Source organism: Ixodes scapularis, unplaced genomic scaffold (genome assembly GCF_016920785.2).
Source record: "Ixodes scapularis isolate PalLabHiFi unplaced genomic scaffold, ASM1692078v2 PGA_scaffold5__190_contigs__length_132052651, whole genome shotgun sequence".
In the NCBI taxonomy this organism is placed as follows: Eukaryota; Metazoa; Arthropoda; class Arachnida; order Ixodida; family Ixodidae; genus Ixodes; species Ixodes scapularis.
Genome location: NW_024609880.1, coordinates 23,009,975 through 23,082,063, shown reverse-complemented (window position 1 = coordinate 23,082,063; position 72,089 = coordinate 23,009,975). Strand labels below are relative to the sequence as shown.

Below are 72,089 nucleotides of genomic sequence, written 5' to 3'. Positions count from 1 at the left end.
GCAGCGACACCGCATTCGGTAATGTTGGGCACACGCATTCCACATCCCTTAAAACTGCATAAAGAAAAAAAAAAGCCAATTGCGTAGCTTTTCTTTAGGAAAATATGTGTCGAACTGCGACGCTGCCTTCAGGCAAGAATATATATATATATATATATAAACGAATATGCAGCAACGAGCAAGACTTCAAACAAAACGCACATAATCTAACGAAAGCACTCATTAGGCAAAATTATCCGCCAGGCGTCATCAACAGTGCTATAGAAAAGGCTAGTAAACTAGACCGCACAACAGCCATCAACAAAACAAGCGTTCAAAACTCAGAGAATAATCAGTATAATTTAGTGCTAACCTACGCAAGTAACCTTCCCAACATCAACAACATCCTACGCAAAAATTTTAATATTCTCTCACAAAACCAGCGCCTCCAATCTGTCTTTCCGCAGGCTCCCCGTGTCGTCTACTGTCGAGGAAAAAGACTTAAAGACATGCTAGTACGATCCAAAACCACACATGAGGAGTTCCTGGGATCTCGGCCATACCGGGTGTCGCGGTGCAAAGTGTGTAGCTAAAGCCCCTTGATAAAGCCGTTTTTTACAAGTACCGCCAACCATTGTTGTGGAAACGCGCGAGACACGTGCCACGAGCGGGCGCTCCGCCGCCATTCGCTTCCAAGGGCCGCTCATTTCAGTGCTGGGCCGCCATTTGCTTCCAAGGGCCGCTCGAGACACGGGCCACGTGCGCTCGCGCATTTGACGCTACTTGCAAGACAAACGGAAACATATCGAGGGGCTTTATGTGTAGCCACATGACGGAATCCGTGGAGGCAAAAAGTACAAATTCGGACTTCACCTTTAGATAAACAGAAATTATAACTGTAAAGGCCGGTTCTCACATGCAGCGAAGCGCTGATGTAGCGCTGCTGACGTGCCGTCAGCTACTTATCGTCTGCACTTGAGCAACAGTTTTGACGGTGCGATACAAAGCTGGTGAACGCTCCCGTCGACACGTGCTTAGCGCGAGGTAAGCGCTACGCTAATAGCGCTCCGCTGCATGTGTGAACGGGCCTTAACTCGGCTGATGTTGTCTATTTGTTGCACTGACGGGTATGCAACAAGCAGTATATTGGACAGACCGATCTCCCCTTCCGTCAAAGACACTCCCCAAACTCCCACACTCCAAACATATGCGTCTCGATCAACACGACATAAACAAAATATTTGTAACTTTACTTCAATCGGGATTCAGCACAGCACGCGAAAGGGAGCAAAGGCAATCGTACCTAATTAAAAAGTTTAACACGCTTCGAGCGGGCATTAACGAGAGCGCCGGCCTGTTTAGGTGCTTACATCTTGAACGGTTCACCTCCTCGGAACCCCCACGTTGACGGGAAAACGAAAAGACGGAGTCCCCAGCCTAGAGTTTTCCCTGCGCTGGACATCATTACGACCTCGAGGAATGTCTTCGCTCTCGGGTGCGAGACGGGGAGGCGAGCGGTGAGAAAAATAAAAATAAGGAAAATGGAAGAAGAAAAAAAGGGAGGGGGGGGGGGGGATGCTTGCACGTGAGTGTGTGGGTGTGTTTGTGTGTGTGTGTGAGGGGGGGGGGGGTGGAGAGGGGTGTTCGGGTGTGTAACATGAACCATCGCGCGTCTCGGCTCGCGCCCGAGCTGGTCCTGTGTCTCTGCTGGCTCTTCTTGGCCACCCGGGCGCGCTTTTGGGCCCACTTGATATTGTTTTGTTCCCTTGTTTCGTTCTGGACGCTGCCGAGCCCCAACGGTGCCTAGCGGGAGGTTGTTTGGGGATGCATGCGGGGCCCCTTCCCTGGCCGCGGCCTTCGTCTACCCATGGTCGGTCCTGAGAAGTTTTTTCGCCTTTCCTCAATATTTCTTTTTTTTTTTTTTTTTTTTTTGCCGCCGTGTTAAGGCGGCGGGCTTTCAACTTTCACTGCAACATTAGGACCTGATGAAAAGCGGTCCCCGCTCGGAACGTCGTCCAATAAATACGTTTTAAAGCATTTACCTCCTTTTTACGATATATATATATATATATATATATATATATATATATATATATATTCTTTACCGCCAGTTTTGATTGCTCCCCAGTCCGGACTCGAAAGTTTGAGATGTTAAAATAATGACAATTATTTTGGCGGGGGACGTCAAAATGTTTTTGAAAACATTTTCACGGGAAGTGGCGTCACGGACGTCAAAATAATATTAGCAATTATTTTGGACGTGGGCGTCGAAATAGTCAATGCATTAAAAAAATAAAGTGGTTATATTACCGGCTGGCGGCACAGCAGCTCAGGAGAAATATGGCCGGCAGTGTCCCATGATCGGTTGGCTGTAATCACCTGACTTTCGATCGCCCGTTCCAGTCCTGGGCGGTTCTATGTTTTGTGTTCGTACGTAAGGCGCGCGATGTGCTCGCTTTTTGAAGCGACGAACGCGCGCGTGCCGGGCTGAGGACTTGCAAATATTGGAATGGTGTACTGTTGACGCCTGTCTGCCGGTGGGCGAGGTGGGCGCGGCAGCCGCGAACCGGAGTGTACGGGTTTGCTAGGCGGGTTACCATGTTTGTAATGAGCCGCCGCAGACTGTCGCCGCAAAGCGGCGCGAACAAAGGGGGGCGGTTGGGTGAACACGCGCCGCGGAGATACAGGCGAAAATATGACACCCGCAAAAATAGATGGTGATACCCGCAAAAATATACCGGCAGTATAGTGACGTGGTTGCAGCCAACCACTGGGAGAAAACTGCCGGCATTTTTCCGCCTGGACTACTGTGCCGGCTGCCGGCCAAATAGGCTCGCCCTAGAAAGAAACGGCTGCAGTCTCACCACTTGCCACCCAAGTAACTACGTTGAAGCACTTGGTGCAGGTTCATCGGTTTAAGGGACCCGGGTAACAGGTGCTTCGTGTATGCTCGGGGCATTCCGTACATGGGAGTCGCCACTCCTTGTCGTCCGATTCCGACGAAGAACTGGAGTCTTTGTCGGAAGACTCGCCGCACTATCCGGAAGGCGTACCGGCATACGGGACGAGCTCCATTCTGTTGCTGTAGCGCAACATATCTAATTGAATTTCACTCAGCTGCAATCTGTCTATGGATACCGTGGTGATGAGAGGCGCTGATACAGAAAATATGTTGGTGGCGTCGGCACCATCAGCCCAGAAAAACCATGTGGTAAAACCTACCGGCACGCCGCCAGCTCGCCGCTAACGCTCCTATTCTCCTACTGCCGAGAAAACATCCGATTGTTCTGGTGCCAGAGCAGCTCACGACCGCCACGATCACGCCGCGGCTTGTTTTGCGGTGAGTTGGAGAGGAAGAAAAACTCGATATATCAGTAATTACTCCGTGTAGAAGTTAATAAACCGACACGACAACAAATCCCTGTTGTCGTGTCGGTTGTTTGGCGAAAGTTAAAAAAAAAAAAAAAAAGTCATTTTATGGTTCTTTTAACGGTGGAGGACGAATATTGATTATGTGCCTCTCTTTAGCATAGCGTTGGCTGTCTAGGAAAAAGTATACACATGCGTAGTACGCCACTCTGACTTCTACGACGCTTCCCCCCAGGTGAGCAGCGGACGACTCTGCGTGAATGGACGGAGCGAGCGCCGAGGCTTGCTTATCGGAGCAGCCGTCTGTGCAGCTGCACCGGCGCCTTTTGGGCTCCGTGGTTAGGCCACCCTCGGCGCGGTAACCACCCTTGCCCGGTGATTTACGAACCCGCGAGGCCCATTGCGGCTGGCGGCACGCCGGTGAATACGGTGCACCTCGGGCCTATCTCCTGGCATCCACCGCCCTCGGGGCTCGCTCGCTACGCCCGGGGCCCGGCAGTTGTGGACGTGCGTCGACGAATCATCGCTGGCACGTCGCGCTGTATCGGCCTCCTCTCGTCTCGCCATAGCGCACTGCGCGGGAGTCGCGGCTTCGTGAGACTGCGCTCGTTCGTATTTTTTTTTTTTGTTTGCTAAGGTTTGTTTCACCTGAAGTTCGGACGCAGCCGACGCTGCGAGCTGATGGCACCAATGAAGCAGCATCAAAAGCGAAAGTCACTGGGCTTTCTCTGCGGATGACAAGTGCAACGATGACAGAACACGTACCAAAATATGACCAACACCATATCCGATCGCGCTCCTGAACTGGACTTATCGTAGAACAAATGTAAATGATCAGATTAAATTTGAGTACTGAGCAGAGTGAAAAATGAAAGGACTAGCTAGTCAAAGATTGTTGTACTCTGGATAGCTATTACAAAGGGTTTATGCACTATAGCAGTCTTAAAGGGACCATGAAACGATTCTAGACAGAATTTTACTGACCGCATGCATATCCTTTATAGGATCAAAATAAAGCTATCACGCGAGATTAGGAAGGCTAAAACCTAGTTTTCGGCATACAGTTTTGGTAAATAACGGCGTACTATATCTTAGACTCTTTCTGTCGCACGCTCGAAACAAATCTGAGTGTATGAATGGGTGGATTAATGATATAGTTGTTGCGAAGCTTCCTGTGATGTGCGATAGTTTGCGCCACCTAGCAAAGTAACCGCAACATCCGGAGTCTAGAAGTCTTTTTTTTTTTTACTCTTTTTTCCGACCAAGTCAGTTGAATTTAGCTTCACGAGTGGTGTGCCATTCAAACTGTGTTCACAAACGATGAAATTCTCGATGAATACCCTCGACCGAAATGACCGAGCTCAATATGCAGTTGCATAAGCCACAGCGTGAACGGTTTCTCCAGTTCCATTTTTACCGCCTGCTACCTAATGAACCACTTCGAAGCACCTGGTGCCGGTTCACCGGTTTGCCGATGAGCCGGCACCAGGTCTTTCAACGTTGAACGGGACTACAATAACACTTCAGGTGTTTAGCCCGAATGCAGCTATATTTCGAAAGAAATCCACCAGGGCCGGTCTTCTCGAAGCGATGGTAAACCCATTTTGGTAAACCACGGTGCCTAGGAAGGAAAAAGTACCTAGGTTCTGTAATAAACGGCTGGATATAGAACAACAATTATTATATTATTTTTATAACAATAATTATTTTTGATTGGGCTGTAAGATGCGCCATCTATCGGTGAAACAAGCCAGTCATTTTGTTTATCCTCTTTTTCCGCTGGTTGTTATCGACCTAGTATGGTATTTTTAGTACAATATAGTAATGATGTACTTGAAGACCAATTTATTTGCTTCAGATGGTACGAAAAACTTTTAGCTACGATGCTAGAGTTTGCCGACGAATTTTCGAAAATTTAAGAAACATTTCCTTCAATATGTTTGGCCATAAACAACGCATAACTTTCCCGTGTGCCTTCCAGTCTGGCAACGCCGGTGCTGTAGTCTCGTTTGTGTGCGCACGTTTCTGGGATTCCTGCTTATCTCAACTGTTTGCCCCCTTTTATTTTTGCCCAACCGATCCACCGGTGACGAGGAGCTAAGCTTCACGTCACCGTTGAATTGCTGGCCACCGGGGATATGTAGAAACCTCGATGCTGACGGCATACTGTCGGCGCACTGCAAACAAAACAACAGTACAATGTCCCAGCTGTTCACCCGGACGAAGACTTTCTTCGTAAAGTAATCGCTGTTCACGAGTTGGCGTGCATAGTGTAACAAATTAAACGTGTTAGTATAAATATATATCAAAACTCGTTCGCAAAACATTTTTCTACTCACCATAAAAACACTTGCAAGGCTTATGTACCGTCATATGTCTTGAATATCGGACTGCTGAAGAGTGATCCGTTCGCGGAATGCTGCCGTCGGTTAGTTTAGTAGTCCCTCTGAACTACCGCTTTGCTTGACGTGCTAATAGGTTCATGACGCGTCATTAATATATCAGCCGGATCGAAATGAATGTTCAGCAGAACCAAGAAGAACTATTAGCCCTCATTAAGCGACGTCGCGGCCATTTTGCTTGTAGGTACTGCTCCTCCCTCGGCGCCCCTGCTCTCCCAGTCACGTGACCTAGAATTCCCTCTTCTAGGGACAATAGTTAACTTTAACCCACGGTGCGCGTTCGAGAAAACGGGCCCTGATACCCGGCACGGTACAAACGCTTGGGCTGCCGTGGTTTTGTGTTCGTTTCTTTCTTTGTTTCTATCCTTTTGTGTTTCCAGCCGAAATGTGAACCTACCATTCTTTACTGGGAAATCGCTACTCCTTAGCGGCCGGTTCCGGAGCCGAAATGCTACACCCTTCGTAGGGCAAGTTCTCATCTAGCCGCATGGGCAGCCCAGCGTATGGAACAAGGCCTATACATTCAGTATACAGAAACATTTTAAGCTGCACTATACTCAGCTGCGACGTATCAATAGCTATCCCTTAACGAAAAGCAGCTTACTTCTAGTGTACTGCTGCCAAACTTTGTACGCGTACTTTCTTTGTAATAATTTTGTGTTGAATGGGCCGATAGGGAACCTACTTGCGGTGTACTTGTGGCGCGCTCCATGTGCAGTTTTAAGGCATCGATTGGCTGTGCTCTCAGTATATATCAAGTGATAAAAAAATTCGTGCTTCGACTATACTACACATGCTTGATAAGCGTGCATAAATATATGCTATTCAAAAATACATATGAGCAGGCTAAAAGACCATATTACGTGAAACAAGTTTGGGTTCTCGCATTTTGTGTCACTGGAGCTTCTTATTTTACTGTTTCACCTAATACGACTCTCGTGCCTAGATTGAAATTCTGCACGCCCGAGAACCTCGCATATTACAACAGATACTTGTACACACGAAGTCACAGGGACACACATTTCCGCGCATGCCTACACGGTGGAGGGAAGGATGACAAAATAACACCAGAACAATTTTTTTTTTTGGATACAAACTAGGATACAAAACAGCAACAACACACCACATCAATTTTGATCACGCTTCGAGCGAATGATCGTGACATGCCAAATAAAACTTGGCGGCGTACTTACGATTAAGTAGCAACGAACCCCAAATCTGGGAGTCACACAGCACAATCACAAGTCAACATTTTGGAACCAGTCAACCGGACTCAACAGCGCTTGAAACAAACAGTGGTAGGCGATACCAATGGCATTCCCGCTGATCGCGAGCAACGAATTGACGTCAGCTTGCATCTCCCGCACATAAAGGGGAGGACGCCTATAGAGTCGAGGCATTCGGTCAAGTTCACCGGCCGTGCCTGACGGTACAGAGCGGGTGAGCGGGGTCAACGGAGCCGCCAGCTCGAGACGGAGCTGGCGGCGTCCGAGATCGTGTTCCGTGAGCTGGCGGCGACTTCGCTTGCGTCGATAGTAATCCTTTCGAGTATCAATTTCCCGAACGGCCCTTAACCACCCCCAAAGCTCGATGTCATGCCACGCTCGCCCTGACAGCGACGTCCATTGTAGTCGACCGTCGGTTTCCATAGGGTTCTCGCACAGTGCAGAATCTTTGTAAACCAGGACGCAGATCGATTGACCAAGGTGGTCTTTGTGTGGAAACCGTCTGCTACCACCGCGAATATGGCGACAGCACGAAGGGTTCACTCCTCGACTACGGCAAGCTCGCAGCGATAGCGCTGTTCGAGAGGGCTCTTTACAGTTAGGCAGAAATAGGCCTACCTGGCCGGTGGCTCACCCGGGTGAGACCTGCTCTTTACAACTTACATAAATCCTTACCACAACAAAGGTAGAAGGTCAAAACAACGGCTACCCTTTATAAGAGCTACCGGTTTAGGGTTATGTGAAACGCAATGAATGTACGAGACTGTGGCTGGCAGGCACCGGCCAGCAATGTACGGCACCGGTCAGTCATGTATACGGCATTGGCCAGCCACAGTGCCGTACATTTTTGGCATTTCACATAACTTGAAAAGGGTAGCCAATAGGTTTGATCTCAAGGCGGTGATTTCTGCACCTGACAAGTTGAAACGGCTGTGTCCTAAAATCAACTCGCTACACAACAAACAGAACAACTGCGATGCTAAGCATGTTAATAAGTTTGTGAGCTGCCTTAAAGGCGTAGTATACGAGATTTCATTCTCGTGTGAAAAGGTGTACGTAGGTCAGACTGGCCGGTGTGTACATGAGATTGAGAGAACATGCACTGTCTCTGAAGCCATCACCGGCGGGACATCTCGCTCTACACCTACGAGATTGCAAGTCTACTTTCTTATTCCATCGAACAAAAATCGTAAGGCAATGCAGCGATCAAACAACAAGAGAAATTTAGGACGCGCAAGTGATAGCGTCTAAAGGGGATGCACCGTCGGTAGCCTTATCGGTGAAGGAACTGCACTACTTACAATGTTTTGTCAGAGAACTTCGATTAACTAAATTAATTTTTTTTAATAACGGAAAGGCAAACAAAGTGGTTAGCCCTGAAACTTGCGGGGCTGGCTGCTTTGTTTTGGGAGAGGGAAGTGGAAAGAAAAGGGAAGAGAGAGTTTTAGTTCTGGAGGGAGCGCTCAATGAAGCACGACTCTGGATGTAGATTTTGATGGCGCACAGCACCTCAGCACACTTGAGTTTCTTTCATTTTAGTAGAGTAGGTTTTCGTTCCAATTTGTTTTTTTGACGATTTTTTCTTTCTATTTTGTTTTCTTTTTCTTGTGTTTACATTAGTGTAAACTTTCAGTTTTTAACCACTGTTTTCTTATATCTTAATTTTGAACTAAAAATAATTTTTGCTTTCTTTAGTCTTCGTTAATCTTCTTTCTCATTTCGTTTTTTTTTTTTTAATAAAACAGAAAGGGAGAACAGAGAGGTAAGCTAAGAAGTACCCTCGACTGGCTACTCTGTTAGGGAGTAGGAAAAATGATAAAAGAGCGTCAGGAGAAGAGGAAGAGGGAAAAGAGAGGGAAAAGCGGGACACACACTTAGGCGCAAACGCCCACACATATTTCAACTCGCGAAGTATCTTTGTGCGGTCAGTCAGAACACTTTCATTGTCACAGAGTCACACTCACATTCATCGTCATATGTCAGTCACAAATATTCATAGAGCAGCTACTGTAACCATTATCGTTAGGATAAAATTAATTGGTAAAGTCTCTCAAGAAACGCTGAAATGCTCTTCAAGGCCTTGCGCGGGTACATGGCGACGGCCAGTGTCCGAAAATAGATGATATGCTTATATCGTGAGTATGGTGACTTGGCATGCAATTCTGGAGCTCCGCACGTTCAGTGTTGTAGAGTGGATAGTCGGAAATGATATGTTAGATATTTTTTTCGTATATTTCATGCACTGCATTAAGGGCTGCCTATAAATCCCAATTTGTATTTGTGCTAATTTGTATAGGATATTGTCACAGTTTCGGGTGGAAAAGATCCCATAAACGAACGCACTTGTAATTTTAATTGAACCGCTGTCGAGGCGATACGGCCACATCTTGGCGATGGACTTCCGGAGAGGCGGTAGGAAGAGAGAACGAGTAGTGCCTGGCGTTACGAACACTATTTGATAGCAACAGTATTCAAAAGTAAAGAAAATGCGCACAGGGCGCACACATAGTCGAAAAAAAAGAAAAAGAAATAAAGAAATAGAACGTTTCTTGCGAGCGTTCCCCTGTCTGTAACCGCGACACGAAAAACACAAAAGATTCGAAAGCGTAACAAAAAGAACAAGAGCCAAATCAAAGACTCCATACAGTTCGGAAAAGGAGAAGAGTTCAATTAGGGTCCCAAGATGTCGGTGGTGGTCCGGTCCCTTGCGCCGCCAGTCGGAGTCGAGAAGTCGTGGTGGCCTTGTTGCGTAGGGTGTTCGAACAGCGCTCACTCACAAGCCCACGCACATCGTTGAAGACTTGCTCGGGGTTCGACCACCCTCACCGCCGGAGCCTTGCTCGGCGTTCGACCATCCATACCACCCGAACCTTCCTTCGCGTTCCATCAGCAACCAGACCGAAGCATAGCTCCGCGTTCCACCAACAACCACACCGCGCGCGGCTTCGCCTTTTCCTTTATTTTTTTTTTCGCTTTCCTCCGAGCTCGTATCCTCGGTGCTCGCGCACCTTACTCAAAACGGAAACCAACAAAAAGAACAAAAACAAAAACCGTTAGATTTTGTGACACTACTTCCTTTAAAAAAAAAAAAGTATTCGCGCGTAAATATAAAAAAAAAAGCTCGTAAAAATTTAACGCACACAATATCTTCACGTTTTACGCCCGACAGTTCTCAGAAAATTTCTGAAGCTAGGTAATTAGTAACACGAATTCATGCAAATATTCGAAATTTCTTCCTAGTTCCATCCGCTTTGCTTACTGCAGATCAATAGGTTTCACCGTACATTATTTTCTTTAAAGTGTAACTACAATCGACTGAGGTAGTCCATCCCGACATTTAGAAAAAATTGCGGCGCACAATATTGACTTCAGGCTGCAAAATATTTATGAACCGCTCCAATTAAATTCTACTATAACACTTCCCAACTCGGCTCCCAAAAACTTAGCACTTAGAACCTCACTCATTCCACTCATAAGCCTAACCAATTTAAAAGCCAATTGTCTCGAAAGCAAACCGCGAAAGACTATAGCTATTTCCTTTCCAATCGAATCCCTAGAGTATTAATTGTTTAACAACACCCCGAAATAGAAAACAGCACAGCTGCAGTTAAGGACGCAATATAAAAATACCACAGAGCTCACAAACAAAAACGCACCGACGTACAACCCATCAACATAACACTCTGAAAACGCTCATCCAGTTTCCAAGGCAATGTTCTTTCTTGTGTTCAACCAGTAATACAACAAATTAGTCTGATCTGCATCAATTGTACGGTGCACCCGACACGCATGGCACATCGAAAGTGTTTCCACGTCAAGTGACTCACGGTCGTGTATTCGATTTTCCTGCTTATGCTCCCTTGGATCAACAGCAACTGGTACTTCGTTTCTCGAACTGTGTACCGTGTTCTTTGAAGCCTTGTGCGTCTTTGTCAACAACCTGCGTCTTCCAACAATGCTACTCTTGATGAAAACAGACCTTCCGCTGTGGCGTTGAGCGGCCATTCTGTAACTTCTCAACGCTGAGAAGATGGCCATGCTGGCGTTATGATCCCTTGTTCGCTGTGCTCGCCAAACAGACTGCCTGGGCCACAACCGCTTCGCAAAACCTCTGCGGTGAAAGGCTCGGCTCTTTCTCAGATGCCAGCTACGCTGGAAGTCACCTCCTCCTCGAAGCGTTCCCTTCAACTTGTGGTTAAAACACGTTTCTCAGTAGACTTGTTTTCGTTGCAGGTCTGCTTCTATTGACTTTGTTTCTTTCTACGTTTCTTCATCTTTACAGCAACTTGTGTGGTGCTGCTATCTGCTGGGTTTTTATCATTTTCCATCTCTTCAAAACTAGGACTGGACACGAACACAGCCTTCTCATTGCTTTCCTAATAGTCACCTTGTGGTTCAACACGTTTCTCAGTAGACTTGTTTTCGTTGCAGGTCTACTTCTATTGACTTTCTTTCTTTTACGTTTCTTCATCTTTGCAGCAAATTGTGTGGTGCTGCTATCTGCTGGGTTTTTATCATTTTCCATCTCTTCAAAACTAGGACTGGCCACGACCTCAGCCTTCTTATCACTTTCCTAACAGTCACCTTGTGGTTCAACACGTTTCTCAGTAGACTTGTTTTCGTTGCAGGTCTGCTTATATTGACTTTCTTTCTTCTACGTTTCTTCATCTTTACAGCAACTTGTGTGGTGCTGCTATCTGCTGGGTTTGTATCATTTTCCATCTCTTCAAGACCAGGACTGGCCACGAACTCAGCCTTCTCATTAGTTTCCTAAAAATCACCTCGTGGTTCAACACGTTTCTCAGTAGACTTGTTTTCGTTGCAGGTCTGCTTCTATTTACTTTCTTTCTTTTACGTTTCTTCATCTTTACAGCAACTTGTGTGGTGCTGCTATCTGCTGGGTTTCTATAATTTGCCATTTCTTCAAAACCAGGACTGGCCACGAACTCAGCCTTCTCATTACTTGGACACTTTGTTCATGTTCGATTTCCTCAAGGATTGTTCAGGATCGGTTGGAAAGAAGGTCACAGTGAGACCTATGGGGCGCTCTGGAGTCTGTATGGTGGATTTTAAGAGGACACTGTCACTGGAGTGGCGGCGCTTCTTGTTCACGATAAAGATGAATCCCGCTTGGTCGTCAGTGATTTGGAGATTCATATCCATGGTAGTAGATTCAAGATGGCTCTGAATTGCGTCAGCTTGCATGAGGGCAATTGACAAAGACAACTTATTTTTCCCTGTTGAGGGGTTCTCGATCTTGCTCCTGATTTGCCTGAGACGAGTAGGAGTGGTCTTCAGGGGATTTCGAAGGTGTGACTTCAGCATCAGGCATAGGTTTCTTTATAGTACAGACCCCAGGGTGTCACCGAAAAAAAAATGTACACTTTTTTTTATCGGAAAATTAAAAAAGGCTTCGCCGAACCTCATTCTCCGCCCAAAGGTAGCGCTAGAGGTCACAACCACATGCCAAAGTGTCAGCCCGATGCGGTACTTTATTCAAAAGTTAAAAGTGATTTTATGAAAATTTCAATGCAAAAATGGCGGCCGACGGAGTTTTCGTATACATGGGGCTATATGGCACCAGAAACCGAAGACGGGCAAAAATGGCCGATCCCTTCAGGATCGGCGGAGATTATGGAGGACCCCGTTCGTGGTGCAAGGGAGGGAGAGGTTATAATTATGATAATGATTTAATAAATTGATATAACTAAGAGTATAACTAAGAGCTAGTGTGAAGTAGACTTCTCTCATTGACATACACACGAAAAAACTTACCCAAAATTTGGAAAATTTCTTCTCACTCTAAAAAAAAAAGCATATTTTAATGCCGGGCTTGAGTGATAAGGCAGGGCTTCGCGGACCCATAGAATGACTTGTGGTCCGCGAACCTCTATTTGAAAGCTACTGCAATAAGGTGTCGGATCGAGCTGAAACTTTAGCATCTGGTTGTAGGGTGCCTACATGTCTGTCTGTCTCAGGGTGAAGACATCCATTGCTTCTCTGAATGTGCCAGCGCATGACGCTTTTGCGCACTCGGTGAGTGACTTGGGCGGTAAAATGGTGTCTACGGATTAGGCAAAGTTACATGCTTGAGCTGAGTGACGCCGGATTACGCGCACTTCAAAATGCATTAAAAACAAAAAAACGACTGGGCGGGAAAATGGCTGAGATGTCACCACTCAAGCAAAAGCGCGCCTGTGTGTGAAGGCACTCTATCTGGCTGTAAAGCCCCTCTATCCTGGGAAAAGTGGCGCCATTCATTGTTGTAGAAATGCTCGAGGCACATGCCGCGCGCCCCTCCTGGGAAATTCATGGCGTCTGAAATCTAGCTCAGTGCTGCGCTAGCTGCGCTGTGCCGCCATTATCTTCCTAAGGGCTGCGCGTTGCACGTGCCTCGTGCATCGACGAACCTTGCGCAACTTTTGAAACATGAAGGGGCTTTATCTGGCTGTAGGGTGCCTACATGTCTGTCTGTCTCAGGGTGAAGACATCCATTGTTGCCCTGGATGTGTCAGCGCGTGACGCTCTCGAGCGCTCGGTGCGTGACCTGGGCGGTAAAATGGCGTCTATGCGATAGCCAAAGCTACGCGCTCGAGCTGACTGACGCCGGATTGGGCGCTCTTCAAAATGCATAAAAAAACGACTGGGCGGAAAAATGGCTGAGATGTCACCACTCAAGCAAAAGCGCGCGTGTGTATGAAGGCACTCTATCTGGCTGTGACCTCTAGCGCTACCTTTGGGCGGAGAATGAGCGTTCGGTAATGCCTAATTTACTTTTAAAGTAAAAAAAAAAAAAAAAAAAAAAAAAAAACAGCACCTGCAATTTTTTTTTGACACCTTGTACATGCCCGTTTCCTCAAAGCTATAATTTGTCGATGGAACAAGTTGTAGAGCAGGGAAGCACTTGCTTTTTTAGATGAAAGACAAGTGAAAATCCGAGGAGAGATTGCGACCTTGATTTCATGCGCGTCTTCCTTCCTCATTTCGTATATGCCGTTGCACTTATGCATTATCTTCCTTCGATTCTTCACTAAACATCAGTTGTGATCAGCGCCTGTCCGTGTCTTCTACTTGTCCTCGACTTTAGCGCTACCCTTAATTGTGTGAAGAAACATGCATCAGCGTGCCTTCTATCAAGCTTACAACGAAAGAAAAAAACATATTTGCGATGTGCCCCGTCCCGCTGAAGCTCACGGCAAAGGAAAATCTGTATTTGCGGTGCGTGTCACTTTCTGCTCATGTGCGGGTTTTTGAAACTGGGATTGTATGTAGAATATATCTCATCTCTCCTGAGCAGAAATAAATATATCACATCATAAATAACATTTTATGTCTCTTAAATATTTCATTTCATTTCATTTCATTTGATTTCATACTCGGTTTGTATGCTATCGAATGGTGCTCTCAGGATGAGTAGAAAAAAAGAAGCAGATAGATTCAAGAAGAAAAATAAGCATCAAAACTATTGTTGGTAGTTCAGCAGTATCTCTATCTGTCTCTTTCTTCTCTTTCTGATTTTTACGTGTTTCGTCTCTTAAGTTTAAAGGGGCTATGCAAGGACCCTTTTACTGGTTTTCAATTTGCACCGAACCTGAGCGCACTAAACGTAGTACTTTAATTGAACTTTTTCTTTTCTCGAATTTCGCTTTATTCCAAAAGTTATAGGCAAATTAAAATTACAAAAACATGCGAAAAAATAACCTCCTTCATGACGTGAGTGGTCGCTTGAGTGGCCGTGAACTAGAGGTAAGGTAGTGAGCTCAGCGAACGCTCACGGCTGCCGCACTCCGTGTCGACGGCTCGAGAGGGCGCCACTAAAGCAAGTTCTGGATAGGCTATATGAAGCAACGTTACTGGAGCAAGCTTGCTCCAGTAACGTTCATAGGAAGCGGGCAGCCATATCATTTGCTGCGCGATTAAACAATAATTCGGCATGACACTTCGTTGGCCAGAAACGACAGCAAACACGGGGTAAAGACCAGTTCCGAACGGGAGCCACTTTGCGCTGCCATATCGTCAAACGGCCAAACCGGAAGCCAAACCTTCTCGCCGAAGGCCTTCGGAACGCTCGGAACCGGTCGGATCCTCGAGCCCATATACGACCGCAACGCCACCACGTACATCCAGGACCTTTCTACGCTCGCCGCTCGTTGGTGCCGGATCTCACTACACCTTTCTAGTATGCGCCGCCTTTTCCACCGCTTGGTGGTGTGTATGTTGACGGGTCATTTCTTGTTTCCGTGCTTTATAAACTGCATTTGTTTCTTTTCTGATTGAAAATAGTGAACAAAAACCCCTTTTATACATAATTGAAACAGTTCGCGCCACTTATAATTTGTATTTCAACTAAAAATAAGGTTTTAGCGGCTCTGACCAGTAGTAAGCCCAGGACCAAAGAGTTCACATATCGCGCGCTTTTGACACCGCGGGTCGCTCTTCGTAGGTGGAGGAGGTTTCCGCGTGTCCGGTTAAAATATGACGCACTGATATTTAGTTACTCTCTCCGTGGCCGCTGGCTTGCCCGAATTCCAAGAAACATGGAAACCGCAAAAAAAGGTAGACGCTTAAATATGATTGCAGGGCCCCTTTGAGCTCTCCCTATTTTAGAGACCTCCTTTTGTCACCGAATCAACTCCCGCTGAATTCCTCGAACACATGTGGCTCCTGTCTAAACTGTAATCATAAGCGTTCGATCAATATCAAACACAGATAAATTCGAACAAGAACTCACCCAAATACCCGGCGTCGATCCAAAAACTCGAAAAATATGGCGACAAGCCCTTCTCGCCAAGCAGCCGATCCAGGGGTTTCCCCAGGAATTTAAACTAGGGGGGGGGTCTAAATGTTTTAGGAGGAAGAGGCATTGAGGAAGAGGCATGAAGGAATTGAGAATAGAGGAGTCGTTGTGAATTAAGGGGGTGCCTTCAAGAAAAACAAGGGGGGTGTACGCCCCCCCCCCCCCCCCCCCCCCAGGGGGTGTGTAGAGAAATCACTGGGCCGACCTGCCTGGACCCACCGAGCTTGACCTGCCAGCGGGATGGAGCAGACTACGCATGCGCTGTGCGCCACATATTAGGCGGTGCCTTGCGCTACCTGCAAGTATACGCGTGCGACGCTTTCATGTAATCAGGCACTCCGAGCGCGGGAAAAATCCTGGAGGCCATGATGTAACATGTAACCCTTGATGGATGCATAATCAGACTCGGGCAGTACAAAGCAACGCAAACACAAAGTCGAGAAAGGAGAAAGCAGCCCACATTCAACGAAAGTGTCGCTGTCGCCGATGAGCAATTCTTTATGGAAATAAAAAGCACGGAAGACAAGGACAAGGAGTAGATTACACAGGACAAGGGCGTGCATGCTCGCAACTGACGTTTTAATTCGGAAGATGAGGAAGATGAAGACATTACAAACGTTAAAAGTTAGCAAATATTTATGAGAAAGGAGCGAAAGAATTTGAAAAGACTGAGAACTAAAAAACTTTAAAAAAGGAGATTAGTAAGAGAGAACGAAATGGTGGGCATAATTAAAGTAACAGTGAAAAAAGTAACAGCAAAAAAAGTAAAAAGAAACAAAGAGGAAGGTAAAGCAAATTTAAGACTATCTAAGAAAAATATTTAACGTACTCTCATTCTTTTGATGACAAAGTTACCGGTGGAGCACTGATGCAGGCGTGTCCTTTGGTCGCAATGACTTCAGCGTAAAATTTTTCGCGAGTTTGTTTATGAGGACACCTCCTCAGAATCCTTGTGCTGGACAGTAGCGGGGCGCATCCACAGTCCCTCGCACGTAATGCGAGATGCCCCGACTGAGAGGATTTTACAAATAGCGCATGTTCACTGAGCCTTACGTTGATGCATCTTCCCGACTGTCCCACATAAACCTTTCCACAGGTGAACGGGATCAAATACAGTACTCCGCTGCAACAGTTGACGTATTTGTTGCAGTGTCTAACTAACACCGCATTTGTCAGGCTTTGTGCACGGGGTGTTTTTTCTTTCGCGCAGAGCTTTTTTAGCTCGTCGGGGGCTGAAAACACAAACGGCACATCGTATTTGGAGGCAATTTACTTGAAGTTATGGGAGATGCGATGATTGTAACGGACGACCGCCGGTCGACTTCTTTTTTCTCTACTTCTCTTGCTTGTTCTGTTTGGTTTTATCGTACATTCAACAACGTCAGACAGGATGGAGGTGCGGTAGCCAGACGCCATAAGTCTTGATACTTGCGCGTCAAAGCTCTCCCTTGCTGAATGAATGCAAGACTTTTTCAGAGCAGCGCTCAAACCACTAGACACATTGCTTCTTTTGGCAAGTTTTGAGTTTGCAGATTCATATTGGAATATTCGTTTCTTAGATCTAGGTGAATACATCCAACAGACGTGGTCATTTTGAAAGGTGAGTCGCACATAAAAAAATTGGAGGTTGTTGTTAGTCGGAGTTTCGTGGGTGAGGTTCAGTCCTTGAGCCTGACCTAGAAATATGCTTTTGATGATGTTGATGTCGTTTGCGTGAGGTATGTTTGTCATGAGCACAAGATAGTCGTCAACGTATATGAATATGCGTGCGACTGGATAGGAGGTCAAACCCTGGAATATGGCCCTGTCACACTTTCAAAGACAAATGTCACACAAAATGGGAGCTCTGCATGACTCAATGCAGATTCCTTTTTTCTGTATGTAAGTTTCTCCTGAAAACGTGACAAACCTCGAGCACACATAAAACTTGAAAAGCTCTAGGAAAGACGTGGCCGGTATGTCACAGGTGTTCTGAAAACCTAGGGCTTCATTAGCGTCGATGCATTCGCTGACGGTGTCAAACAATTCTTTGCGAGGTAATGAATAGAATAAGTCTTCAGCATCTAGGGAAACCCCATATCGTGTTTTGGGTAGAATCGTCTTTCAGGTACTGAATCATTACTTCTCAGTTGGATATCAAGAAGGGGTCATCAAGTTGGAGGACGGACAAATGACGCGGAAGTTCTTTGTCAAACGCGTGCAAGAAACACAGTACGAAAATTCACAGGGTATCTTATGTTATCCCCAAGACGACTTGAAGGTGAAAGCCCAAGCGCCAATGTATCAAAGAAAGACAAATGGTTCACTTAATTCACTTTGATTCCTCGTAATTTGTTTTGTAATCCTTCTTAATTTCATTGCCTCTAATTTGCCTGAGTGGTCACGTAAACGTGATAGCGAACCTCCGAAGACGGCGCCCTATCTGACGGCGCACTTCTGGCGCTATTAAAAGGAGTTTTCGTAGATGGCTTTCGCCGTCTCCCAACGCTCTCCGCGACCCGCAACGATACCCGGAACTCTACAGATAAGGCCAACGGCACGCAGGCGCAGTAGCGGCTTCTTCGTTGCGGGGGTCTTAGCGGTCGGGGAAACGCGGTCTGCGAAAACTCCCTTATATCACGGCACGTCGCACGCACGCTCTTCACCGCTACCCGAGCGGGAGTGTCCTCCTCTCCCGCTCGGTTTGCGCCGCGCCTGTGCTGATTCTGGCACAAGTAACGCCATCTCGTTGTCCAGTGGAGAACCATGGGTTTTGGTACCTTTCGTGTCGCCGACGTGCTTTCGCTCGAGGACAGAACGATGAGACATATAAGGCTTTCGTCTTAATAATTCCATGAACTCTGAGAAAGAAAACTGACATTATCGAAAAGTTGACATGGTCGTGCTCCGGCCGTTCACGGCGAAAAATCACGCCGTGATTGCAACGGACTAAAGCAGAACACCGAAAAGCGCATTTCGGAAACCGGACCTACGTGGTCCTCAACCCATCAATATAACTTAGCGAATGGCGAAGACTACGGCCCCATTGAGCCTATCAGCGCGTCATATTGAGTCACGTGAAAAATGTTAGTCCAAGCGCTTTTGTCCTACGGAAAGCGGTCATGTGTTTCGTTGCATCTCTCTGATTTGCTTGAAGCGGCCGTCGCGCTCGCTCACAACCAGGCGAACACACAAAAGAAGGTATGGAGGCTTAACCAAAGGCAAGGTACGCTTCCTAACAGTACCATTGTCATATAGATGCACAAAACGAACCCAGATGTTAGTCTTTGTTACTTTTATTTTGCAGTTGAGAGTGCTTGTAGAGCTGAACAACTTGGGCTGATGAAGATTAAAAATCCTGAAAACCCAGGCGCCTCCGAGCTTTTCGGGAGTCGTGGATCTTTTGTGTCAGGACTGTCGACATGTTAGTGACGACTTGCTGAACAGGCACTTTTTTCTACTGTCCCCAATGTTGCACTATTTATGCAAAGACAACAGAAAAATACTAATTTAATAACAGCTCATGGGAATACAATCATATGATTGAGCAGATTGAACTCATTTACCTATGACGAGGCCAACTTTCAAACGACTCAGTTCGTTCCAGACCACCACATTTTGTTCTTGTTTGCCCTTCGGTGCCACCTTGCCCCCATAAGTCCTTAGGACAAGCCGCACACCACGCCAAATTGCTTGCGCCATGTCTTTGGCTACCATTTTTGGTTTGCTGTGCTTGACTATTTTTTCTGCTTGATAGGAGCCGATGGTGCTGCCCCGATTCACGTGGCATTGTGGGTCAAGAGGGCATCGTAGCTTTGGCAGCGGTCAACACCAAATCCACAATTTACGCAAAGCCAATCGTCGCGATGAGTTGCTTCGTTCCACTTAGGCGTTCGTGTGTGAAAATCTCGATGCTCCAGAGTCACTACTCTCCATGGAATCGACCGCGCACTGGTCGTTATGCAACTGGGCAGGGTAGGCAAATTTACTCAGAGTAGAAGGAACACACTCACTTGAGGCTTGGTGGAACGATATTCTGTGCCGTTTATCACGCCAATTGGAAATATTCTGCTCCGATGACTGACGCGGGAAGATGAAATTCCACGTGAAGACTGTCAAAGGCGATCGACCGTTTCAGCGGCGTGAGTGACGTTGCAGGTCAGTTGGTCTCCAGTGGCAATGGTCAGCTCCTTAGCCCCAATCTTCGTCCTTTCATTGTTAAGGACGATCTCGATAACTTGCTCGAAAGGAATGTTGCTCTCCAGGAGTAGCCGTTCTCGAATGTTAGTGGACAGAACTCCAGCTGTGAACTGCACCCCGATGTTATTGTCCTGTTGAGGACCGAAGTTGGTGGGAACTGCCAAGTACTGTAGGGCAATCAAATAATATGACAATGATTCTTCGGGCTGTTGATAACGCTGGCGGAGCCGGTGACGCTCCAGGTCGATGTTGCACGACTTTTTGAAGTGCGTGCTGAGGGTGTCGACAGCCTCTTGGCAGACGTCTCTCGTCGGAGATTTAGAAGCGGCTGCCGCTGACGTCGTTGCTGGCGACGGCACAGCGACAGCGCGGGAGGAAGGCAATGTGTCGAAGATTCGTTGACCCTCCACTCCCAGGCAGTGGCGGAGTAGGTATCAACGACATTCCGTAGGCAGTGCATGAGCACCACATGCCCCCATGAAACATTCCAAGAGCGAAATCCATCGCTCCTAGGGAATTTCCGACTTCCTTGGTTTATAAAAGAAGTATTGAGTAGGTTTTTGATGCCGAGTCCGCCGTCCATCCCGTCGTCAAAAGAATGTGGAGTCCTCAGTGGACCCGGCGGGAGATGATGGAACGTCCTGACCCCGCCTCATGAGACTCTTTTTTTCAAAAATGATGATGATGATGAAGAAGTAAGTGAATGAACGCATCGCATAGAAGAAGACGAAGTTATCCGAATACATGAAAATAGAACAATGAAGACACAACACCACCGATGGGTACACGCAGTGCACGTGGCAAATTACGGCTTAAGAAACGCAGGGCCTGACCAATACGCCTCGCAAGTGGGCTCATTCTCGTCTTCTGCGCATGAAAAAGGAAGTAGTGGTGACGTCAGAACGCCGAGCCCTGATTGGCTGATCGCGACCCCCTATCTGAGCGTCGTCTGCTTCTTTGCAACGTCGTCTGCTTGCAACGTCGTCTGCCTCTGTCTTACCTTTCCTGCGACTTTCGGAAGTCGAGCGAGCTCGACTTCGCCTTTGAGAGAGGCCGGACGAAATAACTGAGCGGTGCGTTGTTTTTGTTTAACAACTAGCAGATGCGCATCAAGGAGGGAAGTCAAAGGACTCACTGGCGAGGTGTCCCGAGGCGCCGAGGTTTGTTTGCTAAGAACCGAGAATGAGGGTGGTTAGTGTTCGCAAGTTCCCTCCCAAATACTTTTTCCCTCCTTTCGTGTGCGGCGAGACTCCTCACTCTTTAACGGCGTCGGCGGGTTGGCGCAGTTAACGTCGTCTGCTTTACCTCTGCTAGTCAAAGCGATGGCTGCTGTATCTTTCCTGCGTCTGTCGGAGATTCACCGCTGTTTCACCGGCGAGAGTCACCGTTGCCTCGGAAAGCAAGGAGATGACAAGAGGAAGAGATTGACCTCTTAATCTAAAATTGAGGTCAGCGATCAAAGTATAAGACGGGAAGGGTTCACAAGGGTCGCGCGGGCATATTCCATTCAGCACGCCAGCCGGTCGTGGGCAGACGGTCGTCGTGTCGGAGTGCCTGCTAGGCCTATCTGCCGTGCTCGCTTGGTCGTTGTCGGTGGAATCGTGGCCGTTGGAGCTTTTCCCGGGTATTTGTGGATCCAGCGTTCTTGTTCGTCGTGGTCTGTTTCAAGTACTTTTTACTTTTTTCTTGCTGCTTGAAGTCGGGACGCGTGAGAAGCGCACGTAGAAAAATAAACGTCCGTGGGTCGTCGCGACCGCGACGCTGTCGGCCATGCTGATTTGATCGTAAGAAGTGCGTAAGACAGCTTCGGAGCTGTCGTAGGATTTCGTCGTAACCTGCGCAAAACTTACGAAAATTTCGTTTCTTGAATTCGAATTTGTTCTCAAGTTTTGTCTTACGCATTTTTTTGGCGTAAGATTGTTTTGTGAACGTGGCCTCTGCACTTCCGAAAGTCGCAGGAAAGGTAAGACAGACGCAGACGACGTTGCGAGCAGACGGCGTTGCAAAGGAGCAGACGACGCTCAGATAGGGGGTCGCGATCAGCCAATCAGGGCTCGGCGTTCTGACGTCACCGCTACCCCCTGCGCAAGGAGCAGACGAACTTGCCCTCCGCATACCACCTAGAAGAGAAGGCCTGCGCTTGACGTTTCGTTAGTAGATCCCCGACCCGCCCCAAGCGGCAAACGCTCCGAAGCTTGACGAGAGTACGGGCCGCGTCACACCGGTTGCGTTCCAAATCTTACCCAAATGGATCCGAGTTACACCGGCGGGTCGTGTCACGTGACAACAGAGATTGAAAAACACTGGACGCGGGTAGGTTTTAGAACGTCAAGGTAAAAAAATCGCTTACCCTGAAATAAGATCGAGTAAATTTTGGAACGCGGCCTACTACGTCGCATTCACTTGCGGACACAGCTTCCTTCGCGTCTGCTGAGCGCGAGCTGATAGCGAGCTTCCAGTTCATTTGTAACGCGCATGCGAACACTCCCTCGGCCAGAAGCGCCGGCTAGCACGCGCTCCTGGCTTTGAGACGAGCATTTCTATACACGATTGGAAGCTGGGCGACTGGCCGCCGTCATGTCTCTGCTCGAGCAGGCACGCCCGTGCGATTACGAGCCTGCCAAAGCTACGTTCACCCGCGCGTTGCACGCGCTTGCACGCATGGGGCACCACTTGTGGCGCCATGCTTGCAATTGTCTATACTCGGCGACAAGTTTTCTTGCCAATGCAGTGGAAGGTACGTCCCGCGTCCCCTCTCCCATTTTTGAGTGTGCGCGTGCTCTCGTCCTTCCCCATTCCCGGGGAGAGGAGGAGAGCACGCGCACACTCAAAAGGGGAGAGGGGACGCGGGACGTACCTTCCACTGCATTGCCAAGAAAAGTTGTCGCGGAGTATAGCGCGCGCGCTCGTTCTGCCGAAGACCGCTTCAAAGCAGTTACCTCGAGCTCTCATACTTGTGGCGTTGGTTGCATTCTCTGTTTAAAGTGAACGGAGTATAAACAGCGCCCTCAAAAATGGCGTCCAGTGCCAGCGTCCAGCGAAGGGCTTCGCAGCCTTGCGCGCCTCAGCAAGGCATTTCCACTCATGCATTTGACGCTCCACGTGAACGTCTACCTTCATCGTATGCTATAGAAAGAGACACTCGGCATGAGCATCTGTTTCATTACCTGCTACACAAACCACTGAAGCAGTCAATGGAGCAGACGATGTCGCATACGATGTAGCAGACGATGCTGCTCATCCGGGCTAGCTAGGGGGCGCTGAGGGGATCTACTAGTGATGACGTTTAGAGGAGGAAACGCGCAGGCCTTGTGTTCTAGGTAGTATTGGCCTGACTCGTTATCTTCCTGGTTCGTGATTGGTTCTTCGGCGGTCGTGTCGGCTAATATCGCATTCTCATTGGCTGGGAAGGGATGACGAGGCGCTCAAGACTCGCCATGCCCTTCGTTTCTTGAGCTCGATCGAGCTCAAGAAACGTTTTGTTGTAAATTTTTAAATTTAAAGAAAATACCCCCAGGAACTGCATTAATGTTTATGGGAACAGATTTCCAAAATTTCTAATGGCTTAGTGAATCTCGTGTGAAAGATTTGTTCTCCCGCGTGTTTTGAGAATATCGCACTCATGCAAAATGAGGCATATCAATATGCATAGAGCTTTATCACACTGCGTACATGTGTGAAATTTTGTCAAAATATTTGAATTGCGTTTCAAATAAGTGTGGATATATCACTTCTTGAAATTTTTTTACATTCATTGTCTCTGACCTTGGCTTTTGTAACTAAAAGCATTATATTTATGACACCTGAGCCTTTGTGTATATATTGAACTTGGAGCAACTGTTTTCACTTATTGTATTAGTGGTATATGTGATTTTGCAAACTGGTGCCATTTGCGACCCAAGTGGTAACACTTGAAGCCCATGTGGCACCATTTGCAACCCAAGCGGTACCACTGAGGCCCAAGTGGTACCACTCGAAGCCCAAGTGGTACCTTTTGGCTTGCAAGTGGCACCATTTGGCTTGCAAGTGGTGCTACTTGACTTGCAAAATGTACCACTTGATTTGCAAATGGTACCACTGGAAATACCACTTCATATTTTAACCTGAAAAGATGTACTATGTAGCTTATCCCCCCGGCTTATTTTTCTGTAGTAAGGTGGTTAGTTGGGCGAGTTGGCAATGATTAAGCAAGGTTAAAATTGCGTACAAATAGAAAAGAACAGCGGAGATAGAAGAGACAAGCGCAAACTCAGAACTTGATGTATAGACCTATTGCTATATTACCCAAGCATCAAGGAGAATGCAGGGATTGGTGTTGCACGCGCCGCACGTGCTGGCGTCAACAGTAGTAACTTTTCTAAAGCAAATACCTAAAACGAATGGCATTTTTCACGCGCGTTCTTCAACGCTTTATCAAATACCATTGACTAGCAATACTGGAAACTGGAGCCAAAATACATGGGGTTGTCGGGAGACACAGAAGTGCTGCCATCTCTCGGTGTGGGATGGTAAACTATGAGCTCGAAATTAAAAGGATAACAGTCATTCACTACACTATTTTTTCTCTTCACACTATCAGGAATTGTGAATATATGGCAAATCGGTGTGCCGATCGCAATTGAGCAATAACTGATACACGGTATTTCGAATAATGAGGTGCGCTTCATATTAGCAGTAAGTATTTGGATTATATGGACCTATGTATTACACCTGGTACAAATGACCTACTGGCATTTAGTCACCTTCTAGTAAGTTGACAGTTTAGGAACCACTCTAAAGGCTATGGCTGTTACTAGCTGTAGTGACTGGCTCTTTGCAGTTAGAAATAAAGCACAGCAATTCAAATATGTAATTGCTCCATGAGTCATTATATTAAATTATATGAGATTCACTTCCAATGAGGCTGGAAATGCTAAACGACGTAGTAATTAAATCCAGAAAATGCTACACTGGCTGGTTAACGAAGAGCCAGTATTATAAGCAAGTAGAAAGTGTCCGGTTCAGTATTACCTGTCGTTTTGGGGGCCTGGTTAGCCTCTAATGACTGCAATGACTATTGGATTGTACTTCGGAGTTATTTGGACGAGTATAAACTAGATTGCCTTCCAAGGGCTATTAATGGCTCTGGGCCAATATCCTGAGCTATTTCGGGGCATATAGACCAAGCAGCTGTTTTTTAGGTAGTTCCACTTGTGATAGACTTTAATGACCCTTAGTGACCATTTCGTGATATTTATAATGTTATGTCTCAGATTGGATGTGAATGACTATTATTTGATATTTGATTTTATTTCCTAATTATATGGCAAATTTCAGTTCCAAATGACTTTTAATGACAATCAATGACTATTTGTAACTATTTTGAGTTATTTGATTGCGCGCGGACTGAATTGGCTTTCAATGGCTAATTTTCGCTTTTTGATCAAACTTTGACATGGCAGATATGTAGTCAAATTACTTCCAGCTACTTTTAATGACTTTTGGCCACTATTTTGAGTTAATTGATTGTGTGCAGATTGAGTTGGCTTCATATGGCTATTATTGGCTATGTGATCATGTTTATAAATTATATGGCACATTTGGGGTCCGTATGACTTCCGTGACTATCAATTACTATCAGTCACTATTTCAACTTATTTGTTTTGTGCAGACTGAGTTGGCTTCCAATGGCTACTATTGGCTATACATTCATATCAATAATTATATGGCAGATTTAGGGTCCAAATGACTTCTAGTGATTGCCCATGATTATCAGTCCCTATTTCGAGTTACTTGATTGTGTAAAGACTGATCTGGGCCCGTTTGCTCGAACAGCTAACCGCGGCTAAAGTTAGCCGCAGTACCTAGGAGAGGGATTTTTTAGTCACGTGACTGGCTCGGTAGGGATACGGGGAGCTACGCATTGCCCCGTCGCGTCGTTCGACAAAATGGCTGCGGCGTACGCAGTTTCCGCGGTCGCGATCGCATTGGTGTTTGTCTTCAGAGCGATGATTTAGGTTCCGTGTTCTAAGTTAAAAGTGTACAAGTATCCTACGTGCGCCTTAAAGAAACTGACATTTCGAGGGGACTGCGACTGAAGTCGACGGCAGCAGCCCGTCGACAAACAGTGGCTCAGAGTCACCGATTTGTAGAAGTACAGTGGCCCGGAGTCGCCGACTGTCGAAGCTTCGCATCGGCTTCATTGAAGCACGGCAAGAATCATGCATCGCAGCGCCGAAATGTGGGATGCGTTCCAAGGAACACGATAGCCGAGTACGACAAGCGTTTTACGGTGAGCACCAAAACATTTTGCGATAGGGTTGTGATGAGGCCAGCCTCATACTCACGTTATGTTGAGCGCTGTGAAACTAACTTCAAGCAAGAGCAGGATCAGAATACGTTTATTGAAAGGAAGCATTACGGAGAGTTGCCTTTTGAGTAGCGATTGCGGTTTATTGAAAGTAGTCACGCCGGGAAAATTTCTGTTCAGGGTGTCCATTTTGTACAAAATCCTCGTATTCTGCTTACAGTGCGACTGCAGCTGCAGCATCAACCGTTCTGCAGATAAACGGCGGACAGAGGCTCAACGGTCCAATGGATTTTAGCAGTGATGAGTAGCAGAACTTTCTCTGGGTTTAGTGAAATGCTACGTTGTCCATAAAAGACCAGTGACCTGCCGATCGTTCAATTCACTCGCCCTCCAAGAAAGCCGGTACATGCAGTTTTTCCGAATCAACTTCGTTGTGCCGTCTGCGAAAGTTGTAGAACCGAGAAATAAACAATACTGAAGTTGTTGGAAATGCACTTGTTTGTTATTTCGCGTTGCTTCTGAAAAAATATTTTACGGTTAGCAGGAATAATGTTGCAATTGTGTAGATAAACAAACCAAGGTAGCAGACGATCATGCTCCTTCTGCAAACGAAAATGAACCGAGCGACTACCTCAAAGGGGACCGCGCCGCTGCGTCAAAAGAATTGGACCCTAGATGAAAAATTGGAATTAGTCCGGGAAGTTGAGGCTCGAAGATACCAAATCCTGGGAAAATTCGGCCCTACCGTGACTACTAAAACCAAAAGACGCGCCTGGGACCAAGTCGCCAATTCCATGACCCGCCGCCACCAAGTTCCGCGTTCAGTGAAACAACTTCAAGAAGCATGGAGAAAATTACTTAAAAAGTGCCGAACTTTGTACAGATTGTACAAAGAACATGTCCAACGGACAGGTAAGTTCCAATATTTGCGCTACAAAAACAGAAAAAAGGGCGATATTTGTCAAATCTTTATTGGAAACTTTGGGTGCACTGTACAAATTTATTAGAGAGTGATATATTAGCCCCTCAAATTTTTGGGGCAAATATCTCAACCGAAGACCCCATTCAATGCGCGACAACTAACATCTCGCTCAATATCATGAGAGGGCAAGCCCAAAGATTAATTAGTTCTTACTCGCACAAGTTTCAACACAGTGGCACTAACACAGAAATAGCCCCAAAGCACCTTGGATCCTGTTCCATGCAGTGGGCCTGCGTAATTTCTCAAAATTAATGTCCAAATTTTGCTCGCCAAAAACATTGTCTTTAGCACTGTAAACAATGTAGACACTATTGTTCAACTAAACACAGAAGACAAATGTATGTAGGCAAGTAGCGTGGGAACAAGGGCAGGGGGGCTTCAGACCCCCTTCCCCTTCCCCCCCCCCCCCCCCCCCCCTTGAAATTTCAGACAGCTGCGGTAAACAACGCTGCAAAGGGGGGCGGGGTTAAGCTCAGAGGCCCCGTCGCCCCTCCACGTTTCAAACACTTCCGACGCAACCGATTCAGGCACAGAGTGGGCCAGGCTAGCCGGTAGCTGGCAACAGTGAGTTTGCTGTCAAACAAAAAAAAAAAAAGAAATAAATTGCCCAACATCACATATTACCCGAGACCGGATAATAGGAACCTGAGGGTGAAAAAAAAAACGAAGGTAAGAAAACAAGCTTATCATTATTGGCAATTACATGTTTACGCGTTTTCTGTTCATTCGCACATTGATACTATGTTGAATAATGAACACCCTGTCTCCCCTCCCCCACCTTTAATCGTGCTTACATCCTAGTAAACAAAATAAGTGTACTTCAATTCATAGGTGCTGGTCCCAACCCCCATCAGCTGACACCACTTGTCGAGACTGTTTTAAATGTGATCGGGGACGATTCCCCGACGATCTGTGGGATTGACGTCATCATCGGTGACACCGAAAAGTAGGTAACACTTTATAGGTCATGCTGTGTATGCTATGCTCCTGTTGATACTTTATACATTACAATACTAAAGTTGTAGGTATGAGCACGTGGCTTCGTCAATCACCTTACTTGTGCTAATTGAATGGCCCACCCTTACGCCTACAAGTTTGATATCGTTGCACACTGTATGTAGACTGTGACAATGGAGGCGATAGTACAGTGGAAGCTCTGCACCCAGTTACAGCTTACTAGCCCTGACAGCACAATGATGCACAAGCAGCAGAAGAGAATGAGCACGCGCTGAAGGTGCATTCTTTTTCTGTTCTGCTCGTCACATTATGAGTACTTCCACAAGATGATAGTTATGAAACTGATGATAGGGATGTTCTGCTGTCACTGATGATAGGTATGAAACTGAGCACAGACACAAGGCATATCAAAAGTCACCAATTGTTGGCATGCTCCTAAGAAACATTGATGAGCATAGGGAACAGTTTGGATTGTCATAAAAGAATATATTGGTTTTCCATCTCAAAGTGGACATGTCAGTTGCATAACACTACTGCTGCGTGCCCTTACATAGAGACCAACTTCATGAAGCAAAACGACAATATTAGGAGCACGAGTCAAAACCTGTCCAGTAGAGAACAGAACACAGCACAAGGACACCACCTTCACATATTTAGCCATTTCTGCACTGCTGAAAAAGTGCCAATGAAACCATTTATTAGGGTAAATGCAGTAAAACTCACAGTTTGAAACTATTTGTACCACAAAATTACAAAGAAATATTTACATCATAATCAACAAAGCTATGGTAGTCTTTCTCTCAAGTTGAGATCACCTATTTTCTTCAAAGTCAGGTCACTCAATACCCAAATTTTTCCACTGTCAGTGGAAATGTTTTTGCATGATCTTCGTACATGCCTGCTAACGTAGCAAAAATCCATTCTTTTTTGGTAACGCTTATGAGATTAAGTTGAGAATGCACCAATGACTTATTCGATGCTGATCTGTGCCAACAAAATCTGAAAAAGTATCAATGTCCCAGTTAGCCGGACAGTGCTTGGGTACACAATAATCACATATGACGGCTGGTGTGAGTGTGCCACATCTACTTGTTTTAAATCTTGTACAAATGTCTATATGGCGACTCTACCAACCGCCAATGAAACGAAGTTGTGGGGTTAGGCACTCCAGTCTGTTGTACCACCAACATATGTGGTAAAATTATGACAAGTGTTACTGTCACATCTGGATTAAGGTTGCCGCACGTTGCACTCAGTTCTCCCATACATATATGTACCCTGATCCAGGGTGACGTCAAAAATGTCATGCACTGCAGCCCTCATGCATCACTTGGAGAGATAGAGGACAAAGAGAATCATGTCACGGAGGACGTACGTGCACGAGTATGGTGTCTAGTCACAATCCTTTGCTTCAATGCTCTGAGCAGCTCTCTGGAGCTGTAGCCCTTGCAGTTTGCTAAGTTATGTTGAAATTTACAAGTTCACTCCTGCCCAACAATAGCCCTCTGTGAGCTGCCATTTTTCTCACTGCGCATGCTCGGAACACGTCCCGAGCATTAACTTTATGCAGGACAATATTGTACCTCGGGCTGCCATCCACAGCCAGTCAGTGACTTCGGTTTTTAAGTTTGCTGATAATCGTTGTAAAGGGTTATGCGTTAAAGGGATACCTCAACGAAATTAAAAATATACCCGTCGTGTTCAAAAATAGGTTGAATATGATCCACTGTATCCCTAAATGACAATCGCACGTTTGTATTTTGAACCTGGTGGCTATAGTTTTCGTTACAAACGGCCCACCCTGACAAGCGCTCGGAGAACAGCCAGCGGAGAGCATGTGACACCCAACTCAATCGTGACGTAGTTCGTCTCGGGACGAGCAAAGCTGCGACGAGGCTAACGTCGAGAGGATGGCCTAGTCGTTCCAGCCACCAAAGCGGCTGCTTTTGTACGAATTTTGAGTGAAGGGTTAATCTTTTATAATCTTGTAGGGGGACAATAGCAACTTCTGGGACATACAAAAAGGATTCTTTGGAAGAGGAGAGTTCCTCCTTCCCCTCTTCTATTGTGGTAGCCGGAGGCGAGACAGTTACCGTCACTAGCTGTCAAGGTTCTTAGACTGGCATTACAAACGAGGCGTTAGCGACATCCACCTGGTGCTCTTTGCCAATCGCTTAATTCGTTTTAAAATTCCTTTTCGTGACTTTTTTAACAAGATATTGTTGTGTTCGATGTGATACTGCTCCTTCGAACACATATAGACCAAAAAATGAAACCCGAAATTTTGTTGTAGTATCCCTTTAACCTCAAACAATTTCCTGGTCATGCGTGTCACTACAGCAGCTGCACGGGAAGGGTGACGACGCCGCCACCCTCGTCATCTGGCAGCAGTACAGTTGAAGACGACGCAGCACAGAGAACACTGGCCTCTCCTGTTGTGCAGCACAACCAGCGCTGGACCCGTGAGGCTGCACAGCAGTACCAGAGAAGGGCCGAGCGACAGCAGGATCTGGAGCATGAGAATATACTCCTTGAGAGAAAGTACACAAATGGGGCCGTACAGGCTGCAAACGCAACCCTCGCTGCAGCAGATGCTGCACGGAGTTTCTATGCTATAGAGGAGGAAGTGCTCAGGGAGCAAAGAGAAGTCATTAGACTTGAAACCACCCGAGCACAGCTGCAAATTGAACTGATAAAAAGACAATTAGGACAAGATTAACTCATGTAATGAGCTACTTGCATTGTTTGTCGCTGTGTTGTATACATATTTTGCGTTTTTTCTGGCCTACATACTTGTTTGCACGATTATAACGCTCACATTTTTTTTGCCAAAATGGGTGCCTAAAATTAGATGCACTTACAATTGAAACCAAAACTCAAAAGAAAAACGCAAGGCAGCTAGCCCAATCGCCTTTGTGACCGTTTGTTTACATTAGATATTTTGGTATCCGTATCGCGCGTTCTTTCGCCTTTATGTCATCACACTGACGGGAAACGATAACCACGGAGCGACACTGCGTAGCCTCGCAATCCCAGCGACCCAATGAGCTCGCGAAGTGTTGTATGAAAAAAAAAAAGTGAAGGCCGTTTACAACTCTGTAACGCCGAATTAGAGCGCAGCTCTTGAGGAGTAGGGAAGGGTACTGAGGGGGAGGGGGTCACGTGACCTCGGGGGGGGGGGGGGGGGGTCACGTGACCCCCAGGTCACATGACCCCGCAGAGAAATTTTTCCGCTAGGTTTAGCGGACAAATTTTTCCGCTAGATTTAGCGGGGAATTTTTTCCGCTAGATTTAGCGGGGAAATTTTTCCGCTAGATTTAGCGGGGAAATTTTTTCACTAGATTTAGCGGAGAAATTTTTCCGCTAGATTTAGCGGAGAAATTTACCCATCATGCACCGGCGGTTACGACGACGGCGACGGCGACGCCGCTCAAGCCGGAAACGAGCGCCTAAGAGCTGCACTTATGGGTGTTCAAAGTGCATTACTTTACCTGCGCGGTAGAATCGGCAGCAATTAAATTTTTCGATATCTGGGAGCTAAAATTGCCTGCATGTAAGTATCGGGGCCACGTTAGAATCGTGCAAACACGGTATGTTTGACACTTCATTTATTTTATGCATGCTATCTACAAGGGAAGCTTGCACACAATCTTTTCCATGTCGTAGACTATCCCTACACTAGACCAGCGTGGTTGTTCTGATCGCAATATTTTACGCTGTGGTTAATTAAGCAACAGAATATCATACTGGCAGTATGGCACCCAGGCTTTCGACGCCCCAAAGGTGGCACATAATTTACATGGATACCTAAAATAAAAATATGGGTTAAGCTCAAAGGCAGATGTATAATTCCTTCTTTCCTATATCCCTTCACATGTTTCCCTTTCATAACGCGGCTCCCCGTCACAGCTCAAGAGAGGAGGTCGCCAAGACGATTAGCCTCCCGGCAGAAGACAAAGGTCGAGTTTCTGTGTTTTAAGAAAATGTTCGAGTAATCGATGAGTGGACCACAGACACTTTCTGACTTGCATCTGCAAATATTCCTTCTGCTTTTAAGATAAAGGCTTTTTCTGCCTGGATATGCTCCTGCGACCTATGGACTGTGTGCTGCTTATGTACGAAAAAGTTCATACTAAGAATATCCCGAAACTCAGGAACAGAAAAAGGGATCAAACACAACACTACATCATTTTGTTGCGTGTGTCACCTTTTGGGGCCCCGGGTCTTCAACTCTTATTACTTTGAATCGTCACCACTTACCTTGTTCTTTAAGTATTTATTTATTTATTTATTTTATTTAAAGAGTACCTTCATCGCCTCGAGGGCATTATTGTAGGAGGGGTGGGAAATAGCACACATACATAAAAACACAAAGTGATCACTTGTCCGCACAGAATAGATATACAACCGAGAAAAAAATACACTGTTATCCAACACAACAGTTTTTTGGAGCTGAAATCTACTTGCTGCTTGTACGTAGGCTCGCGATAATTCGAACTCGGATATTTCGTACTTCCAGTTAATTCAAACAGGTTTAAAAATTTTGGTTGTCCCGCTAAGCTTTTTTATGTATTTATAAGCCACTTAATTCGAATGGCGTTTTCGCTTAATTCATAGTTTTTTGCTCTCGCGGCCCTGTTGAGTGCGCTTCTTTCCGAGTACCGGTGCACCGCAGAGAGCAATACATGCGAAGCTTGCTTTTGCGAGTGTTGCTTCTCCGCAGTGCACCAGTGCTCGGAAAGAAGCGCAGTCAACGGGGCCGCGAGAACAAAAAACTATGAATTAGCGAAAACGGCACACATGAACGGAAAACGGCGTTGAAATTATGTGCTTCAAGACTAGCAATGATGACCAAGACGACAACGAGGACGAGGCACAGCTCACTGGCATCATGGTTTCTGGCCTTGAAACACGTAATGTGAACGCCGTGCAGGCGAACTATATTAGTCTTGACGACGATGTGTGTGTTTGTCATGACGACTCATTAGAGGACACAGTACGGAAAGTAATGCCAGCACAGTGCAGCAGTGACAGTGAAGATGACGATGAAGAAATGGATGACCCACTACGAACTGTCACAGCCGCAGAGGCCTTTGAGCACATCGCTCAGCTCCGGAAGTTTCTGTCTGCAAAGGAAAAGTCCCGTAAAAAGCTACTTGCATTGGCTGGCATTGAAAATTTTGTTTTGAGATCTCATGTGCTGACTAAACAGTCCACAATTGACGAATTTTTTTGCCGGATGAATAAACTTAGTCACAGTTCTTTCACAAATGTGTTATGCCTGTACTTGCTTATAGTTATGCATTAACTATAAGCAAGCTACTGTGCTATGTAGAGGAAACTGGCCAAAATCTGCTTTGTATATATCGCTTTCCATGTAACAAATCATAATGTTCTCTAGTATCATATATATCCAACTAAAATATGTGACTTTCTGGAGTTTGAATTAATGAGAGTGTAGTATGTACAATAAAGCTCCTCTCTGGACAATGCCCTACTAAAAATAAATGTTTTGCAAATGATGTTATCATGCCAGCCAGGATGAAGAAAATATGAACTAACCCTAGGAGGTTTGTGAAAAATAAGAGAAAAGCTTTGCAGGTTGGAAAAACCTGTGAAAGGTGTTATGACTCAACACTCAGAAGCGTACACTATGTAAATCCTATGAGCTAGTAACCATGAGTATGCAGTGAAAAATGAACATTCTATGGGGTAGTATATATAATTTGTACTGATAGCTTTGAAATTGGTATCAAATGAACATTGTTTCACTATACTCTCCTATTCATGCTCCTGTACCCATTAAATAGTATCGGTTTGTAGATATTGAATGGGAAAATAACTGTCTTCTTCAGTTGCCTCATTATAAACTGTGCACACATAGTCTGTTATAGGGCTGACTTCAGCACTTCCCATAAAGCATCCGTCGGTGTGGGAAATGTATTACAAAAAATAATGACAGTATAAAAAGAGAGCTCCAGAGAGTGCGAAGAAGTGCACAAATTTGAAGAAGCATCCCTCGTGTCATTAGTTAGAAGTTTGAAAAGTGCATTGTTATGAACTCCGGAAATCAAATTCAAAATCTTTTAGTTTAAGAGAGCCCGTGTGTGCCTATGCTTGTAGCTCTGCGAGAGTGCAGGAGTTGATGGAGAGGAGACCAAAGCAGTAACAAGCAGTTGAGCTGCAGCATGCGATTGCAGGAGTGTTGGACATTGCACTGCACTCCCGTTTGACCAATAGCTTCGGCAGGGATTTTTTTCGAGCACACTCTTTCCAACGAGCTAATTATAAGTGCCTCAAATGACACATTTCGAGCTTTGTAACAATAATGCGGGAAGTAAGAAAATTTTTTTTCATTACTTATTTCGTCGCTCATGCTGCAATTTACACATACTGCTATGGAAGCAACAGGTATAAGGGGATGTCCATCAATCATTCTTTACATTTCTATCATCCAAATTTCGAAACTCTATGTGGGATATCTGCAAGCACTACCCAAATTGATCTGTGCAAGAGTGATATATGCATTGCTGGAATGTCATTGTCATGTTGATAACACACTTTCAGCATTGTCACATGTGTCACACTCCTTTATGGGTTATTTTGGGTAGAACTTATGATAATCTTACATCCAGTTAGATCATACAAAAAAAGCTTAAAATAAAATTAATCAATATCTCAAAGCTGTTGGCTTCTTGCTAACTGTGCAGCACGGTTGAGCCCCTAACTGTTGCAGTTTCCAAAAATACAATTGATGTTTAAGTAGCAAAACAATAAATATTATTTCAAGCAATTATTTGATCTAGTTAGACAACTGTCTGACATAATTTTCTTATAATTATCTGCAAAGCCTGATAAACAAAAGGTGAAAGCAATAGCCACGATCATAACAAAGCATCTTGCATTAGAAATGGACAGCCAGAAGATACCTATCCAGACACTTACACTTAGCCGAAGAAATGGTTGACAATAAAGTCTCGGGCCTCGTTGCTCTCAGCACGGTTGGCTGCTACGGGCTCAACGGGAACCTCAGCGGGGATGGCGGCCACGGGTGTCCTGCAGGGGTACCTCTTGGCCAGGTTGTGGAGGGCACAGCACGCGACAATGATGTCGCAGCACCGTTCTGGAGCCATTCGGAGCTCAGCGTGAAGGCAATGGAACCTCCGCTTGAGTTGGCCGATTGTCCTGTACAGAGCGCATGGATCAAAACCACATGTTATTCCTTCCCAGAAACCCAATAGCAAAATCGGACAACAGCGTGGAACGCAAATACTCAAGAGGATGACACGCAACAAGGACAAATTTACAGCTGAATTCGAATCGCAAATTGGCTGCCGTGCCCGATATCACACCTCCTAATTTTTCCAGCCCAAGCTCCAGCCCATTGCTCCAGGATATCGAAAGCTGGGCATTATGCATACCATTTTATTTTCCTTCCGAATTATTTTTACACTGCGTTCACATCCGGGGTCACCTGAGGTTAGCCTGTGCAATGTATTTTATAGAAAGCAACAAGCAAAGTGCAGCTTTATTCAAGCGCTATCCTCAAAGGGTTTCGTGGATATGCTTCCAACCAAACACCTGCATATGCACAGGCCAATATGTTAGAATTTTTTGCTACCTGATTGCTGCCAACGCTGTAAGAATTAACTTGTAACCAAGCTTTATACTGCAACAAATACAGTACCATCAAAATTTCATTCTACATGTTACTTGTGAGACAGAGTGAAAAGAGAAAGAGAGCCAGACTCTTGTCTTGTTGAGCCTTTCCCCTTCCACTCTCCAGGAATAGATGTTCGTGGTAGCGCAACCCATCTACTTTTCTCATTGATCAATAAGAATCCGTCTTGTAAGTCTGGGAGATGTAAGACGTAAAGCACTTGATATAACGCCTTATCCAAGTACTCCTACCCTTTGATTGTGCCGCTAGTGTTCCTATTAGTTAGTGGTCCACGCACCGCCATTTCTGACTCAAGTGGAAGCTCCTGGACGCATGCAGCCAAAGTTTTGGTAGAGGGTCTTATGGCGCTTTCACAACGGAATCCCAAGCAAGATTTGCCTGAACATTTGAGATTGCAGCGACTCATCATCAGTCGTGAATGACGTGTAAGATGGTGTCTAGAGACTATTTGTGGAAACTTGTTATTGCATGCTCAACTTCAACATTGTCCAAAATGATGCCTTGGCACTACTCTTAAATCCATCGATGAGAGCAGAATAGGTCATGCTAGGCATGTACTCTTGGCCAATCGGTCAAGACGGTCAGCAACACACAATTGTTTGCGACTTACACCGATGTGCCGCTATTTTTGGATCACACGCATCTTAGCACGCACGAGCTTAGCTGTACTTGTGCACTCAATATGAGTACATACATATCTAGCACGTTTAGTTAGTTTCCATTAAACAGCCCGAAACTGACATTTCAAAAAGTGGACATATGAAAGTGCCAAGGCACAGTGTTACTTCCACTGCTGTGTCTAGGAAAAAAATTCCATTGTCATTAATGCTTATTTTTGTCCAATTAACAAAATATCAACTTCTGTCCGGGTCTTGCGTAGCACTGGCACCTGAGGTGAGTTTAGTGCTTTTCCCCATTATTGCCAGTCCTGGGGACCTAAGACATAACTGAGTTTCTGCATTTTCAGTCTCAAGCGATAGAACCCAATAAAGTGTGGTGAGGTAAGTTTCGAAAGTTTGATTTTATACCTAAATGGTCAGTACTTTAGACCATTACAGGTGCATGTGACCGAGTAAACAGAGTATAGAAGCATGTGACCGAGTAGTCAACTATCTTATCTCCGTGCTTTCAAACTATTCTGTTGGAAGCACACTTTAGGAAGTATTTGGGTTTGTCATCGATGCAATTTGCGTTCCTTTGTCCATCAAGTTTGCTGTGGTCGTCTAGAGGGCGGATTTGGAGCGTTTTCATTGTTTGTCAAGCCATTTGGTCTTACTTTTGTTCTGGGAGGAATGGAATGTCATTCTGTTCCTATTGTAGGGAGCATAAGAAAAAAACCAAAGCTGTTTAAACAGCCTCTCTCAGGGTGCTATCTGGTCAGAGGAAAGCAGCTTTAATAGTCCTCCACATCTGAAGAACAAAGAAGCGTGCCAAGAATTACGTTTGCAAATTTTGCGATTAAGAATTTGTCGTCACAGCACATGTATAACCAAGGTTACGTTTGCCATGTCCGCAAGTGTTGCCGCTTGACGAATAACTCAGATATGAACCTAATCTACTGCATTCTCGACAAACCTGCTTGAAAAAAAACGTAACTGGTCAATAGATATCGACCGGAAAAAGGCAGTAAGCTTTCGACTAAAAATATTCATCGATAAAAACTGAAAATTTCATACTCACAATAACAACCGAAAAAAGTATGCCGATTCCAGAAAAATAAAAACTGAAACCGCAGAACCCTAGGCAGCTATTATAAGTTGTATTGATTCGTAATCTCAGGATACTACTTTCATCTTGCTTACATAAAACCACGGTATCTTATGCTTCGTTAGATTAATATAAAAATTTGTATGAATATTTTTATGCCATAAAGAATAGCAATAGACGTAAGGAGCATGCACGTGTTGCACATATTACGTCAAGACAGCTAGTCGTCTCGAAATGTCTTGCATGAATATCTCTGTGCCCTTCACAATATATGGCCTAGATTTACCGTTCAACAATGCTTCTTGTCGTCGTGTGTGCCGTATTGTATGCGACCTCGGCTGCTGATGACGGCGACAGGAATGGCGTCATCAGCCATGGTTGACAGGAGTAGCCGCTGTCACCAAGCAGCAGGCCGTCGTACTCTCCACTGGCCAGCTTGACTGCCAAGGTGCTCTCCGTGAAGATCCGAGAGTCGTGGGTGCTTCCAGGCCACCTTGCAACCACGTTGCGAATCCGAGAAGAGGCGTCAACGACCACCTGTACGTTGATGGAATGGTATCCATGGTGGTTGACGTACGCCTCCTCGTGCACATGGGGTGCCTGGATCCGGACATGGGTACCGTCAACAGCACCCACGACCAAAGGAAAGCCGGCCATGTCGTAGAACTTGTGCTGCAAGGCTGCCCCCTCCGCAGCGTCAGGCCATCTGCGTCGTTGATCCCCTCAGCAATTAAACCACATATAGTAAACTTACAGCTACAATGCTTATGAATACCTTTTTAATGAGGAATGCTAAGGACTTTGGCTGTGCCCTTCAAGTATGTGGTAGCAGTAAAGTGCCTCAGTAGCACCTATTCAATAGTGAAGTTTGCATGTTTTCATAGGATCCCTTTTTATTTTTGTTCAGTTACCAAGACCTATAAAGTGACTGTGATTCGGTGCAAGTCCTTACCAAAAGTGCAAACGGGTCGCTTTCTGAGGTTTCTTAGAAAAATGCCGTGCCCGGGCCCTTTCCAATCGGGCAAGTAGGACGCTTACGACCGTAATCATTTTTTTTTCTATTGAAAAGGGGGGGGGGGGAGGGCTAGTTACTAGTAGGTAGAATATTACTGCCATAAAAAGGCAACCTACAAAACATCCCTATCACCAGCAATTCAGATATATTTTTAGTGTATTTACTTCACTTCAATACGGCTGGCAAACTACAATTAAAAGGAAAAAAAAAAAGGACCCTTACCGTATGAAGTCTTGTGCTCGACGAGCCAGCGCTACGGTGACTTGCCTCACAGCCCGTGAAGCACTTGACACATGCACGCGGATGTAGTCGCCTGCAGTGATCAGAAAGTTCCCAGTTGCGTAGAACTGCAAGGCGATGATCACTTGCTGCTCCGCAGAGAGGGCGCGGCTACGACGTGTACGGCGCTCCAAGTCCGGACGCAGTGTGTCGGCGAGAAACATTATGCCCGCTCTTCCAAATCGGAACCGTTGCTGCAGCCCATCCTCGTCGAAATCCTCAAAGGGGTTCAGGCGGTCCCGCAGCACACGCTGTCGCCTCATCATTGCCGCTGCGTACTGCGCGTCCGTGCGGTCTCTTCTGTGTCGGTGGTTGCCAGCCCTCGCCTGGCCATGGGATGAGGATATGCAAGATCCTACGCACCGAGTGCCAGCGGCAGATATGGCTGTATCGTGAGTGCCCACACCTACGTCTTCGTGCGGGTGACCGTTCGTCCTGCGGTGGATCGCGGTGGCGGGAGCTCTCACGTACCATCGACAGAACGGCTGACTTCCTCTGGCAGCAAACACTGCCTCTTCTTCGAGCGAGCATCCCTGGGAGGCGTCCTGCGGCTACGGGGAACTAGGTCCACAAGTTGGGTGACGTCCGCCTTCCAAAACAAGTGGAACAAGTGCTGAGCCACGGCCCCAAGTTCGCCGTCGAGCCGAGAAAGTCGCCCCCAGAGTTGTTGTCTCTGGTAAGGCAAGTGTCGGGACGAGCTGCGGAGTCTGAGGCGGTCAGGTGCATTGCGGATGGTGTAGACGTATTGCTGCAGTGCAGGCCGTCTGGTAGCAGGGTCCCTGTGCGGTCCACAGTCGCTTACCTAAAGGATAACGCCCTGTCCTTGTTACCTGCTGATAAGGAGGGGGCTTTGTAGTACTACCCAAAGGCATGCTCAACTCGAAAGCTGTAGACGCTATAGAGGCCACTTTTTGTACGCAGGAATGACGTGTCCCTAGCAAAAGTAAAAATTGAAGCACGTAAACTTTGCAAACGGCTGAGTTTAGATAAACTAGCCCTAGCGGTCGATAAGGGCAGAGGCCTGAATCTGGATCTGTTTTTTTCAGCTAAAACGCACAAAGCGAACTGTCCGCTACGCGTTATAGTATCGGAATTTGGAACGTGGCAGAAGTCGGTGGCCATGTTTTTACAAACGAAATTGAACATTTTAGTTATTGACGACCCCTTTCAGGTAAAAAACTCGGAGCAGATAATAGACTTCCTTAAACAATGCCCTGACCAATGGCTCTCAGCATGTTCCGTAGACATTAAGGACTTATACTACTCGATTCCACACACGGAGCTTTTAATGTGCGTCGAAGAGTGTATTGACAACCACGGGTGTGTAGCGTTTCAAAATGAATGTGGTCTGGGGGTAAGAGACTTCTTGGAGCTTTTAACCTTTTATCTAAAGTCGACGTTTACAACTTGGAATGGAGAGACTTTCATTCAGAAAAACGGCGTATGCATCGGTTCCTGTTTAGCTCCCGTGTTGAGCAATATTTATCTTGCATTTTATGACAGAATTTTATCTAATAGACTTGAAGGCTCTAGGGTAAAAAAGGTTTTTAGGTTTGTAGATGACTACTTAGTGCTTGTTGACTGTGACTCAGACCACTTTGCTGGCGAAATTTCTGAGGTTTTGGCCACTTTTAGTAAATGCTTGGAACCACTGGTTATCACGCACGAATTACCAGTAAACGGTTCCATAAGATTTTTAGACCTTAGGCTGCAGTGTCTCCCCACACACACCTGCTGGCTTTATGAACCAAGGAGTAATAAACCCCTCCTGTCGTTTTCGTCTGCCCACTCTAAACTGGTAAAAAGGGGAATCATCAACATTTGCTTTAAAAACGCCCTTAATAAATCATGCTTTCACTTAGTCAAGGATAGCTTTAAGAATCAAGTAGCGAGGCTCACGGCCGCGGGCTACCCGTTGCGCCTCTTAACGGCAGTCGCAGAAACTCTACTAAAGAGAAGACGGATTGAGAATGCTGAACAAGTTAACAGGAAAAACAGGAACATCACAGTACTACCGTACCTACACAAAATATCCCATAATCTGAAAAAAGTGGGACGCCGAGCTGGTGTTCACGTGGTCTTTTCGGCTCCAGACAAGCTATCTATGATGTGCAAAAGAGTGAACTCTCATGTAATAGAGAGACAGGTGTGCGCCAAGAAACACCAAAGCCAGTTTGTTACATGCGTTGCGGGTGTTGTCTACTCTATTCCCCTGTCCTGTGGCCGGAGATATATAGGGCAGACAGGACGTTGTCTTAATGAGCGTTTAAGAGAGCATCGATATACTTGTGTCTCAGGTTGTGTCGGGGCACCTTGGGGTGCATTGCCGCGATTGCGGATGTACTCCGTTTTTTGAACGATGCACGGTCATCAGTAAACAAAAAGATAAACTGACACGTGAGATTATAGAAGCCCGCGCCATTGGACAATGGGGCTCTGAGTGTGTTAGTGCCCCGTCACTTGCCTTGACGGAAAAGGAGTGTATTTTTCTACTCAGATCGGAGAGCAACGGCGCCTGCAGATGACTCTAGGAACACGTGTAGTCCTCCTCTTGTGTTTTTTTCTTGGCTTTTGGGCCGGGCAAATTGTGTATATATACAGGTTGTCAGTGCCAATAAAGCTCAGTTGTAAGTCAGCGCTGTGTGTGTCTACCGCCTTCTACTCTGTCCTTGTCCTTGCGCTGTTTGTTTTCCGCTAATACGAAACTGGTTGTATAAACAAACGCCGTGCACGCGACACGGCACACACGGCGTTGCCAGACTTGGAAGCGACGGTCGACGCACTTGCTTTTTGCAAAACACGACAACGGAAAACTGCAAAGCACTTTGACTAGGTGTCTTGTCTACGCTTCCACACTTCGAAAGAAAGAATTTCGATGCAAAAAAGAAACTATCCTTTTTCTTTTCAATTGAGCAAACGTTTCTTGCAAGTTACAACTAGATTCAGCCGAAAACGGTTCCCATAAAGCAAACGTTGTATCATAAAAAAATAACTATTTATTTTTTTCAGCACAAGGTGGCGCAGGCTCCAGCCCAATAATAAAGGACGGATTTGTTTTATGTCCAGCCATTAAAGTTTCGTAGTAGGTACAACGTAGGTACAACTAGGTACTTTCGGTACCTACTAGGGACTTTGGCCAACGCTAACCGCGGTTAGCTCTTCGAGCAAACGGGCCCAGGCTTCATATGGCTAATACTGGCTATAAGATTATATTTATAAATTATATGGCAGATTCAGAGTTGAAAAGACTTATATTGACTATTGAAAACTATTGGTCACAATTTCGAGTTATTTAATTGTGTGCGGGCTGAGTTGGCTTCCAATGGCTATTATTGGCTATACAATCACATTTTTTATTTATATGGCAGATTCGTGGTTCAAATGACTTCTAGTGACTATCAATGGCTATTAGTCACTATTTCGACTTACCTGGTTGTGCGCAGATTTAGTTGGCCGATTCGTCGTTTGGTTTTCGAAGCGAACGGACGTATCGCTATGAGCTCCGTCGGAGCGGTAACAACGGCTACTGATAGCCGCGGATCTGCTGTGTCATCGAACGAAGGCTACAGGATCGTTCTGCCTCCCCTGCCCACCGGTGCTCACGCCCTCAATTCAGTCTTCCTACGCGCGGACATAACAGCTCGGCCTTATCGCATCCAGGATTTTAAAAAAGGACTCGAGAAAGCCGGTGTGCTAGGCGAAATCGCCGCGTTTGGTTCATACCAAATGAACCACGTGTGGATGGTGACCCTGAAGACGTCGTTGGCCAAGAAAAAGCTGTTGAGCGCCGCAACCTTTGAAGTCAAAGGAAAGCGCTGCGTCGTCATCGACCCGGAAAAATCTGAGGTGAGGCTGAAGCTGCACTGGTTGCCCATCCACCTGCCTGACGACGTTGTGAAAAAGAACCTGGAACCGTACGGCAAGGTGGAGGACGTCGGCAGAGAAGCCTGGCGCGTCGAGGGTTTCGAGGGCGTGCAGTCCACAAAAAGAGTCGTGAGGCTGACCCTAAAGGAAGGCGTCACGCTCGAGAAGCTGCCGCACCAACTCCGGCTCCCAGGATGCACGGCCCTGGTGCTGGCCCCGGGTAGAGCCCCGCTCTGCCTTAGGTGCCGTCAAACCGGCCACATCCGTAGAGAGTGCCGTGTGCCACGATGCGACAGCTGCCGGCGCTTCGGCCACCTACGCGACGACTGCAGGAAGACCTACGCAGACGTGACCAATGGCGGCACCGCAGACGACACTTCAGAGCTCATCATGGACTAAGATGAAGCTGAGGAGGCGGCAGGAGGAAGAATGGAGGGCGGCCAACCTCAGGGGCGGGCTGAGACCCCCGCAGACGCCCCACCAACCGAGGTCTCGGCCACGGTGGAGCTTCCAGCAGACGACACGGACGTCCCCAAGCCAGGAGATAACGACGTCGCACGCGGCCCGGCCCTTCAGGGAGACGACTGTGACCACGACTACGCCCTCCGCAAGCCGACCCTGGCTGCCAGCCAAGGGCAAGACGACCCGGAGGACGGCGAGATGGACACTATGAGCGGTTCTGCCAAGCGTCCCCTAGAACCAACACCAACCCAGAACCCGGGTCAACCTGGCAACCTGCAGGAGTCGCCGCTCCACAGGTGGCAGACGGGGACATCCAAGAGAGGCCGGCGCCACGCCGCCGCTCAGGGACCACGGGAGGACCACGCGTCAAAGGTCCCACAGTGAAGAAACTGTAACCACTGAACCTGAACCATACTTTTTAGGTAAATTTCAAGTAAGAGTGTTGTACTTTCGTCATCATATAACGATTTGACTTAGCGGCTTTTTGTGTTGTAGCCTCGCCGACTGTCTGTAGTTGCACCGCAATGGCTCTTAGATTCGCCACTTTAAACGTCCGAGGGTTGTCCTCGTTGAAAAAGCAATACCAGCTGCAACGAGTAGTAGAAGACGAGCAACCGGACTTTTTTGCGGTACAAGAAACCAAAATGCAGACAGACGATAATATCGAGAGAGCGCTCAATCCTTATCTTAGGAGATACGAAATAACTGTAAGTCATGCTGTGGGGCGGTCAGGGGGGTGTTTTCTCTTTTTAAAGAAGGCCGTGAATTGTGAAAGTGTGCAGGTAGTTATAGACGCATGTGGTCGTTTTATTTCTTGTGATTTTGTGCTGTCAGGAGTGCAGTGGCGAGTCATTTACGTCTATGCACCCAACAATGCAAGAGATAGGGAACTTTTTTTCAGTTTTTGCGTAATTACGTGGAATGTGACAAGGTTGTTGTTTTGATGGGGGACTTTAACTGTGTATGTGAAGATAGGGATAGGTCTGCGCTTACACCGTACAGTGACAGCAGTGCAAGCTTTTTAAAAAGAATAGTTGATGAGTGTGCGCTCGAGGATGTGGGAGCCGTATACGCTGGAAGGGAGGGAGTCAGTTTTACTCATTTTCAAAATAGTTCGCACGCCCGACAAGACCGCATCTACGTTTCAGCAGACGCACTTAGACAAGCGCATAGATACCGTGTGCGGCCAATCTTCTTTACCGATCATTGCCTTGTAAGTGTTCAAATTGGAAGGAAAGAAAGTAAAAACCAATTTAACTGGAAGCTTTGGAAATTAAACCGGTCACTTTTAAATGACGAACCTTTCGTTGCGACAGTTAGCGAACACTTGCGGGCTATCACCGAAAAAAGACCTTCTATAAGCGCAGCTTGGGAAGAGTTTAAGCGAGACATAAAGTTAGCTGCGATTGAAAGGGCAAGCAATATCAGATTTCAGAGTCGAGCCCGTGAAAGACAGTTGAGAAGAGACCTGGAGGCACTCTGTCAAGTGGAATGTGAACGACCCGGCTCAAGTAGCGAGGACATCCGAAATGTTAAACTAGAGCTGGAAAAACTGTACCTCGAGAAATACAAAGGGGCAGTCGTCCGCGCTCGCGCGGAAAAGTTTTTGCTGGGGGAGATGCCAACGAAACGAGCTCTGGCTGAGGAAAAGAAGTACGCCTTGACACGCGAGATGAGGGAAATAGAGTATAAAGGGAAAGTCAGTAAGGACAAAAATACAATCGAAGTTGCTTTTGTTGAGCACTTCGAGCAACTTTTCTGGGAAAAACCGACCCCAGTAGGATTTTCTAAATTCAATGAGTTCTTGTCAGTTATGCCGAAGCTGAATGATGAAGTAAAAATTTGGCTCGAGGGGGAGATCACCCTAGAAGAAATTCGGCGAGCCATAGACTCGTTAGCGAGACAGAAAACACCCGGACCTGATGGGCTTTGTGCCGAATTTTATCAGACATTTAAAGAAGCCATTAGCCCAGTATTGTTAAGCGTATTTAACGAATCATGTGAAAACCACTCTTTACCACTTTCATTTGCGGAAGCCCATACTGTTTTGATTCCGAAGTCGGAAGATAAAGTTAAAAAACTTAGCGTCACGGGGTATAGGCCCATTACGTTATGTAATATAGATTATAAAATCTTCACGAAAATCATAACGCGCAGGCTTCAGAGTGTTATTGGAACGCTCATCGGGGATCATCAGACATGTGGGATAAGAGAAAGGTCTATTCAAACTAATATTCTTGTAGCGAGAAGTATTTTTGAAACTGTGGGTAGGGGTAGAGTAGCAATGGTTCAATTAGATTTTGAGAAAGCTTTTGACAAAGTCAGGCACGATGTCATAAAGAGTATTTTAGCGTTTGTTAACGTAGGTGAATTGATTCAAAAGGGAGTGGAAATGGCGTACAAGGGCTGCACGAGCTTATGCTCCCTATGCTCCATCAAAAAATGGGAATATTTCATAGACTATCAATTTCTCTAGTGAGTCAGACCCACTTGATTCATTTCCGGGGAAAGTGGCGAGTTGTCCACTCCATACCGCCAGGATCGCTTTCTACTTCTGTCTCCCATTTTACCCCGGAGTTTCCTGTATTATTCTCAACGGTATTTGGCTTTATTTTGGTTATTTACTTAGAATCTTTTATACGGGGAAGGCGTGCGCGTGTGAGCTTGAGTTTGTTTGTTCATACTCATGGTAATATGCTTGCAGTGCTGTCGAATTGGCATGCAGATGTAGTCATGGAGCAACTGGGAAATTGTTTCTTCTTTGTGTTCAGCGCATGGAAGCGTTATTGTGCATGTGTCGAGAACACTGTCGATTGTGTCCCTATAAACAGTCTGGTGGCTTTTATTTTCCGCGAGGAACTGTTCCGCTTTCTTCAGTAGCTGGAAAAGGTTCCTGTTGGGGTGTATAAGGCCTCCTCTGTTCTTGACGATGCTGAAAGCGGATCGGCATACAGGGCGGCGCGTCGCTTTTTTTTCAATTTCACACTCGAAAACCTAGTTACATAATAAAGTATGCAGTCCAAAGCCTTGGTTCCTTCAACTCTTTCTGTCCAGACATCTTCGCATTTCCAGTCTTCGACAGATGTGTTGTTACTGCAATCTAGTTGAGTTTGGACTTGCTCGGGTTAGCCGCATCGCGTTTGCATCAGTCTGTGCCGTGTGTGTTTTTCTTCCTTTTTTTGTTTTGGACTTGTTCGATCTGGGATCACCATGTAACGCGCTACTACGAAGCACCGTCTTTTACGATGGTTGTTGTGGATATAAAGGTACAGTTTTTTTATAACATCCAGTCGTTCGCTACCTGAGGAGTGACCGCTCGGAGGCGCGGCATGGAATCAGAATAGTAAAAGACGGTGAACGCCAAGTGAGCGTGTCGGAACGTTAGGCCTTGCCACCTTGGTTCAGCTCGAACTCGAACGCGGGACGCCGCCACGCAAGCTTGGACGAGATGAATCCTTCGGACCGGGACTCGGCGGCTGGACACGTGAGTGAGAACGCCATAAAGGATCAGCCGTCACAAGACTCGAGACCGCGAAGAAAAAAAAAACGCTGTCGCAGAAGGCCTTGCTTAACTACGAAGCGAACCGGGGTGAGCAACGTCAAAAGCTCGATTGCGTCTGGGAGCGCATCACAAACGATCTTCGGGAAGTTGAACAGGCTACAAACGCCGAAACGCAGCAAGCGGCGACGGGCCGTATCCGAAAATTGTACGGTCGTTACCAAGCGCTGTCGGAACGCTACGTGGCTTACTTGTCGGGGATCAACGCGGGACAAAGCCAGCTAGACCTAGCCCTTCAGAAGACAACGGATCGCGACAGCGCTCGCGAGGTTCAGAACGCCTTGATGGACACCGGAAAGACGGCCGACCGCGCCACGAAGTCTTGGGACTCGGAACACGCTAACTCGGAGCAATCATCGAAGTCTGCCGGGTCACGACTTCACGGCTCGAGACATTCTGGAGGATCGACGCGTTCGGAACACTCGATTGCGACCACGACAAGCACGGCTGCAACGAGGGCACGCGCCGAGGCTGCAGCAGCGCGCACTCGTGCTTCTTTCACCAGAAAGGAAGTGGCCAAGAAACTCGAAACAGCAAGGCTCGAAGAAAAGGAGAAGAGTGCGTCTGCGGCTAACGAGCGCAGAAAAGCAGAACTAGACGCCGAGTTACAGATCCTACAGCTGGAAAGGGAAGCGGCTGCTATGGAAGTTCAAGCAGAAATCCTGCAAGCGGCTGCAGAACAGCACGACGGGGAGCATCACTTTGACCGAACCATCTCAGAAGTATCAGAAGTTCGTGCTCAGCGTACTGTAGACTACGTGCACAACCAGGCTGCCGTCCACAGTGGCTCAAATGAACGGCCTGCAGAGCAAGTTGTTGCTCCAGAATTGAGTGGTGTGCTGAAATACCTGGTCCGTCGAGATTTGGTCAGCACAGGACTCGTTAAGTTTGATGACCACCACGAGAATTACAAAGTCACATTTAAAAGTATGGTGCAAACTCTGGAAGTTACGGCAAATGAAGAGATAGATCTTCTCGTGAACTGGCTGGGCCGTGAGTCTTCGGTCTATGGAAAGAGGCTGCGTTCAGTACATGTCGACAACCCCGCGGTGGGGTTAGAGGTAAGAGATAGTCTGGGAAAGACTGGAGGACTGGTACGGCCGACCCGAAGTAATAGAAGATGCTCTCTTCAAGAGGATCGGAAGCTTTCCTAAGTTAACCGACAAAGACACTCACAAACTACGGAAACTGGGAGATCTGCTTCTGGAACTGGAAGCCGCAAAAGCTGATCCCCACTTGACAGGACTCAGCTATTTGGATACGGCAAGGGGGTGAACCCTATCGTGGAGAAGTTGCCACACCGTCTCCAAGAGATGTGGATCTCGAAAGGCACAAGGTACAAGGAAGAGCATCACGTTCCTTTTCCCCCTTTCTCGTTCTTCTCGAAGTTTGTCCGAGACCAGGCCAGAATGCGGAACGTCCCGAGCTTTGCTTTGGACACAACGGGAAGCACCTTTCCGAGGTTCCCAAAGAATGAGAAGGTCACAGCAAGAGAAGGCTTCAGGAACACGCCCGTTTCAGTCCATGCGACCGAGGTTACTCCAGAAGCCGTCGACCATTATGCGCCAGCCACAGCCGAGAGGATGGAGGACCCTAACAGACAGTGCCTGCTTCACAAGAAACCTCACCCTCTACGAAAGTGCCATGTGTTCAGAGAGAAACCACTGCAAGAACGCAGGTCCCTGCAAAAACAATTTGGGATCTGCTTCAGGTGTTGCTCCTCTACAAACCACCTAGCAAGGGACTGTGAAGTTGTGGTCAAGTGTGCCGACTGTGACAGCACTGGACATACCAAAGCGCTTCACCCGGACAGTTCCAAATCTTCGTCTCCGAGCCTCAGACAGGATCTCGAAGACGACAGCATTCACCACGGACTATCACCTGATGTATCTTCCAAGTGCACCGAGGTGTGCGGGGAAGGCTACGGTGGAAGGTCTTGTTCTAAGATTTGTCTGGTGAATGTGTGTCACTCAAGCACACCTCAAAGGGCTGTGAAAATGTATGCCATCTTGGACGGCCAAAGCAATAGGTCACTGGCAAGGAGAGAATTCTTCAATCTCTTTGATGTCCAGGGAGAGGGTTCTTCATATACCCTCTAGACATGCGTTGGAACAACAGAAACGACAGGAAGGAGAGCCTCTGGGTTTCTGGTTGCAAATGTTGATGGCAGCGTGAAACTACCTCTCCCAACCCTGATTGAATGCAATCAGATGATCAACAAAAGGAATGAGATTCCGACACCAGACGCTGCACGTCATCACCCACATCTAAAGGCTATAGAGAGCCTTATACCTCCATTGGATGCGGAAGCTCAGATTCTGCTTCTACTCGGAAGAGACATCCTGAGAGTTCACAAGGTGCGTCAGCAGTGCAATGGGACTCCTGATGCGCCCTTCGCTCAACGACTAGACCTAGGATGGGTGATCATAGGAGACGTCTGCCTAGGTCGCACACGCAAGCCGGACTGTGTGACCAACTTCAAGACAAATGTGCTCGAAACTGGACGAACCACCCTTTTTGAACCATGCCGCAACCATTTTCTCGTCAAGGAGAAATTCACTGGTCCCGTCAATCGAACCCAGAACGTACCACCTACCCAAGGTGTACCCATCAAAGACTACTCTGTCGAAGAAACGACAGACACGTTGTTCCAGACGACGAAGGACGACGACCAACCAGCTTCTTCGGTGGAAGACAGAAAATTCCTAAACATCATGAACAATGAAGTCTTCAAAGATGAGTCATGCAGTTGGGTAACCCCTCTTCATTTCCGCGTGCCAAGACCTCGGCTTCCTAATAATAAGGAGTTTGCACAGTCTCGTCTTGCAGCACTACGACGCACACTGCAGAAGAGACCAGAGATGAAGGAACATTTTGCGACATTCATGGACAAGATGTTCAGGAATGGCCACGCAGAAGCCCCACCACTAAGAGAAGAAAAGGAATGCTGGTATCTTCCAATCTTTGGCGTGTATCACCCACACAAACCAGGCGAGACCAGCGTTGTGTTCGACTCAAGTGCTCATTTCAAGGGAACTTCTCTGAACAATGTTCTTCTCACAGGACCAGACTTGACCAACAGCCTGCTGGGCGTCCTGATTCGTTTTAGGAAAGACCTCTTCGCTGTCACGGTAGACATTCAGCAGATGTTCTACTGCTTCCTGGTACGAGAAGACCACCGAAACTACCTGAGGTTCTTGTGGTTTCGCAACAATGACATCCACGACAAAGTGGTGGAATATCGGATGAGAGTGCATGTCTTTGGTAACAGTCCATCACCAGCAGTGGCTACATACGGACTCCGGATGACAGCACACGAAGGAGAGGAAGAATTCGGCAAAGACGCCAGGCAGTTCGTCGAAAAGGACTTCTACGTAGACGACGGGTTGAAGTCTCTCCCTACGACAGATGGTGTCATCGACCTGATGAGGCGAACGCAACAAATGTTGGAAGTTTGTAACCTAAGGCTTCACAAGATAGTATCACACAGCAGCAGAGTGATGGAAGCTTTCTTCAAGGAGGACCACACAAAAGATCTAAGGGGACTCGACCTGAGTCACGACACCCCCCGATCCAACGCAGTCTTGGAATTTGCTAGGACGTAAAGAAGGACGTCTTCACGTTCAGGGTTCCAGTTCAGGACACACCACTCACCCGGCGTGGTGTCCTGTCAATGGTGAACAGCGTGTACGACCTATTTGGATTCTAGGCTCCAGTTACCATACAAGGGAAGTCTCTCCTACGAGAACTCGTCACAGAAACCTGCGAGTGGGATTCCCCACTTCCTGAACACAAGAGGAAAGAGTGGGAGAACTGGAAGGATTCCCTTCAGGCTTTCGAGCAGCTAGAAGTGCCTCGCACTTATGCGGCCGTTTCACTTAGCACGGCTAAGCAGAAGGAAGTGCACATCTTCTCAGACGCCTCGACCAAGGCTGTAACAGCTGTGGTGTATCTGAAAACCACAGACTCGGATGGTGCGTGTCATGTCGGCTTTATAATGGGCAAAGCTAAGCTAGCACCACGTCCACAACACCCCATTCAAAGGCTCGAACTGTGCGGTGCGGTACTGGCTGGCAGAGCTCATTGAGAAAGAAATAGACACACAACTAGATGTGGTGCATTTCTACACCGACAGCAAGGTGGTTTTGGGCTACATACACAACCAAACAAGGAGATTTTACGTGTATGTCGGCAACAGGGTCGAACGCATCAGAAAATCTACACAACCAGAACAATGGCACTACGTTCGGACCGATGCAAATCCTGCAGATCTTGCTACAAGATTCGTGCCCGCAGCCCGGCTGCGGGAGACGTCTTGGCTGACTGGTCCAGAGTTCTTAAATCGTCAAGAAGAGCCTTCATGCGTCTTACAAAAGGAGTTTGAGCTGATAGACCCAAACACTGATGCCGAAATCCGGCCCGAAGCAAGCGTCTCAGCTACCAGTGTGACCACAAATGGACTCGGGACTAATCGTTGCAGTCGTTTTTCAAGTTGGCCTAGACTGATGCGTGCAGTGGCATACCTCATACGTGCTGCTGGCAACTTTCGGCAGCCACGTGGTAGGTCAGCTTCCTCGTGCCGAGGAAGCTGACCTACCACGTGGCTGCCCTCGAACAGGACAGCTATCTGTCGAGCATTTGTCTCTTGCAAAGAATCTCGTCATTCGCTCCGTCCAACTAGAAGCATATGCAAATGAACTCGAGTGTTTGTCACAGGGGAGAGGAGTCCAAAAATCAAGTCCACTTTGGAAACTGGATCCTTGTATTGATGACAAGGGCTTGATGAGAGTCGGTGGTCGCCTCAACAACGCACAGCTGAGTCAAGAGGAGCGGAGACCTCTGATCATACCTGGTAAACACCACGTCGCCTCGCTGCTCGTAAGGTACTACCATGAGCAGATCAAGCACTAAGGTCGACACATTACTGAGGGAGCAACCAGAGCCGCAGGTTTCTAGATCATCGGAGCAAAACGCTGCATAGCGTCGTACATACACGGGTGTGTCATCTGCTGCGAGGAAGACAGCTGGACCAGAAGATGGCAGACCTGCCAGTTTATCGACTCAGTACAGAACCTGCATTCACATATGTGGGGGTTGACGTTTTTGGGGAATGGAACGTGACTGCACGTCGAACTAGAGGTGGAGAAGCCAGCAGCAAACGCTGGGCTGTGCTGTTTACGTGCATGAGCATTCGGGTGGTCCACATCGAAGTCATAGAGTCCATGGATGCTTCAAGTTTTATTAACGCTCTCTGGAGATTTTTTGCACTCAGAGGACCTGCGAAACAGCTGCGATCCGACTGTGGAACCAATTTCGTCGGAGCATGTTCAGAGCTCAACCTGAGTACTTGTGGTCTCGACAACGACAAAGTGCAAGCATTCCTTTCAAGCCAAAATTGCAGTTGGGTGTTCAACCCTCCTCATTCTCGTCACTTTGGAGGAGCTTGGGAGCGGATGATCGGAATCGCACGTCGTATTTTGGATTCCATTTTGTTAGAACACAGACCGAGCCGTCTCAGCCATGAAGTTCTGGTGACATTTTTGGCAGAAGTTTCAGCAATCATAAATGCTAGACCTCTTGTTCCTGTTTCGATGGATCCGAAATGCTGGGACATCTTGTCTCCGTCTACACTCCTTACCCAGAAGGTTGGTGGAGACACGTTACCACCCGACGAGTTCAACATCAAGGATCTCTACAGAAGTCAGTGGCGTCAAGTACAGTGGTTGGCTGCCTCATTTTGGCACCGTTGGCGACGTGAGTTCCTGACAACGCTCAGAGCCGTCGCAAGTGGCAGGATAGCCGTCGAGACCTCAAGGAAGGTGACATTAAGCTTCTAAGGGACCAACAGGTTCACCGCAACGAGTGGCCTCTAGGTGTGATTGTGAACACTTTCCCGAGTGCAGACGAAAAAATACGGAAAGGAGAGATCAAGACGGCGACCAGAGGAGAACTAAAACTTTCCGACGGCCAGTCACTGAGACTGTCCTTCTCATCTCAAGGGAAGACTGATCCGAAACTTCGGTGGGTTTCCAGTTTGTAAACGTTGCGTTATAGTGTCATAGTGGTATCTCGTGATACCAGACGGGGAGTGCGCTGTTTCTGCAATCTAGTTGAGTTTGGACTTGCTCGGGTTAGCCGCATCGCGTTGGCATCAGTCTGTGCCGTGTGTGTTTTTCTTCCTTTTTTTCGTTTTGGACTCGTTCTATCTGGGATCACCATGTAACGCGCTACTACGAAGCACCGTCTTTTACGGTGGTTGTTGTGGATAAAAAAGTACAGTTTTTCTATAACATCCAGACGTTCGCTACCTGAGGAGTGGCCGCTCGGAGGCGCGCCATGGAATCAGAATAACAGAAATAGACTGTAAAGCTTGGTCTTCACATTGTCAACGAGATCAGGAGACAACGGGCTTTTATCGTCCGTTCTCATCAGGGCTCTGAGATCTGACACGTCAAGTAGTTACCTCCCCCTTCAACTACTCTACAGCTGCCGAACTTTGGAGGCTTCAGAATAGAGTAAATGCACAAGGTGGAAGAAATACCCCGAATCGCAGCTGGGAACGAAGCACGGCTTTCTCACCCTTATAGCATAACTTCTTCTTCGGGTTAAAGCTCACCTTCATGCAAGATGGTGGCACTTGATCGATGCAGCACCAAAGCAAAACACGAGGCCAGCCACTGACCGCACACCACCACCGCACACCCATACAGCGAAAAAGGCGAGCACGCTACGCCGCCGACACCGTGGCCGCCGAGGGGGGACCTCATACCCACGGTGCTCATAGCGCAGCGCCCTCCGCGGCGGCGCGGAACTAACTACTCCTGGTTCGAGGCTAGCTCCAAACACGATCTGGTCGCTCGCTCCCCGAGGGAAGAGCGGCCAGCATCATCACCTAAATGTATTTCTTTCACCGCGCTCTGCACTTATCCCCGAAGTTTTGTCAAAACGTTTTGCTACGAACGCAAAACCACTCTGCATGTTAACAAAGTAGAACTTACTATTTCATTGGAACACGCAAGCTGATGGGGGTTTCCTTCAACTCAAGAACGCCCTTACTGCACTTACTATCCTTGAATTTCCACATCCGAACTCCAGTTCATTCTTGACACAGATGCAAGCAACGTTGGTGTGGGCGCAGTACTGTCTCAGTTACAAAATGGAACTGAACGGGTGTTTGTATGCTTCAGTCAAGCATAAAAAAAGATGAACTAAACTGCTTCGTCGCTGGACAGGAACGTTTGGCCGTAATTGATGCTCTAGGCCATTTTCATCATTACCTCTATGGTATCGACCTTGGCCTGAGGACCGATCATGCGTCCCTCGGCTGCTTTTGAATTTTAAGAGCCCCGAAGGACAAGTTGAAAGGTAGCTGGAGCGATTGCAACCGTACAAATTTATTGTCGAAAGCAGAGCTGGTAGGAGGCACACGAAGACCTATGCTCTGTTGCAAAAACATTTCGCACAAAAAAAAAAAAAAAAACTGCCTCCCGTGTTTTGATATTGACGTGCGCTCCGACCACAGTCACAACTAGGCCTATCCCTTACAAAAATCTGTAGTTAAATTCTTTTGAACTTCTGTTAAAAATTTTCTGGAATCGTATTGAATTTCTTTTTAAACTTTTTAATGTTTTTAGACTTTATTTTGATTTTTAATTTTTTTAATTTTCATTAATTTTTTTAATTTTTAATTTTTAATTAATATTTTATTTTTTTAGAATTATTTTCTACATACCTTTTTTTAGAATTCCTTTTGACGGAACCGCAGATTAACGTTTAAAGAAAAGACACTATTTTTTTAAATATATCTTATAAATTTCGTTAGGAAATAGTGTCCCTCTGGTACGTACACATTCCACAAATAAGCACTGGAAACAAACACAAACACCAGGAAGCACTCAACACCAGAATCACAGCCCCGTTAACTGCTCCAGAGCCTTATATTGGCTACATATTGAAGGTAATCATTTGGCCGGTGAGCGTATTTCCAAAACCTGGCCATTCCAGATCTGCCGCGGAGCGGCGTGCTCTGATTGGCCAGATTACCGCCGCGCAAAATATCGACGGCGACGCACACACGGCGCCGGTCGCCGGCAGGAGCGTCTGCTATACTCCGGCGGATACTTTGGTGCCGTGGTCCGTGGTGACTTAGTGGACGCGTTGTTTCATCTGCCAGTGCATATCCAATGAGTTATTCCGCATATGACGCGCATAAAAGTCGGTAGCAGAAGTTTCGAGCATGCCGATGTCCACAGTTCGACTGCTCCAACCTCGGCGATTCTCTACCCAAGCTCGAATGAAGTAGGCCTCGCTGCTCTGTTCCGTAATTGAAACCGTGTACACGTGGAGTGCTTGCAGTGCTAATGCGCAGTGCTTTTCAACCGTAATTCAAGAAGCGAGAACGATAGCCCTGCACAGCGTGTGTGGCTGGTGTCAACGTTTTCCGTGTGGCTCTTATCAAAGTAAGCCTTGTCGCCTTCCTACGCGCCCGCGTAGCGCCCGCAATGCTGTCAATCGTACTGCTCAATTAATTCGCTGTTTTTCTTGCTCTGAAACGCTATGCAGATTTTATGTCCACTTCAATGCTTCACAGCTGAATGAACACTTGTTTGTCGCTGAACAAGATTGCCATGAACGGATTTACTTCCGCGGTTTTACACCCCGCAAGTGTTTACTTTTTCTGCCGTATTTTCACGTTTTATTGCACAGACTGCTTTGATTTGTACCCGTTTTAGGCTATTTGGCGCATACCAAGTTTTGTGAAATTAAAAGGAGGTGAATTGGTTTCAAGCTGTTTGTTTCTTACGCCTATCATGATTTCACGTCGTGTTATTTTGATCAGCACTGGAGGTGAGCTAGGACTGCTCCAATACGTCTTTTTAACCCCAAGAAGCAGAGAATAAAAACCCATACAGAACTCGGTTTCAATAGATAGGGGCCTTTTCCTGGTGCCTTTTTGTTCACTGTTCCCTTCTCTGCACTTGATACATAGGTATGTGACCTGTTCAGTTACCTGAAATGTCACCTGCCCTTTCAGCCTGTGGAGGTCCATGGGAATTAGAACGGAAGCATTAAAGCCATCTTCAGAATTACTTGTGCATTAAATCCTGTTACCCACGGGACATTCTTGTGTGAATCCAAAGCCCATGCTATTGTGAGCTTCTCCATGCTAGTGATAGACTCCAGCCACAATCTAGTTTTGTCATCTTTATTTCGGTCCCATCAATTTCCAGCTGCTGATGTCATCACTGTGTAATGCTGAAGTTCTAAAGGTCTCATAAATTACAGGCAGATCCAGACAATCCAGGACACTGAGCACAACGAATGCAATGCTGCTGGTTCTCACGACCAGCGACTTATACGCACACCCCTAACATACCCCAGGCCGAGTCCCAAATAACCGCGTCCCACTAGAGCAACAGCGACAGACGACAATGAGCGACATACAACACCGACAAACAGCCCATTTGTCGGAGTCCGCTGTCCCACCTGGCGGACACGACGCAGCAAAAGGGGACAAGGAAACTTGTTTCCTAGTGGGACTGGAGTTGTCAACAAAACACTTCAAAATACAGAGACAAACAGAGTATCGCGACGCGGTTTTCGCGTTTCTCTCTTTGGCCGTAAAACGCACCGACAAACACGGTGAAAGTGGAGACGATTACTTTATTTCTTGTTTAAAGCTTCTGCTTGTCTTCATTTGCCATTGGCGACTTTCTGAAAACAGTCGTGACAATCGACACCCAACTTTTTCCAAACTAGAATTTCTGAATCGTTCCTCTTTTGGGTCGTTCGAGGCATTCCAGATGGGCACCACGGAATTTCATGTCGATTTGAGGACGTTTTTAATTTCATATCCGAATGACCGAGGGCAGGCGTTTTATGGGGGACAATACGAGGGTAGATTTATGGGGGACAATCACAGAACGGATGACAAGTCTCTCGTTTTGCCGGAATGGCTTGCCGCAGAACTGGTGGAACGTCGTGTCCTACTTCGTGGTGAGCGGTCTTACTTTGGTCAGTCCTCGCACATGGGTGTATCCATCCTGATGCAGGGGCGTAGACTTCGGCATCTGGAAGCACTAACTCACGCACTAAGTTTTCGCGAGCAAAACCAGCCACAGCAAATTCCCTTTTGCAACACGACATCTAGCAAGCAAGCCGTGCCCGCGACCACTACGAGCAATCCAGGAATCGGAACTGCGGGAGCAGGAACGATCAGTGGCCGCCAAGGACTGAGTCACGGGAGGAATGGGAGGAAGGGTAGGAGGAGGGTGGGGAAGACAGCAACAGAAGGCACAAGTGGACGAGAAAATTAAGTTTGTCCCCGAGTGATGTTCCTCGGAGGGCCTGCTTGCTGCGCTTCAAGTTCAACGAAAGACAAGTACTTGTCCGTCGTCGATGGTTTGTCGGCGTTTGTCGCGGGTGTTGGTCATTACAGTGGAACAGCATTAGCAACACAAAACTTTGTGGTGTTGCAGGACAAAAATCGGTATTTGTCGCTGTAGTGCCGGGGTGGCCAGGCTGACCCGACCTAAGAGCCACAAACAAAACTACGAAACTTTCGAGAGCCGCGGGGGAGGACTTTTGTCTACAGCAATTAACGAAGCTCGAACTACTTTCAATCTATCCGAGTCAAAAGCAGTACAACTGTCCGTAAGGTAGCAGTAGCACAAGACTATCAAACTGTAACCTGTCTTTCGACTTAAAACGCGTTCCATTTCTTTTTTTGGGGAAGTGCTCGTGTGATCGGGAGGGAGGCGGGCAAGGGGGAGGAGGGGGGGAGGGAACCGCGAGCTGCACTTTAACACGCGAAGTCGCGAGCCGCAGCTTGGCCACCCCTGCTCTAATGGGACGACGCTATAAGAAATTTCTACTCAATGTATGCAAATCTACGCTATATATCCCTCAGGAGGCCTTTCCCAGAATTAGCAACACCTTCCCAGATTGACAATCATGGATGAACCCCTGGTCTTAATCCTGGCAGTGTTACAGCAGGGGAAGGTGGGCACTGCAGATGCCTGTTCTGCTGCGACTCACTAGCAAGTCAGTCGCGGGAGATTCAAGGAACTCCAAGTTGGGAAGTTGCGACCAAAGCAACGTTTTCCCCCCTCTGCTTGGTCCCTTTGCTTGAACTTCTAAAATGAGCCACACCGGGATCAAGACAATCTGCACCAGTACATGGCAGCTCCTATGACGCATCTTGTAACGCCTTCATCTCAACCGCCATTCTCCAGCAGTTCTTTTAGGCACAGTTTTCAGAAGGTAATCAAAAGAGCATGCACAAGCTACGTCAGAGGTCCAGGTGCAGTTCAAGGTCTTGCATCCAAGAAATATTTCTCGACAGTCACCACATAGTATGTTGATGAACACCAGTGTTGCAGGCAACCATCTGCCAAGAAACCAGACTTGATCATGCAGACGCTTGCTTTCCAGAGGTTGATTGCATAGAACTCTATGGAGCAGCCCGATCCTGGCCATCAATTAAGCCTTTGGCACGTTCCCTCAAGTGTGTAGCATTGCAGATGCTTGAAGTACTGTAGACTGCCTGCCTGACAGGGAAAGGAAGACCAAGCAATCAATTCAAGCCACTCTTGAACCAATGTGCAGAAAAGGAAATTCAAACATGGAGATATGAAACATGCTGTAGTCAAGACAAATTGTAGGTTGCTATGCTTGTTCTGGGTGTGTCTTGATCAATCCATTAAGTGGGAGTCGGAGACTCGCCCTTTTAAAGGGCCCCTGAAAAAAAAAAAGAAACTGAATTTTTTAACAATCTATAGTCGGTGACAGGTCAAGAACGAAGTGGATGCTCCTCCCACTTCTTTCCACTTTAGCAGTGCGAACTCTGGAGAGGAGGCGACCTCCACTCCACCGTTTACTCCGCTGAAGTGGAAAGGGGTGGGAGGAGCTTTCACTTCGTCCTTATTACAACGGTTAAACCAGCTGAACTACGAAATTAGGGAGAAAAGGAGTAAAGACAGGTGATCGCTGTCTTCACTCCTTTTCTCCCTAATTTCGTAGTTCAGCTGGTTTAACCGTTGTAATATGTACCACCAACTAGCTCAGCTTCTACCCCCTGTTAGTTATCACTTCGTCCTTGACCCGTCACCAACTGTAGTTGGGACACGCGTGTCAAAAAAAATTTTACGCGAGGAAAAATATTTTTTAGAGCAATATTGACGGCGCAAGACGCGATTTAGTCGGCAGTCACGTCCCTTACGGCTTGTTTTCTCTCTCGGCATTTCAGGCGCATGGAGCAGAGGTCGATCGCCTTCGCCTTCACGACCAAGATGTCATTTTGGAATGACCCGTGACGTCATGGACTTCGCGCACAATTTCAATTAAATCTCTCGCAAGCAATATTGCTCTAAAAAACATTTATTTTTTTCGTAAACCTTTTTTTTAGCACATGTGTCCCACTAGATTGTTTAAAGAAAAAACTTTTTTTGCTCTTCAGGGTCCTTTAAGTTAGCCACAAAGTTACTTCCCAACCAGCAAGTTATCCCTTGAAGTCCTGCTGCATGCTACCTAAGGAACAAAGTTGAAGATGGGAAATTTGGATCGGAATGTGCAAGAATGTTTTCCAAGGCGAAAAGCATTGACGTGCATGCTCCGCCAAAGCTACATTTCACCAAAATGTAATGAATTTATGCCTACATTGCACCATAAGGGAGTTTTCGTTTATAACTACCGAAACTAATAGTTCAGGCGTCGCAGTACTGCCAGATTAATCCTGTAACATTGTGCAAATCGTTCAGAACTTCCGGTTATCGCTTAGAATAACGTGTGGTTTGATTTGATTTACACACCGAACATGACTCAGTACTCGGATGTTTCGTGATATCTCTCATTGTACGTGGTATGTTCGGGCAGTCTAATTATCTCCGTTGAGTGCGCTTCCCACACCACACACTGGTGCACTGCCGAGATGCTACACCCGTGGAGTAGGCATTGCAATTCTGCTTATGACGCTTTGCCGCAGCGCAGCCATGTCTTAAAGGGGCACTAAAGTGCTTTTTGAGATCCTCGTTTTATTGTTATAACTCAATCTACGAACACTAACCATCAAAAAAAAAATACATTCATCTGCGGCCGATTTCCATACTAAAAAATCAATCAAAATTCTCGACACTTAGCGTCAGCGCAGAATGGCAGATGGCGCTACCGAACCTTCGTGAATATGGCCAAACAACGGACGGCACGTGTCGGCTACTAGCGAGTGATGGAGTTCACCGTGGACAAGCTGCCGACCAGTCGTGCTCGTCCACGCAGGAACCCATCGCTCGTGAGTGGCTGACACGCACCGTCCGTCGTTCGACCATATTCAGCAAGGTTCGGTAGCGCCATCTGTTATTCTCTGACGATGGTAAGTGTCTGGAACTTTGATCACTTTCTTAAGATACGAATTTGCTGCAAATGAATGTAATTTCTGGTTTTTTAGGATGATTAGTGCTCGTAGATTGAGGTATGACCATAGAACGAGACTTTCAAAACACACTTTAGTGCCCCATTAAAGGGATACCGAACCGAAATTCGGATTTCGCAAAATAAGGATGCATGAGCGTTGAACAAAACGCTAGGAACTCCAAGACATGACTTGTGCATCAGTATCTCAAACAAATGGCCGCACTTTTGAAAAAAAAGTGCGGCCATCTGTGACGGTCTTTGACGTCGTTGTCCTCCGGCAGAATTGCAGAATGAGGGGAAGCGGCCTCGCTTCTCTCCTCCTTGTTTCGGTTCACTAGCTCGAAGGGACGTAGCGAGAAGGAGAGGGAATGGGAATCGTGACGTGACTTGTCTCATCGGCCGTGTTCACTCGCACACTTCTTTTCCAAAAATACAGAGATCCGTTAGAGATATCGCTGTATGAGTGTTGTTTTGGGGTTTTGCAGCGTACCGCCTATCCGTCCACCCTTGTTTTGTGAGCTCGAAATTTCTGTTCACTATCCCTTTAAGGGTAAAAGCACTATTCCAGGGTGAAAGGTGGACAACAAAGCATGAATTAGAAAAATATATAGATATGTGAAAGAAAAGGAAACTTGGTGAATGCTGATGTGATATTCACCTTGCAGTAAACTTTGCTAAATAAAAATATGGTTAGTCTATATGATAGACTGACACCTTCAAAATATTACACACAATTCCTCTATGTGGTTAGCATACCTATTTAATGGCGCTTGCTTATCCAAGGTGCTCATCACTGAGTAAATAATACAATCGTCCCCAGAGCCCGACCTGTATTTCTGGGGGCGTGCTTTGTAATACGTCATTTATATATGTCAAGACTGATTCCAAAGCAGAACTGTGAGCTACAGCTGAATATGCTGGCAGAGGGTTTGCAACATTACCGCTGCTTTCCACACTTTGACTTCAGTTTGTTAGGTGGGAATCAATCCAGTTAGTTACTGCTGGTTCCATCCCAAATGTTTTGATTCTGGCCACAGGTCTTCAATGTGGCACTCAATAAGAGGCCAGATATGAGCCTACATATCATATAAACAAGCTCTGTGTCATTTAGTGCTAATGCAATGAGCTGTTTCCTATGCTCTGTTCACTACCAAGATGACAATGCTGTGGGAGCTACATATTCGCTAGACCTATCGACCGCCTTCCTCTCGTCACCGGACCCTGCTCCTGGCGCATGGATGTAGGCAGGGGAGTGTGACCAGATGGCAAATGATGGGCGTACAACTGGTCCAGCAAGCACGTAGCTTCCAATGCACCGTCAGCTTAGGGGTGAGCGGAGTATACCAGTTCTGCGACTGTACATAGGCCAGGTCAGGATATGAGACACATTTAATTCTCTCATGAGCTACAAACAACGGAACTAAATTGCCATAAAACCTTTATCCATGACGACACATACGTAGTACCCGAAACGAAGGTGTGGGATGGCGATAGGTGATACCATTAAATGACAAAGCAGTACAACATCATGCTTGTGTTTAATATCTGCTAAAGTGTGTGGCGGTTGTGCAATAACCCGCACATTAAATTGAGAAAACTAATTCGCAACTAGCAACATGGTTTTGTAGAAATCAAATATTCTTTGGAATTTTTGTGTGACGCTTGATGTCCCCAGTATTTAGGTTCATCAAAATTGAGTGCTGAAAAAACATTGATTCAAGGCTTTTACAATACCTCTTTCCTCATTCCATTTCATTGAATGGCACTGACAGAACCATAGGAATTGAACAAAGAGTGAAATCTGCCACCTTGTTGACAAACCTACCTGCTGAAGGTGGCCACGAGATTCCCTTGTCACCACTTGGTCACTTGAATAAGCCGTTAACTATTGTATCTAGATGTACTGTGGCAGCAATGTTGTAGCTGTGATGCTCGTCGGGCCAGGTCTCTTTCAGATGTGCATATTCCCGTCGAAAAGTAGCCCATCGCCATGGCAGCTGGTATGACAAGAGTATAAATACATTAGCCAAAAAATTGAACAGTCAGACAAGCTAGTCTACATGCCACACAATTCTACACATGGAGACTAAAAAAAAAGAAAGCAATGCAACATTGTCTTTACAGGGCTGTGCGTTTCAACTCTCTTCCCTAGCCTTGCGTTGACCAAGACGTGATGTGTGCATAGTTGCAAGTTCAGACAAAATGGGACAATCTACCTACGTCGATCTCTATAGTTTGCATTGCAAAAGCAAACCATGTTTTTTTATGTCGACAGTGACAAGGAGACTACAGGCATAGTCTGAGGTTCTTTTAAAAAAAAAAAAAAATTCTGTAAAGCGAACCCATGTTACAGCCTGTACCGTGTCTAAGTGAGGCGAGTTAAATTTTGGTTTCTCTCCTGAATGTTTATAATAAAGCACTATACACCTAGCAGTGCTAGAGCATTTCTTTGTCAAATGCTACGCAGCAGCTCAAAGTGAATAAGGCAGAGCTTCCTTCAGTTGTCTAAGACCGGAGGATGAACCTCTCGCAGGGGTGAATGTGCTCGAAGCGCGCCATTTAGGAATGTATAACAATGAGTGCGTTGTGGGCCAGATGTAGGTAATACGACAGATATATACTTTATGATGACATCAGAGCGTATGTACAATGTCTAGACATGCGAATTTGCTGTCCAGCCAAACGCCTTCCCCACAGCTTTATTCTGAGCGACAATTGCTACTCAATAACGTCACTGCAGCGTGGTGGTTTCAGACGGTGCTGTGTCATTAGCTATTTTCAGACGTTGGAAACTTAGCAGCAGACGGAAAAACTACTGTCGCAACTTCTACATCAATTCAGCCCAACTAGCTGACTAGATAAAATCATAACTAGGGATGTCGCGAACCTGCCGAGATTGCAGGAGTTAAGGTTTGAATTTGAAAAGTTTGCAAATTTCAAACCCTGCTGTGTCTCGAATTTGAAAAGTTTGATAATGTAAAGTTTCTGAAAGTTCAAGTTTGAAGATTTCAACTCTCTTTACAGATTGAGTATGAAAAGTCTGAAAATTTCGAATTTCTTTGCTAATCATGTTCGAAGAATTCAAATTTAGGTTTTTGAATCTCAAGGTACAAGATAAAATACCATAATTTAAAATAAAGTTTTTAAGGGCTCATCTGGAAAAATCCTGAAAGTGCTACAAAGTTTACTAAAAACGCTGCACATTTTATTTTGTGCCATAAACACTACTTTCTTCTCGGTGCCGGGTTCTTAGGATACTTCTCGTTATTTACTATGATTTATGAAACAAGCCTTGAGTTGGTTGGACGGTTTAGCGACAAGACTTGAGGCGGTCTGGTATGCATCAGGAATTGTTACCTCTTTGCAAACTGGAAGCAATGCGACTGAACACCCCTAAATGAGATGCTGGCATGAGAAAACGAAATACGCAAGATGATGCGTGCAGACAAAGTCGCCAAGGCAAGACATCTTGCTTCACGAAAGTTTGTAGTTGCTCTGGGCGTTTATTTCCAGTGGGATGGCCCGTGGGGCAGAGAAAACACTGCACGCAGGTACAGCACCCGACAGAGCTCAAGGCCAAGGAGCATGCAACCAGCCAAGCTCGCAGGTCACCCGGCCCCCCAACATACACCTGATCAGGTAATGACCGGTCGTGCATCAGGCTCACTACATTGCCGGTTTCTTTGGCACTTCAGTGGCTCCAAGGCAAGGCACCGGCCTACAGACACCAGGTGTCTGTAGGTCGTGCACATTCACCTCTGCGAGAGGTTCATTCTCCGGTCTTAGATAACTGAGGGAAGTTCTGTGCCTTACTCGCTTTGTGCTGCTGGGTAGCCTCTGAAAAAGAAATGCTCTAGCACAGCTAGGTGCTTTATTATAGACATTCAGGAGAGCAACCAGAATTTAAGTCACCTCACTTAGACATGGTACAGGTTGTAACGTGGGTTTGCTTTACAGAATTGTTATTTTCTAAAAAAAAAGAAAAAGAAAATCAAATTATGGTTGTACGGCGTGTGTCATACCTTGTTACTGCCGACATAAAAAACATGGTTTGCTTTTGCAGTGCAAACTATAGAGATCGACGTAGGTAGATTGTCCCATTTTGTCTGAACTTGCAACTATGCACACATCACGTCTTGGTCAACGCAAGGCTAGGGAAGAGAGTTGAGATGCACAGCCCTGTAAAGACAATGTTGCATTGCTTTCTTTTTTTTTTAGTCTCAATGTATAGAATTGTGTGGCATGTAGACTAGCTTGTCTGACTGTTCAATTTTCTGGCTAACGTATTTATACTCTTGTCATACCAGCTGCCATGGCGATGGGCTACTCTTCGACGGGAATATGCACATCTGAAAGAGACCTGGCCCGACGAGCATCACAGCTACAACATTGCTGCCAAAGTACAACTAGATACAATAGTGAACGGCTTATTCAAGTGACCAAGTGGTGACAAGGGAATCTCGTGGCCACCTTCAGCAGGTAGGTTTGTCAACAAGGTAGCAGATTTCACTCTTTGTTCAATTCCTATGGTGCTGTCAGTGCCATTCAATGAAATGGAATGAGGAAAGAGGTACTGTAAAAGCCTTGAATCAATGTTTTTTCAGCACTCAATTTTGATGAACCTAAATACTGGGGACATCAAGCGCCACAAAAAATTCCAAACAATATTTGATTTCTACAAAACCATGTTGCTAGTTGCGAATTAGTTTTCTCAATTTAATGTGCGGGTTATTGCAGAACCGCCACGCACTTTAGCAGATATTAAACACAAGTATGATGTTGTACTGCTTTGTCATTTAATGGTATCACCTATCGCCATCCCACACCTTCGTTTCGGGTACTACGTATGTGTCGTCATGGATAAAGGTTTTATGGCAATTTAGTTCCGTTGTTTGTAGCTCATGAGAGAATTAAATGTGTCTCATATCCTGACCTGGCCTATGTACAGTCGCAGAACTGGTATACTCCGCTCACCCCTAAGCTGACGGTGCATTGGAAGCTACGTGCTTGCTGGACCAGTTGTACGCCCATCATTTGCCATCTGGTCACACTCCCCCGCCTACATCCATGCGCCAGGAGCAGGGTCCGGTGACGAGAGGAAGGCGGTCGATAGGTCTAGCGAATATGTAGCTCCCACAGCATTGTCATCTTGGTAGTGAACAGAGCATAGGAAACAGCTCATTGCATTAGCACTAAATGACACAGAGCTTGTTTATATGATATGTAGGCTCATATCTGGCCTCTTATTGAGTGCCACATTGAAGACCTGTGGCCAGAATCAAAACATTTGGGATGGAACCAGCAGTAACTAACTGGATTGATTCCCACCTAACAAACTGAAGTCAAAGTGTGGAAAGCAGCGGTAATGTTGCAAACCCTCTGCCAGCATATTCAGCTGTAGCTCACAGTTCTGCTTTGGAATCAGTCTTGACATATATAAATGACGTACTACAAAGCACGCCCCCAGAAATACAGGTCGGGCTCTGGGGACGATTGTATTATTTACTCAGTGATGAGCACCTTGGATAAGCAAGCGCCATTAAATAGGTATGCTAACCACATAGAGGAATTGTGTGTAATATTTTGAAGGTGTCAGTCTATCATATAGACTAACCATATTTTTATTTAGCAAAGTTTACTGCAAGGTGAATATCACATCAGCATTCACCAAGTTTCCTTTTCTTTCACATATCTATATATTTTTCTAATTCATGCTTTGTTGTCCACCTTTCACCCTGGAATAGTGCTTTTACCCTTAAAGGGATAGTGAACAGAAATTTCGAGCTCACAAAACAAGGGTGGACGGATAGGCGGTACGCTGCAAAACCCCAAAACAACACTCATACAGCGATATCTCTAACGGATCTCTGTATTTTTGGAAAAGAAGTGTGCGAGTGAACACGGCCGATGAGACAAGTCACGTCACGATTCCCATTCCCTCTCCTTCTCGCTACGTCCCTTCGAGCTAGTGAACCGAAACAAGGAGGAGAGAAGCGAGGCCGCTTCCCCTCATTCTGCAATTCTGCCGGAGGACAACGACGTCAAAGACCGTCACAGATGGCCGCACTTTTTTTTCAAAAGTGCGGCCATTTGTTTGAGATACTGATGCACAAGTCATGTCTTGGAGTTCCTAGCGTTTTGTTCAACGCTCATGCATCCTTATTTTGCGAAATCCGAATTTCGGTTCGGTATCCCTTTAATGGGGCACTAAAGTGTGTTTTGAAAGTCTCGTTCTATGGTCATACCTCAATCTACGAGCACTAATCATCCTAAAAAACCAGAAATTACATTCATTTGCAGCAAATTCGTATCTTAAGAAAGTGATCAAAGTTCCAGACACTTACCATCGTCAGAGAATAACAGATGGCGCTACCGAACCTTGCTGAATATGGTCGAACGACGGACGGTGCGTGTCAGCCACTCACGAGCGATGGGTTCCTGCGTGGACGAGCACGACTGGTCGGCAGCTTGTCCACGGTGAACTCCATCACTCGCTAGTAGCCGACACGTGCCGTCCGTTGTTTGGCCATATTCACGAAGGTTCGGTAGCGCCATCTGCCATTCTGCGCTGACGCTAAGTGTCGAGAATTTTGATTGATTTTTTAGTATGGAAATCGGCCGCAGATGAATGTAATTTTTTTTTGATGGTTAGTGTTCGTAGATTGAGTTATAACAATAAAACGAGGATCTCAAAAAGCACTTTAGTGCCCCTTTAAGACATGGCTGCGCTGCGGCAAAGCGTCATAAGCAGAATTGCAATGCCTACTCCACGGGTGTAGCATCTCGGCAGTGCACCAGTGTGTGGTGTGGGAAGCGCACTCAACGGAGATAATTAGACTGCCCGAACATACCACGTACAATGAGAGATATCACGAAACATCCGAGTACTGAGTCATGTTCGGTGTGTAAATCAAATCAAATCGCACATTATTCTAAGCAATAGCCGGAAGTTCTGAACTATTCACACAATGTTGCAGGAGCAATCTGGCAGTACTGCGACGCCTGAACTATTAGTTTCGGTAGTTATAAACGAAAACTCCCTTATGGTGTAGTGTAGGCATAAATTCATTACATTTTGGTGAAATGTAGCTTTGGCGGAGCATGCACGTCAATGCTTTTCCCCTTGGAAGACATTGTTGCACATTCCGATCCAAATTTCCCATCTTCAACTTTGTTCCTTAGGTAGCATGCGGCAGGACTTCAAGGGATAACTTGCTGGTTGGGAAGTAACTTTGTGGCTAACTTAAAAAACCCATGAAAAGAAAAAAAAATGTTTTTTTTAAGCAGTCTGGGTGGGACACATGTGTTAAAAAAGAAATTTTACGGAGGAATATTGATTGCGAGAGATTTAATTGAAATTGTTCGCGAAGTCCGTGACGTCACGGGTCATTCCAAAATGGCCATCTCGGTCGTAAAGGCGAAGGCAATCGACCTCTCCTCCACGCTCCTGAAATGCCAAGAGAGAAAACAAGTGGTAAGGACGCGACTGCCGACTAAATCGCGTCTCGCGCCGTCAATATTGCTCTAAAAATATTTTTTTCACATAATTTTTTTTTGACAAGTGTGTTTTAATTAGATTGTTAAAAAAAACATTTTTTTTTCTTCTCAGGGGCCCTTTAATAGGGCGAGTCTCCCACTCCCATTCAATGGATTGATTGGGACGCACCCAGAACAAGCATAGCGACCTACAATCTGTCATGCATACAGCATGTTTCATATCTCCATGTTTGAATTTCCTTTTCTGCACATTGGTTCAAGAGTGGCTTGGATTGACTGCTTGGTCTTTCTTTCCCCATCAGGCAGGCAGTCTACAGTACTTCAAGCATCTGCAATGCTACACACTTGAGGGAACGTGCCAAAGGCTTGGTTGATGGGCAGGATCGGGCTGCTCCATAGAGTTCTATGCAATCAACCTCTGGAAAGCAAGCGTCTGCATGATCAAGTCTGGTTTCTTGGCAGATGGTTGCCTGCAACACTGGTGTTCATCAACATACTATGTGGTGACTGTCGAGAAATATTTCTCGGATGCAAGACCCCGAACTGCACCTGGAACACTGACGTAGCTTGTGCTTGCTCATTTGATTACCTTCTGAAGACTGTGCCTAAAAGAACTGCTGGAGAATGGCGGTTGAGATGAAGGCGTTACAAGATGCGTCATAGGAGCCACCATGTACTTGTGCTGATTGTCTCGATCCCGGTGTGGCTCGTTCTAGAAGTTCAAGCAGAGGGGGGAAAATGTTGCTTTTGTGCCAACGTCCCAACTTGGAGTTCTTTGAGTCTCCCTCGACTGACATGCTAGTGAGCCGCAGCAGAACAGGCATCTGCGGTGCCCGCGTTCCACTGTTGTAACACTGCCAGGATTGAGGCCAGGGTTTCATCCATGATTGTCTATCTGGGAAGGTGTTGCTAATTCTGGGAAAGGCCTTGCGAGGGCTGTATAGCATAGATTTGTGTACTTTGAGTAGAAAATTCTTATAGCGTTGTCCCACTAAAGCGACAAACGCCGATTTTCGTCCGGCGACAGCACAAAGTTTTGTGTCGCTGATGCTGTTCCACTGCAACGACCAACATCTGCTACAAGCGCGGACAAACCATCAACGACTGACGAGTTGTTGTCTGTTGTTCAACTTGAAGCGCAGCAAGCAGTCCCACCGAGGAACATCTCTCGGAGGCAAACTTAATTTTCTTACCCGCTTGTGCCTTCAGTTACTGTCTTCCCCAACCTCCCATTCCTCCCGTGACTCAGTCCTTGACGGCCACTGATCGTTCCTGCCCACGCAGTTTCGATTCCTGGACTGCTCGTAGTGGTCGCGGGCACGGCTTGCTTGCTAGATGTCGTGTTGCAAAAGGGAATTTGCTGTGGCTGGTTTTGCTCGCGAAAACCTGGTGCGCGAGTTGGTGCTTCAAGATGCCGAAGTCTACGCCCCTGCATCAGGATGGATACACCCATGTGCGAGGACTGACCAAAGTAAGACCGCTCACCACGAAGTAGGACACGACGTTCCACCAGTTCTGCGGCAAGCCATTCCGGCAAAACGAGAGACTTGTCATCCGTTCTGTCATTGTCCCCCATAAAACTACCCCCGTATTGTCCCCCATAAAACGCCTCCCCTTGGTCATTCGGATATGAAGTTAAAAACATCCTCAAATTGACGTGAAATTCCGTGGCGCTCACCTGGAATGCTTCGAACGACCCAAAAAAAGGAACGATTCAGGAATTCTAGTTCGGAAAAAGTTAAGTGTCGATTGTCACGATTGTTTTCGGAAAGTCGCCAATGGCAAATGAAGGCAAGCGGAAGCTTTAAAGTGATACTTCAACGAAATTTAAAATATTCCCGTCGTGTTCAAAAATAGGTTGAATATGATCCACAATATCCGTAAATGACAATCGCACGTTTGTATTTTGAGCCTGGTGGCTGTAGTTTTCGTTATAAACGGCCCACTCTGCCAAGCGCTCGGAGAAGGCCTAGCGGAGACCACGTGACATCCAACGCAATCGTGACATAGGTCGTCTCAAGACGAGCAAAGCTACGGCGAGGCTGCCGTCGAGTGGATGGCCTAGTTGTTCCAGCCACCGAAGCGGCTGCTTTTGTACAAATTTTGAGTGACGGGTTAATCTTCTATAATCTTGTAGGGGGACAATAGCGACTTCTGCGACACACAAAAGGTATTGAAGAGGGGAGTTCCCCCTGCCCCTCGTCTCTCGTCGTGGCCGGAGGCGAGACAACCTCCGTCACTAGCTGCCAAGGTTGCTAGACGGGCATTACAAGCGAGGCGTTAGTGACATCCACCTGGTGCTCTTTGCTAATCGTTTAATTCGTTTCAAAATTCCTTTTCGTGACTTTTTTAACAAGATATTGGTATGTTCGATTTGATGGTGCTTTTTTGAACACATATAGACCAAAAAATGAGCGCCGAAATTTCGTTGTAGTATCCCTTTAAACAAGGAATAAAGTAATCGTTTCCACTTTCACCGTGTTTGTCGGCACGTTTGACGCCCAAAAAGCAATACAAGAAAACCGCGTCGCCATACTCTGTCTGTATTTTGAAGTGCTGTTGACAACTCTAGTCCCACTAGGAAAGAAGTTTCCTTGTCCCCGTGTTCTGCGCCGTGTCTGCCAGGTGGGACAGCGGACTCCGACAAACAGGCTGTTTGTCGGTGTTGTACGTCACTCATTGTCGTCTGTTGCTGTCGTTTGTCGCTCTAGTGGGATGCGGCTATTAGGGACTCGGCCTGGGGCATGTTAGGGGTGTGCGTATAAGTCGCTGGTCGTGAGAACCAGCAGCATTGCATTCGTTGTGCTCAGTGTCCTGGATTGTCTGGATCTGCCTGTAATTTATGGGACCTTTAGAACTTCAGCATTACACAGTGATGACATCAGCAGCTGGAAATTGATGGGACCGAAATAAAGATGACAAAACTAGATTGTGGCTGGAGTCTATCACTAGCATGGAGAAGCTCTCAATAGCATGGACTTTGGATTCACACAAGGATGTCCCGTGGGTAACAGGATTTAATGCACAAGTAATTCTGAAGATGGCTTTAATGCTTCCGTTCTAATTCCCATGGACCTCCACAGGCTGAAAGGGCAGGTGACATTTTAGGTAACTGAACAGGTCACATACCTATGTATCAAGTGCGGAGAAGGGAACAGTGAACAAAAAGGCACCAGGAAAAGGCCCCTATCTATTGAAAGCGAGTTCTGTATGGGTTTTTATTCTCTGCTTCTTGGGGTTAAAAAGACGTATTGGAGCAGTCCTAGCTCACCTCCAGTGCTGATCAAAATAACACGACGTGAAATCATGATAGGCGTAAGAAACAAACAGCTTGAAACCAATTCGCGTCCTTTTAATTTCACAAAACTTGGTATGCGCCAAATAGCCTAAAACTGGTACAAATCAAAGCAGTCTGTGCAATAAAACGTGAAAATACGGCAGAAAAAGTAAACACCTGCGGGGCGTAAAACCGCGGAAGTAAATCCGTTCATGGCAATCTTGTTCAGCGACAAACAAGTGTTCATTCAGCTGTGAAGCATTGAAGTGGACATAAAATCTGCATAGCGTTTCAGAGCAAGAAAAACAGCGAATTAATTGAGCAGTACGATTGACAGCATTGCGGGCGCTACGCGGGCGCGTAGGAAGGCGACAAGGCTTACTTTGATAAGAGCCACACGGAAAACGTTGACACCAGCCACACACGCTGTGCAGGGCTATCGTTCTCGCTTCTTGAATTACGGTTGAAAAGCACTGCGCATTAGCACTGCAAGCACTCCACGTGTACACGGTTTCAATTACGGAACAGAGCAGCGAGGCCTACTTCATTCGAGCTTGCGTAGAGAATCGCCGAGGTTGGAGCAGTCGAACTGTGGACATCGGCATGCTCGAAACTTCTGCTACCGACTTTTATGCGCGTCATATGCGGAATAACTCAATGGATATGCACTGGCAGATGAAACAACGCGTCCACTAAGGCACCACGGACCACGGCACCAAAGTATCCGCCGGAGTATAGCAGACGCTCCTGCCGGCGACCGGCGCCGTATGTGCGTCGCCGTCGATATTTTGTGCGGCGATAATCTGGCCAATCAGAGCACGCCGCTCCGTGGCAGATCTGGAATGGCCAGGTTTTGGAAATACGCGGCCGGCGACCACCTCAGCGCATACTAAGGTTCCAAGCGTCCGATCTCCTTCTCGAAAGACTGTCAAAGGGAAGGCAGTGTTTCGAAGTTCGTGGACTCTACCTCTTACTAAAAAGCATTGGTACAACTGATCATAATTCCGCGTAATCGCTAAAACAACATCCACAAAGACGGCTCATCGAACAAATGTTATCGCTTCTCTGCAGGACGAAGCCAGTCAAGGCGGTTGCTCCACTTTAAAATAGTTATTTTGCTTTTCTTTACTTGTTGACTAGTTGAATAGGGTCAATAAATCA

General features: G+C 46.5%; 1 protein-coding gene across 1 annotated transcript; it reads right to left on the bottom strand.

The window, feature by feature from the left end:
- Positions 1-30,414: 30,414 nt before the first annotated feature.
- LOC120843374 (putative nuclease HARBI1) lies at positions 30,415-39,159 on the bottom strand. Its single transcript, XM_040214726.3, has 4 exons — positions 38,806-39,159; positions 37,855-38,274; positions 35,126-35,365; positions 30,415-30,689 (listed from the first exon to the last, which is right to left on the bottom strand). Exons 1-3 carry the CDS (start codon positions 39,126-39,128, stop codon positions 35,128-35,130), a joined length of 981 nt encoding a protein of 326 aa, XP_040070660.1. The 5' UTR covers positions 39,129-39,159; the 3' UTR covers positions 30,415-30,689; positions 35,126-35,127.
- Positions 39,160-72,089: the final 32,930 nt, after the last annotated feature.

Excerpts from the sequence above, each read along its gene's own strand:
- LOC120843374 (XM_040214726.3), bottom strand. The coding sequence starts at position 39,128 with ATGATGAGGCGACAGCGTGTGCTGCGGGACCGCCTGAACCCCTTTGAG. Across the intron at positions 38,275-38,805 it reads CGAGCACAAGACTTCATACG|ATGGCCTGACGCTGCGGAGG; the intron begins GTAAGGGTCCTT and ends TCAACGACGCAG. Across the intron at positions 35,366-37,854 it reads ACAAGAAGCATTGTTGAACG|GACAATCGGCCAACTCAAGC; the intron begins GTAAATCTAGGC and ends CGCTCTGTACAG.